We start from the raw sequence: 60130 nt of genomic DNA on the forward strand, positions 1-60130 counted from the left end.
GACCAACCAACTCAACTACTCAACTACATCGCACCCCAAATCTATTTAGCTAATCATAATTAAGAATAAACAAAGTAAAATTGAAATAAGTTAAAGAAACAAGACATTGAATGCTAATCTCAACAACCAAATAAAGTTTTCATTAACTCTAGCACTACTTCAATATTCCACTTAGATAAAACAATAAAGTAATCACAATATTCAATGCTCAATAGATAAGAGTAGTCAACAAAAACTCTAATAGAATACTAAATAGCTTAAAATATGTTCAACAAAGCAATAAGTGGAGTAAATAAATAAAGAACAATAAATAAAAGAGATTAAGTTAAGGAAGAACAAATGGAGGTGATGAGGATGATGGAGGTTGTCACTTCTCCCTCTTCTTCTTCACTCCCAAGCTCAAGAACAAAATGAGTGTCAAACCCTAGCTTTCTCTCTCTCACTTTCTCTTTCTAGTTTTTCAAACAAAAGTAAAGTGTGTTCTATTCTCCAACCTCTTCCCCCCCCTTTGAACAAGTGTATATGAGGGTTTAAGAGAGGTTTTCGAAGCAAATATGGACCCTTGGATGAGATCCAAGGGCCATAAATGATTTAAAAGACGAGCTCCAAAATGCTGAAAAAGCAACTGGCGAGGCGCGCCACATAACAGGCGCGCCGCGCCACTCGTGAATTTCTAAAGGCGCGCCGCGCCTCTCTTGCGCGTCGGCCGCTCGAGCTCTCGGATGTAAATTTAGTCACCAGGGCGCGGTGCGTCATTCAATAGGCGCGGCGCGCCAACCTTGAAATGCTGACTTCTTGTTGACCGTCGTTGACTTTTGTTGACTTTATTTCAAAAGGCCATAACTTCCTCGATTTAGCTCCGATTCAACCCGTTTTCGCACCACAGCCTTCTCTCACGCTCTTTATCCTGAAAACATAATAAAACTACAAAATAACATCAAAAACACTAAGAACAAGTTCCGATTCTTATCTAAGAGTCATAGATAAGTGTGAATGAATCTCACTTATCAAACCCCCAAACTTGAACCGTTACTTGTGCTCAAGTAACAAAACAAAAGTATATACAACACAACCACACAAAACTTAAACAAGTCACAAGGCTACGCTAAACTAAACAAAATAGAAGAAGCTATGCTACGCTAAACTAAACAAAATAGAGTGTTGAAAGTACTATGGCCTTGGTTTCGCATGAGCGTCTCTCCTTGACAAAATCGACTCAAGAGTAAGAACAATCACATGTAAAGCTCAATTAATACAAGTGTTCAACCAATTCTCGTGTGGCTTTACCTAGCTTGAGGCTTCCCGTGTAAAAGTTTTCATCGAGTCCAAGTCAAGAATCTTCGGAGTTCTTTCCACCTTTTCCTAGCATGCAAACTCAAAAAGGATAATCAATGATGAATTAGGAACACCATAAGGTTTTCACCAAACACTCTTCACTCGGTTTAGGAGAGTAAGCGCTAGTCCAAAGGTCTTTCAAGGCTTGTAACGTTGGGCTTGGGTCAAGGGTAGGATATGGAGTTTTAAAGTGACTAAACACGCTACCCTAGCGACTCATACTCACCAAAAGAGCAATATTCACAACTTTCTTTTACATTCCTTTCTTCGTTAACACTAAGCTTCACCAATACCCCCAAACTTAGACTTTTCAAACTCTAGTCTAGATTATGTGCTTGCTTGTCTAACAAGAAATGTTGCACCACGCCAAATACAAACAAAACAAAATAAAATGTAAAAGGATATATGAATATGTACATCTCTTTACTAGGCAAGATTGTGCCCCTTTTTTTTCTTTTCTTTTTTTTTCATTTTTTTTATTAAAGAGAAGAAATAAAGGAAAATAATAATTTACATGGATATAAACAAAAGCCGGCGTGGCACAAATTTCGACAAGTAAAGAGAGCACACATTCTACAAGATATAACACACACGCTCAAAGAGTCACTCAAGAGTCGCTAGATCACGGGGTTCTTTGTGGGAATTCCAATTCATTGGTTAGGCTTCTTTGTGATTATGTATCAAGAGTTGATTTACGTTCGGCTTTATGTGAATAGGGTTCTAAGTGGAAGTAGAACGGGTTGGCTTTTGGCTCGATTGGCTATTCCTATGCCTTTTTCATCCTAACGCTTCACTCCTATTACCATTGAGCCTCGAGGAAGGATCAAACGGTTCTAGTGTTCCGAGATGCATTCTTGCTAAGGTTAGATTTCCAAATCTCCTAAACACTCTCTAAGGACTCGAAACGTGCAACGTGAGATGAAGATTCATCGGGTCACTAAAAGCTAAGCAAAGTCACCATAGAGTTTTGGTCAAGCACAAGTCTTGTAGCGCAAGAAAGATACATTGCTATTACTCATAAGTCTCAAGACTCTACGGGTCATCAACATTCATATTCCACAAGCAAACCAAGGCATTTCACACTTCCAAACACTAAAAAAAATAAAAATAAATAAATAAATAAATTATGAAAATAAGCTACTTAAGATCAAGTCACACAAATTATGGAAAACCTAAAAAAAAAAAAAACTAGATTAAACTAAAGAGACACATAACACAACAAACAAACTTAAATTATCCAAAACAAAATATGCTACGAAAGCGAAAATAAAGCAATAAAACTTAAATTATCCATGAAAAATGAGAAAAGAGAACAAATAGAGTACCGACACGCCCCCGCAATTGGTGGAAACACCCTCCCCCCCTCCCCCCCCGCCCCCCAAACTTGAACTCGACATTGTCCTCGATGGCGCGCATTGGAGGGGGCGGAGCTAGGTGATCACATGGCGGTCTCGCCATCATTATCCGGCGGTGGTGGTGGTGCGTCGTAGTAGCTTTGGTATCGGTAACATGGTGGAAACGGGTCGAAGAAACCGTCGGGGAGACTTGACGATGCACCGGAGCCACTTGTGTCGGGGTAGCTTGCCGAGGCGCCTCCGGGAGTCCATTGGTTGTAAGCGTTGTAGCCGAACTCCGCCGTGGTCGAGAACCACGAGTGTTGATTCTCGACAAAGGTAGCGAGCGAGTTGTGCGCCGCACCGAGTTGATCTATGCTTCGCTCGAGTTGCCCAAATCGAGCCTCCGATTGCTCCCATCTTTGGTCTTCTACACGGCGCCGTTCCGTCTCCTCGCGCATGAATTGGGAGGCGTACTCCCATCTTTGATCGTCTTGTTGGCGCCGCTCGGCTTCTTGACGCATGAAGTCATCCCACCTTTGGTCCTCGACTTTGTACCGCTCTTGAGAAGCGACACCGAGGTTCCCCATCATAGCAAGCACTTGAGCGTATTGTGGCTCATTGATGTCGGGCTCGGGCATAGGCGCTTTCGGAGCCGCGTGTCGGTAGCGGGCGGGTTCCTCGTGGTCGGGAGCCATGTTGATGAAGCCTCTTCCATTCGCCTCAGCTAGCCCGGCCATTTGAGGAAGACCGTTGATGAAGGTGGAGTCAATCTTCTTCCCTTTCGGCGCCCGCTCTTCGTCGTCAAATGTCTTCACATTGGCCGTCTCACACATCTCCGTGATAAGCCCGCCAAAACCGAGACCGCCGGTTGTTGAACACTTTGCCGCATCGAACATCTTTGCTCGAATTATTTTCCCGACGTTGACACTTCGCCCGGTGACGATGCAATACAAGAGCACCGCTTTGGAGATTGGGAGGCCGTGGGTGTGCGTGCTTGGCATAATGTTTGAGCTTACGAAATGAGCCCAAGTCTTTGCGTACTTGCTCATGTGTGTCGTCTTGAGCTCGAGCGGTTCTCCCGCTTGATTGCGCTTCCACAACGCTCCGGGGCCGCACAATGTAGCCAAGATATCGTCGAATGGAGGGTTGAGGGCTAAGTTATGGTAGTCGTCATCGGGTATGTTAGGCTGGCCGAGATGCTCGTTGATTGCCCTCGACGTTATGCTCACGAGAACCCCACGAACCATTACCGGAGGGCTTGTTTCTTCGGTGGCCCCAAGGTTCGCGTAGAATTCGCGAACAAGGTCCATGATAGCGTGGGTCTCGATGGTCGCTAATGTTTCCCAACTGCGCTCCTCGATTTGAGCTTTTAGGTTTCCGTTGTCGGGGCTCGGCCTGAATTTCCTCTCCGAGATGAAGTTCTTGTCTACAATTTTTGCCCATTTTGCTTCGGCTCCTACGATGAGCCTCGACAACGGAGTTCCACGGGCTGACGCTGCTCTCGCTCGCTTTGGTGCCATTCCTGAAAATATAACTCGGCACGACATTAGATTCACAACGGACCACGGCGTCCGGAAAGAGTCACGATATGGAAACATTACAAATTGACCAAACACCCAAAATTTTCAAACAAAAACTCATGCACGACACCACAAACTTACATGAAGACACTTACTATCACGAACGAGACCTAAACACAAAAAAATATCGACAAACTCTCTCTCGGACATTTTTACGAACACCTAGCGTGCATGAGATTTTACTATGAACACCACACTAAACTAGACTTTTGATGACCCAAACACATCTACAAACATCCTAAACACATTATTATACCAATATCCAAGATCAAAACGTGTATTAAACTCATAAAAATTCGAAATCACACTAACCTCAAAAGTTGAAATTCGGGTGAAAAAATGCCAAAAGGAGTCGAAATCAACGATGAAATCCGAAGTAAATGCACAATTGATGATGTTGGATGCAAGATTTTGAAGAAATTTTGTGTTTGGAATGAGAAATTTCGAGCAAATGAGTGTAGGGTTCGGAGGGGGAGGGAGAGAGTTTGAGATAATTTGAAAAAATGGGTGTTTTGAGCCAATCTCGGGTTATTAACACGAGTAGGCGCGCCGCGCCACTTATCAGGCGCGTCGCGCCAATGCCCAGAAATGAGAAGGCGCGCCGCGCCTACCAGCGTGCCTTTACGCGCTTTCTCTCGGGAACTTTTTTTCCACTAGCGCGCGGCGCGCCATGGTTATGGCGCGGCGCGCCCTGTCTTAATTTTTTTTTTTAAATAAAAGAAAATAAAGACAACAAAAGAATCGTGGGTTGCCTCCCACAAGCGCTTAATTTAACGTCTAGAGCTCGACGGGGTACCGATTTGTCGTTCATTGTTCCGGGGCGAGGAGAGTGACTACCCGTTCACTCTCGAATACTCCGCCGTAGTATGGCTTCACTCGCTGTCCATTCAGTTTGAAGGTCGATCCATTGGCTGCCTTGAGTTCCACCGAGCCGTATGGGAATACTTGAACGACTTCGAACGGGCCGGACCACTGAGACTTCAATTTCCCGAGAAAAAGTTTCAACCGAGAATTGAAGAGAAGAACTTGTTGGCCCACTACAAACTCTTTTCGCACGAGATGCTTGTCGTGCCATGCTTTAGTCTTCTCTTTGTAGATTTTAGCATTCTCGTACGCGTTGGTCCTTAGCTCGTCAAGCGCGTTGAGATGAAGAAGTCTTTGTTGCCCCGCCGCTTGGTAGTCAAAATTGAGCTTTTTCATTGCCCACAAAGCCTTGTGCTCAAGTTCCACGGGTAAGTGACACGCTTTCCCGTAAACAAGTCGATATGGGGACATACCTAAAGGCGTCTTTAACGCGTTTCGGTAGGCCCAAAGAGCATCGTGGAGCTTGTTGGACCAATCCTTCAAGGAACTTCCAACCGTCTTCTCGAGAATTTGCTTAATTTCTCGATTCGAAACTTCCGCTTGGCCGTTGGCTTGAGGATGATAAGCCAATGCCTTCCGATGAGTCACACTATACTTGGCGAGAAGTGCTTCGAATTGACGGTTACAAAAGTGAGATCCACCGTCACTTATAATGGCCCGAGGAGTACCGAAACGAGAGAAAATATTCTTCTTGAGAAAGTTTAGAACCGCTTTACCGTCACTCATCGGAGTCGCCTTAGCTTCAACCCACTTCGTCACATAATCCACCGCGAGGAGGATATACTTGTTGTTGTAAGACGATGGGAACGGTCCCATGAAATCGATTCCCCATACATTAAACGGTTCGATCTCTTGAACATTTGTCAACGGCATCTCGTTTCGGTTGGATATGTTTCCCGTCCGTTGACATCTATCGCATGACATGATGAACTCTCGGCAATCCTTGAATATCGACGGCCAATAAAAGCCGCTTTGGAGAATCTTAGCCGCGGTACGTGTCGGGCCGAAGTGCCCTCCACATTCCAACTTGTGGCAATGCCTCATCACCGAGTCCATCTCATCTTCCGGAACACACCGACGAATGATTTGATCCGCACATTGCCGATAGAGAATCGGCTCTTCCCAATAGTACCTTCGAACATCCGAGAGCAACTTCTTCTTTTGGTACGACTTGAGGTCTTCCGGAATCACCTCGCCGACTAAATAGTTGACATAATCGACATACCATGGTAATGCGGCTCCTTGAACCATCATGAGTTTCTCGTCGGGGAATAAGTCGTCAATGGGCTTGGCACGATCGTGGACGTGCTCAAAGGTCTCGAGACGCGAGACGAGAGAGATGATCGGCTACCAAATTCTCCGTTCCTTTCTTGTCCTTGATCTCCACATCAAATTCTTGAAGTAAGAGAACCCACCGAATAAGCCGAGGCTTGGCATCTTTCTTCGTCATTAAATATCGTATCGCGGCGTGATCGGTGTAGACTACCACCTTGTTTCCGATGACGTACGGCCGGAACTTGTCGAAGGCAAACACCACGGCTAAAAGCTCATTCTCGGTGGTGGTGTAGTTGAGTTGAGCTTCGTTGAGGGTTCGGCTTGCGTAGTAGATGGTGTGGAAGATCTTGTCCTTCCTTTGATCGAGAACCGCTCCAACCGCGAAGTCACTCGCGTCACACATCAACTCAAAAGGCAAGTCCCAATCCGGGGCGGTGATGATCGGGGCCGTGCTTAACATCTTCTTTAGAGTGTTGAAGGCTTCTAAACACTCCAAAGTGAAGACAAACTTCGCATCCTTCTCGAGCAAGCCACAAAGAGGCTTAGTGATCTTTGAAAAATCTTTGATGAAGCGCCTATAGAAACCCGCATGGCCGAGAAAGCTTCGCACTCCCTTCACCGATATTGGAGGAGGTAACTTAGAAATCGTCTCTATCTTGGCTCGGTCAACCTCCAATCCTTGCGCCGAGATTCGATGACCCAACACAATGCCTTCTTTCACCATAAAGTGACACTTCTCCCAATTTAGCACAAGATTTGTCTCCACACACCTCGCAAGCACCATGGACAAATGTTCAAGGCATTGGTCAAAGTCGGAACCAAACACCGAGAAATCGTCCATGAATACCTCGATGGTACGCTCCACCATGTCGGAGAAGATAGCCATCATGCATCGTTGGAAAGTCGCCGGTGCATTGCATAGTCCAAATGGCATTCTCCGGAAAGCAAATGTGCCATGGGGACACGTGAAAGTGGTCTTCTCTTGATCTTCGGGGTCGATGGCGATTTGATTGTATCCGGAGTAGCCGTCAAGGAAGCAATAGTAGTTGTGGCCGGCGAGACGGTCGAGCATTTGGTCGATGAAAGGCAACGGGAAGTGGTCCTTCCAGGTCGCATTGTTGAGCTTGCGATAATCCATGCAAATGCGGTGACCGGTCACCGTCCGAGTCGGAATGAGTTCGTTGTTGGAGTTCTTCACCACCGTTATGCCTCCTTTCTTTGGCACACATTGAACCGGACTCACCCAAGGGCTATCGGAGATGGCGTAGATGACTCCGGCGTCAAGCCACTTTAAAACTTCCTTCCTCACCACTTCTTTCATCGCCGGGTTAAGTCGTCGTTGATGCTCGACCGAGGGACGGTGACCGTCTTCCATGTGGATTCGGTGCGTGCAATAGGATGAACTAATGCCCTTGATGTCGGACAAAGTCCATCCTATAGTGGTCTTGTGTCTTCGCAATACCTCCAAAAGTTTATTTTCCTCCGTCTTGCTCAAGTGCGCGGAAATGATCACCGGGAGTGTAGACTCATCTCCTAAGTAGGAGTATCGGAGATGTGATTGTAACTCCTTGAGCTCGAGCTCGGGTGCCTTCTCGATTGACGGAAGGACTCGTGGTGGTCTCTCCCCCAAACTCTCAAAGTACTTCTTCCGGTTAGGCTTAAAGCTATCCATGTACTTTGCCTCATCTAAAGCTTCACATTTCAACAATTCATTAGAAAAATCCATTGAGTTTAGAAGGCATACCTCTAGTGAATCGGTGGATTGGTGAGCATAGTCGTTGATGATGGAGTTACACATGTCGATGTGGAACACGTCGTCGCTAGCTCGCGGGTACTTCACCGAGTTGAAGACGTTGAAATGAGCTTCTTCGCCATTGACCCGCAACTTCAATTCTCCTTTTTGCACATCGATGAGTGCACCGGCGGTCGCTAAGAAAGGTCTCCCCAAAATGATCGGAATGTTTCGATCCTCATCCATGTCGAGCACAACAAAATCCGCCGGGAGGATGAATTTATCCACCTTAACGAGTACATCCTCGATCACTCCCCGCGGATACTTGATTGACCGGTCCGCCATTTGAAGCGTGATGCGGGTCGGTGCGATCTCCCCGATTCCAAGCTTGACGAAGACCGAGTACGACATCAAGTTGATGCTAGCTCCCAAGTCACAAAGCGCTCTCCCAAGATTCGAGCCTCCGATATCACAAGGGACGGTGAAACTCCCCAGATCTTTCAACTTCTTGGGTAGCCTCTGTTGGATAATCGCACTACACTCCTCGGTGAGAGCGATAGTGTCGCACTCTTCGCTTATCCGTCTCTTGTGGGTAATGATTTCCTTTAAGAACTTCGCATACTTTGGTATTTGCTCTATCGCTTCGGCAAATGGTATGTTGATTTCGAGTTTCTTGAAGATATCAAGAAACTTACCAAATTGCTTGTCGAGCTTGTTCTTCTTGAGGCGTTGAGGAAAAGGGACTTGAACGGGCACCTTGGTACTTGGTGGAGCGATAATAAGCCTTGTCGATGAAACTTGATCCGTCAAGGATGACTCGTCCACGTGTGCCTTTCCTCTCTTCTTCTCTTGACTGTCGGTCGAGTCGTTGGTCACATTACCGCTTCTCAATGTAATGGCGTTACATTGTGGTCGAGGGTTGACGTCGGTGTTGCTTGGGAGGGAACCTTGCGGCCTCTCGCTCATGGCTTTAGCGAAGTGACCCATTTGAACTTCAAGAGTTCTTATTTGGGCCGAATTGCTTTTGAGGGCCGCTTCTTGGCGTTCGAGTGCGGCCGTGGTATTCGTCATGAACTTGATGTTTTCAATTGCCATTTGGACAATTAATTCTTCAAGATTCGGTCTCTTGTCTTGAGGAAGAGGATTATTCCGGTATTGAGAGCTCCCATGGTGTTGTTGATGGTGTTGTTGAGGCGGTGGGTGTTGATGTTGTTGATGATGTGGTGGAAGGTATGGTTGTTGGTGTTGAGGTGGAGCCGGTTGCATTGCCACTTGGTCTTGAGGATTTCTCCATGAGAAGTTTGGATGATTGTTCCTCGCTCCCGTGTAATAATTCCCCGAGTTTTGGTACGTGGGACGATTGTTGTGGTTTCCCACAAACTTAGACTCCTTTATCTCGCCATATTCGTCCGTCGGGTGAGGACCCGCACACAAACCACACTTGTGGTGAGATGTCCCCACCGCCTTCACCGCTTCTTTTCCGTGGACGGTCTTCGCGAGTTTGGCTACCTCGATTGTCAACGATTTGAGGAGCTCCATCTCCGGAGTTATCGGCTCTCTCGCGGCAATTCTCCTCTCGACCGGGCATTGATCGTTCACTTGGGCCATCTTCTCGAGTAGTGCAAATGCATCGGTGGTGGTGTTGTCGAGAAGTGAGCCTCCCGATGCGGTGTTGACTCGGTCTTGAGTCGAGGCCATAAGCCCGCTATAGAAGATTTGTAGTTGCACCCACTCCGCTATACCGTGGCCCGGACACTTCCGAATCATGTCCTTGAAGCGAGCCCACGCTTCGTAAAGGGACTCTCCGTCGAATTGTCCAAAGTTATGGATTTCATTTCTCCTCCGGGTCATCTTCTCAAAAGTGAAGAATCGTGAGATGAACTTCGAGCATAAGTCATCCCATGTGGTGATTGAACCCGGAGCAAGCGAGGATAACCACCCATGTGCGCGGTCTCGGATGGAGAACGGGAAAAGTCGGAGATACACGGCTTCCTTGGACAAATGAGGGAGGTTGAACGTGTTGCAAATCCGTAAGAAATTGTTGATGTGGTCTTGCAGATCTTCGGAGGGGGAACCGGCGAATTGATTGTTTTGCACCATGTGAATGATCGAGGTTTTAATCTCGAAATTCGGGTTCCCTTCCATCTCCGGAATTCGTATCGCCGATTGATACTCGTCAAAAGTGGGTTGACCATAATCGAGTATGGTCCTTCGTTCTTCTACTTGTTCTCCGTTTCGACGAGCACGACGTTGTGCTTCATTGCCTCCTTCCATGGCGGCTCGCCTTGCCTCCGCTCGGTTCCGTCGGCAAGTCTGTTCGATCTCGTGATTGATAGGAATGAGCGGAGGGTTACGTCGTCGCATGCACCTTTAAAACATAAGAGGCATACAATAAGCACAATAATAACAAGCAAACTCAAAAATTAAACTAGATAATTCAATCGAAAATAGAACCGTAGTCCCCAGCAACGGCGCCAAAAACTTGATGGGAATTTTCTTAACTAAAGAAAAATTCTACACGACGCAAGCGAACGTGTCGTCAAGTAATAGAGTGCAAAATCGCGGATATCGATCCCACAAGGACTCTAGACTATTTCCGAAGCAAACTCACTAGCTTTCTTTTTCGAGTTATGAAAATGAAATGGGGGTTTTTGATTGTTTTGAGAACAAGATGAAATGTAAACAAGAGTGAAAACAATATTTAAACACAAGTTAAAAGGAAGGGGCACGATTTCGTTATTTCATCGAGTCGGTCGGTCAAGATACGATTCTAAGCTCGGGTTTAGAGTGTTAAAACTTAGTCTCAATCCCTCTTATAACATTCACTAATCTCTCTCGAGTCTTTAGGAATCTAGCTATGTGTCGAACTTACACCTCTCGGTTTGGGTTCTATTAAAACACAAAACCGCATTTAGCCCGGGATTTCAATCAACTACAACTATCCCCTAGTCTTTCTATAGCTCTAGGAAGGTTAAAGATGGGATGGGTCGAGCTCACTCGTTTATTACCTCTCGGTGTCTAAACTTGTATAAGATTCACTAACTAGGTAGCTACTCTAGTTAGCGCTAACACACACCCATACCCATAGAATTTCACTCTCAACCCAACCATGAAGCACCAATCTAATCCAAATGATAGACCAACCAACTCAACTACTCAACTACATCGCACCCCAAATCTATTTAGCTACTCATAAATAAGAATAAACAAAGTAAAATTGAAATAAGTAAAAGAAACAAGACATTGAATGCTAATCTCAACAACCAAATAAAGCTTTCATTAACTCTAGCACTACTTCAATATTCCACTTAGATAAAACAATAAAGTAATCACAATATTCAATGCTCAATAGATAAGAGTAGTCAACAAAAACTCTAATAGAATACTAAATAGCTTAAAATATGTTCAACAAAGCAATAAGTGGAGTAAATAAATAAAGAACAATAAATAAAAGAGATTAAGTTAAGGAAGAACAAATGGAGGTGATGAGGATGATGGAGGTCTTCTTCTTCACTCCCAAGCTCAAGAACAAAATGAGTGTCAAACCCTAGCTTTCTCTCTCTCACTTTCTCTTTCTAGTTTTTCAAACAAAAGTAAAGTGTGTTCTATTCTCCAACCTCTTCCCCCCCCCCCCCCCTCCCCCCCCCCCCCCCCCCCCCCCCCCTCCTTTGAACAAGTGTATATGAGGGTTTAAGAGAGGTTTTCGGAGCAAATATGGACCCTTGGATGAGATCCAAGGGCCAGAAATGATTTAAAAGACGAGCTCCAAAATGCTGAAAAAGCAACTGGCGCGGCGCGCCACATAACAGGCGCGCCGCGCCACTCGTGAATTTCTGAAGGCGCGCCGCGCCTCTCTTGCGCGTCGGCCGCTCGAGCTCTCGGGTGTAAATTTAGTCACCAGGGCGCGGCGTGCCATTCAATAGGCGCGGCGCGCCAACTTTGAAATGCTGACTTCTTGTTGACCAGCGTTGACTTTTGTTGACTTTACTTCAAAAGGCCATAACTTCCTCGATTTAGCTCCGATTCAACCCGTTTTCGCACCACAGCCTTCTCTCACTCTCTTTATCCTGAAAACATAATAAAACTACAAAATAACATAAAAAACACTAAGAACAAGTTCCGATTCTTATCTAAGAGTCATAGATAAGTGTGAATGAATCTCACTTATCACTCCCCCTTAGCAGCCTTGACGCTTTTGATAAAACACTTAGAGCTCTTAGACGTGCAAGATCGGCGGACTCGGAGGCTTTGTGTTTTGTTGATCGCGGTGTATTCTCTCAAACACTATTCCACAAAGATTGAGTGTCTGTGAGAGTTGGGTTTTGTGTTCACGTGATTGAAGGTTCACGAACAGCTGAAGACTGAAAGTCATCCGAGCACAGGCAGTTGCTCGAATGGTGGAATTGAGACGGAGCTCAAATTCATGGGGAGTCCCGGACTAGGCATTCACTGGTGGTAATAGTCTCTAGGTTTTATTGATTTTTTTATTGTAATCATATATAAACCTTGTGTGTATTATTGACTACAAGATAGTGAAATCCTTTCCACTGGCAGAGTGCCCCCAGACGTAGGTGTGTTTCACCGAACTGGGTAACCATATGGTATGTATTTTGTTTATTGCACTGTTTGTTGTTTATCCATAATCTGTGTTCAAGCAAGTTGTCGGACACATTGTCAACACATTGTGTGCGACATCTTGTCTTTGTGACTAATCAGAATTTCAAAAATGTTAATAATTTATAATTTTTTTTTTTGTTTGATTCGGCTAATTAACTAGACAACACAAAATTTAACTTATCGAATAGATCAGGTCACGCTTCATCAAACTTTACTTCAGTAAGTTGTAAATGTTTGTCACTTTGGTATTGCTAGTTGTCAATGTATTTGGTCATTTAGTAATGCACGTGAATTTTATAATCAGCCAGTTGCATGCTTCTTTTGACTATTTTAGAGAGAGGAACCTGGATGGAATTTTCGTGGAAAAGAGAGAGATTTATGAAAGAGAAAGAGAGATGAAGCTGAATTAAAGACTTGGATGATTTTGGGTCTCACACGGTTTCTTTGAGTTTAAGTAGAACGCATCTCTTATTTCACTCATTGTTAATCATCTTGCAGCTTCAGTGATCAAGGTAAGAAAATCTATATTTTGAAATACATCATAGATGAACATGCTTTGCGATCACAGATTTTCGAGCGTTGAAATTTAATCCTCACTTAGATCTGTAATTCTATTGGCGTGCAAAAAAAAAATGTTAAAAAATAATTAAAAGTTCTTCCTGAGGTATTTTTAATTTATTGCAGCATGGTTTTAATGGGCCTTGTTTTTGGACATACAGAATCTATATAAAATGTACAAAGCTGAGTTTCTAGTTGGTTAATGATTGATCTTTCTGACAAATATAAAAGCCCATCTTCTTTTGATTTTTCTTTTCTTTTCCAGGTCAATGGCAGTTGAACTTGTGGCATTGAAGCTGGTGGAGTCTGTGGTGTCCATAGCGGTCGAGAGAATCGCGGACCTCCTCATCAACGAGGCCTCTTCCCTGAGAGGCGTTCGTGGGGATATCCAGACACTGCAAACCGAGCTGAAGTGGATAGAGAGCTTCCTAAGAGACGCCGACAAAAAACAAGAGAAAGACGAGCGCGTCCGCATGTGGATCGCAGAGGTCAGAGACGTGGCCTGCGAGGTCGAAGACTCCGTCGAGACCTACGTCTCCAAAGTCCGATCCTCATATGTCAAGGTCATCCATCTGAGGAAGCTTCGGTCCCAAGTTACCTCTATCAAGGTCAAGCTTCGTGGCATAGCCGAGAGGCGACAAAGGTACCAGATCGAATTTTCCAGTGGAGATCGAGAGGCTGCTCCGCTGAGAAATCAGAGGAGATCGTACCCGGACGAAGAGGAAGACGACTCGGTCACGTTGAAGAGCACGATGTCGGCTCTCAAGGCTCAGCTGATGAGGGAAGAAGATCGATGCTGCGTCGTGTCTATCGTGGGAATGGGCGGTCTAGGAAAGACCACCCTCGCCAAGAAAGCCTACAACGACGCCGACGTGAAGAAGAATTTTGGGTGCTCCGCTTGGGTTTTCGTGTCGCAGCAGTTTGTTGTGAAGGAGGTCTTGATCGAGATCTTGATGCAAGTCGGTTTCCGGCCGGAAACAGCTTTGCAAGGAGTGAGCCACGTGAAGAAGTTCGTTGAAGAGAGACAGAATAATAAACAGATTCTCGACAGGTTGGAAGATCACGAGCTGGTCTCTCTTCTAAAAGCCGAGCTCAAGGAGAGGCGATATCTCGTGGTTTTGGATGATATTTGGAACGTTCAAGCTTGGAATACCATCGAAAAAGCTTTTCCAAAAGGGAAGCCCGGTAGCAAAGTGGTGTTCACGACACGAATCAGGGAAGTCGCGGTGTCAGCCGATCCTCACAGCACTCCGATCGAACCCCCGCTCTTGACGGAGGAACAGAGTTGGGAGCTTCTTCAGCAGAAGGCGTTTCCGAAGGAGATCTTTGGGAGTCTCGGTTCTTCGCCAGAGTTCGTGGAGCTCGGTAAGGAAATGGTGGCGGAGTGCGGAGGATTGCCTCTCGCGATCGTCGTGCTCGGTGGTTTGCTTCGAACCAAGAACTCGCCGGAGAAGTGGGAGAAGGTGAAGAGAGACGTGAAGTCGCGTAAGATCAACAAACTCATATCGGAGAGACAATACCGGGTCGAAGACATTTTAGACTTGAGCTTCCAAGAGCTTCCTTTCCATCTAAAACCCTGTCTTCTTTACCTTGCAAGTTTTCCCGAGGACAGCGAGATCCAAAGTGAAATTTTGATAAGGCTGTGGATGGCAGAAGGTTTTATACGCACGGATGAGACACAAGAATCGCTGGAAGAAGAGGTGGGCGAGGAATACTTGGAAGAGCTGATTGATCGTTGCGTAGTTCAACTCGATAAGAAAGATCGCACGGGAAAGCGCATCAAGAGCTGCCGACTCCACGATCTCATGCGAGACTTTTGTTTGTCAAAGGCCAAAGAGGAGCTTTTCTTAGATATCGACGCTCCATCCTCAACACAACAATACAAACGCCCCCGCAGAATCGCTGTACACGGACCTAATTGCCATTTTTCGCCACATCCTCACCTCCGGTCTCTCCTTTGTTTTTCCATACAAATCTTTCCCGGTTTTTCAAACGCCCGGTTGCTAAGGGTTTTACACCTCGATTTGCTCGACAATCAAAAACTTCCTCCCACGATTGGCGATCTGATTCACTTGAGGTATTTGAGACTGGGCAGTATTGGCTGGGATAAAAAACTCTCTCTCCCAGATTCCTTGGGCAAGATGAGGAATTTGCAGACTCTAGACCTCAGTGGGATTAATAATACCCTATGGCTTCCAAACTCGGTTTGGAAGTTGACAGAGGTGAGACACTTGTTGCTACCGTGGGGTTACAAGCCGAACATTTTTGCACTCCGACACTTCTTCGGAGGCCAAACCAAATTCAAATTGGAGACTTTGATAGGGGTACACGCAAAGAACTTGTTCAACAAACACAATTCAATCCCTCCAATGCCAAACATCAAAGTCCTGTACGTTAAAAATCTCAGAAGCCATAAAGAAGTCACGCTCCTCCTCGAGTCTCTCACCCCTCGCTTGCTCCAATCATTGACGATGGTGCTATCGGACCGAAGAACAAATTTTCCGAAGATGGAATTGCTCTCTAGTTTTCAGGCTCTGAGTAAAGTGCGCTTAGATGGCGAGGTTTCGAACGAGAACCTCGAATACCTTCCAAACAGCCTCGCAAAGCTGGTATTACAGTATTCCGCGGTGGACCAGTCGAAGATAGCCATACTAGAAAAGCTTCAGAACTTGAGGGTTCTCAACCTCAGCTGGGTCGGCTACGGCGGAGGTACCTCGCAGAAGTGGGTGTTCTCTTCGGGCGGGTTCGCTCGCCTCGAGGCTCTTGAGCTTATTGATATTGACGTGGAGGAGTGGGAGGTGAAGGAAGGTGGTCTGCGTAGCCTCAAGAAATTATACATTTCCTGGATGCCCAGTCTAAAGGAGCTCCCTGAAGGGCTGAGACACGTCACCACTCTTCAGGAAATCAGGATTATAGATATGGGCGAGGAGTTCAATGATAAGGTGAGAAGGGTGAATCGAGACGGAGCCGAAGGTGTAGATTTCTACAAGGTCCGACATGTTCCTTCCATCACATTAAATACCACGTTTTTTTAGTCTCTCCGTAGCAAAGGATTGGGGAACCGGACGGGAACCAGTCCGGTTCCCCCTTTTTGGAGCTACCCGGCACCGGAACCACCAAAACCGGAGTTTTCCGGTGGTTCCGGGGGAACCGGACCGGGATCCGGGTGGGAACCCGGTACCCACTTCCCGGTCCGGTCCAGGTAAAAAAAAAAAAAAACCGGGTATAAATACCCGGTAAACCTAAAAAAAAAAAACAAATGGGACGGTAAGCTCGAGAGGATTTCCCGGCGCGACCCAGTGCGAATTTTGCAGCTTCCCGGCCGGATCCCGCCGTCTCGCCCATTTCCCGACTCGCCGAAGGCCAAAGTTGCCCAGATCCCCCCGGTAAGGTGAGCTTCCCGGCCAATTTTTTTTTTTATGATTTTGAGTTTTTAAAACTTTAAATCTTGAAATTTCTTGATAATTTTTTAAGATTAAGTATAAATTGATAGTTGTGAGCATTGATGTAGTGTTGATTTAATTTTGTGTTGATGTTTGTAATTTTTTTGGATTTAATCCGAATTATTTAGTAAATTTGTGATTAGTTAGTGATGATTAAGTTTATGATGAACTTGTTTATTGATTTATGAAGAAATTTGGTGACTTGTTTTTAATTTTAGAGTTTTTGTGTTGATGTTTGTAATTTTTTTGGATTTAATCCGAATTATTTAGTAAATTTGTGATTAGTTAGTGATGATTAAGGTTATGATGAACTTGTTTATTGATTTATGAAGAAATTTTGTGACTTGTTTTTAATTTTAGAGTTTTTGTGTTGATGTTTGTAATTTTTTTGGATTTAATCCGAATTATTAGGTAATTTTGTGATTAGTTAGTGATGATTAAAGTTATGATGAACGTGTTTATTGATTTATGAAGAAATTTTGTGACTTGTTTTTTTATTTTAGAAATTTTGTGTTGATGTTTGTAATTTTTTTGGATTTAATCCAAATTATTTGATAATTATGTGATTAGTTAGTGATGATTAAGGTTATGAATTATGATGAACTTGTTTATTGATTTATGAAGAAATTTTGTGACTTGTTTTTAATTTTAGAAATTTTGTGTTGATGTTTGTAATGTTTTTGGATTTAATCCGAATTATTTGATCATTTTAATTTTAGAGTTTGTGTATATTACAAGTTGATAATTAGTTAGTGATATTGTGTAAATGTTATTTGTTCATTTGTAGATTACAAGTTGCAAGAATGTCGGCCCCCGACCCAGCTAGGAAGTATTGCACACCTATTCCCGGGAAAAGTAGCGACCACAAGTGCATATTTTGCGAGAACATTATGGGAGGTGGCGGCATCACGAGAGTGAAAAACCACCTAGCCCATGTAGACCCAACGAGGAGTGTCAAATTCTGTGAGAAAGTCCCTCCTGAAGTGAGAGAAGAGATGCAAGCTTTACTTCAAGGCAATGTCGTAAAAAAGAAGAACAAAAAGTCGTTGGAAGCTACGCTTCAAAAGACATTGACTAAAAATGTTGGCGGGGAAGAATCAAACGAAGAAGCATACGAAGTGCAATTACGAGCAGTTATGAAGAGGTCAAGACAAGAGGCGGCGCAGACGGAATGGGAGGCTCGGATGATGTCGGGGCCCGGCAGTGGTTCTACGGCAAAATCTCCACCAGCTGCTCCGTCATTATATAAGTCAGCGAGTGCGAAGCAAACAAAAATTGATGAGATCGTGGATCCGAAGAAGAGAACGTGGCTCGGAAGACACATAACAAAATTCTTTGTTCACCAACATGTGCCGGCGAGTAAGGCCGCCTCGCATGAGTTCAAAAACATGATAGCGTCCGCTCAAGACTTGGGTAATCCTCAATTTGTGATAAGTAATTTTATTTTCATATTGTCGAATCGCATGTGTTCTTGAAACGTTAACATGATGTATATTGGCATATTGCAGGTCCAGGCGTTCCTATACCAACTCCGTATGAAATTCATAACAAATACCTCGATATGGAGGTTGCAGATGCGGAGAACTACCTTGACGAACAAAAGAAGCGGTGGGTAAAATACGGCTGCACCATACTCACTGATGGTTGGACGGGGCCGACCAGACTGAGCATCATAAACATTATGGTTTATTGTGCTGGTGCAACGGTGTTTTTAAAGTCCGTTGATGCATCAAAGCATACGAAAACAGGGGAGTACATCTACGGAATACTGAGGTCGGCGCTCAAAGAAATCGGAAAAGAGAATGTCGTCCAAGTTGTGACCGACAACGGTTCGAACTACAGGAGTGCCGGGTTGAAATTACAACGCAAGTACCATGTGTACTGGACACCTTGCGCTGCACATTGTCTAGATCTGATGTTTGAAGATATTGGGAAGAGAGATAGTGTTAAGCAAACAATCAAATCTGCGAGGGATGCGACTAAGTTCATCTACAACCACGGCACTGTGTTGTCCAAGTTAAGGGAGACATCCCCAGGTGAAATCATCCGTCCCGGCGCAACAAGATTTGCCACAAACTACCTAGCTCTCAGAAGTCTCCGAGAGAAGAGAGCTGCGTTGAGGACGATGTTCAGTAGTCAATGGTGGGATGATTCCAAATTGAGTGCAACTCCTACAGGTACATCCATATCCGAGACTTGTTTAAATCCCAGATTCTGGCATTCGGTGGACGAAGTGTGTGCCATATTCGAGCCGATGTACACCACTCTTCGATTAGTGGATACTGAGGTGCATCCCACGATGAGATTACAATACTACGTCTTCCACGAGATGAGAAAGAAGTTGGAAGCGATGAGTGGGAAGAAATGGGTTGTCGACATCGTGAACCACAGATGGAGTACTCAAATGGAACATCCACTACACATTGCAGCTTTCTTCCTAAATCCAAAGTTGCTGTTTAACCCGGATATCCACATGGACAACACCCACATGGCCGCTGTCACAAGGGTGTTCGACTTCTTGCATTCGGATCTTGATGGGTCAACTCTTGGGAGAGAGGTATAAAACTATAAATTGTTACAAGCTATATCACATTATGAATATATGAGTCTTATTTGATTTTCTAATTACAGTTAATCGCATTTCGAGACGCTCGAGGGGACTTCTCACAAAGAAGTGCTGTTTCGACACGAGGCACCCTTTGTGCAAATAAGCTTGTGAGATGAATTGTATGCATTAAGCCATTAACTATGTCATGGAATGGTAATAAATGACATGATATGATTTATGTCACATGATTGCAGGTGAGTGGTGGGAGCTTTACGGAAATTGGACCCCGACTTTACAGACGTTGGCTATTCGAATTTTGTCACAAACTGCATCCGCCTCCGCTTGTGAGAGGAATTGGAGTACATTTGCCCTCGTCCACACAAAACAAAGGAACCGTCTAGCGTACGGCAGACTCGAGAAGCTTGTTTTCTGCTCATACAACATGAAGTTGCAGCTCCGAGAAGCAACTCGGATTCACGACAACAACCTCAACCCCCTGGATCCTTTGGATATCATCGAACGAGCTTTCGAACGCTCGGGGAACGACAATGAGGGAGACGACGAAATGCTCCGCTGGATTGACGAAGTTCACATGCGGCTCGAAAGCATGGAGTTGATCCGGATCGAGTGGTGAACGAGGATGTCCAACCTCAACGCGGATCCGGAGACAGTTCGGATTCAGATGGCGGAGGTTCAAGCCGTAGATCAAGCGGAGCAGGTGGAGGTGCAGGTGACGGTGGATCAGGGGGAGGTGCTGGAGGTTCCTATCGGTCTGGGGGTTCCTTTACTGCTGGAGGCACCTCATTTGGTGATGTCGGGGGTTCTCAACTTGGATACGCACCATCGCAAGAAGATTTTGATCGTCTTCATCACCCTGCCTTTTTTTTATTCAGGATACGGGCGCGGAGGTCAGGGCGGAGGTATGAATGATGCCATGTCATTTACGTCTAGCAATGACGTTGATGACTTGTCCTACAACTTCGGATCGGTATCAATTGGTCCTCAAGGCACAGAGTCATCTTATGCTGACGGATCTTCCAGTTACAACTACCAGGACTCCTATGCATCAAGTTACGCTCCCGAAACGGTGCAACCAGTTCCAGGTTATCCCCTCAACTCCATGACTGTTGGTTCATCTCAGTATGAGTACGACTATCACTTGAACAGGTACTTTAGTGCATATGCTCATTACATGACTTGGTATGATTACTGTATGACCGCTGCATACGGTCGTTTTGAGTAGTCATTTGTATCCCTCCTATGTTGAATTTGTTGAACAATAGTATTTGGTGGATTGTGTTGAACTTTATCATTTTGGTTATTAAACTTACTTTTTGTTGTGTTTGTAATTTCGTATTGTGTTGAAAACATTCTACACTATTTTTAATTTTATGAATTTTATCCTACGTACTTTGTATGTTTTTTTGTATATTTCTTTTCTGAATTCCCCTCGGTAAACACCGGTATTTGACGGTATTCCTCTACGGTAACGGTAAGTTCAACGGTACCGGTTTCCCTTTTTTTTCTCGCTTCACCCGGTATTCCTTTACGGTACGGGCGGTTACCAGTAAATTCGAAGGCTCGGAACGGTAACGGTAATGGTATTTCGATCCTTGGTAGTTCTTAATTTAATAAATAAAAAAAATATTCCCTTGATTATAAAAGTTTGGGATTCAATTTATGTTTACCAGTTTTTATATACGTTTTGGGTATTTTTTTTTCAGAAAAGTGCCTACCCAAGATTGTTTAGGCGTTGGAAATATGTTATGCTGCGCAAAATGTGTATTAAAGCTACTTATTAGTTGTATTTTCTTTATCTAACGTGCCAATGTTATAATGTCACTATTGTGTTTTTTAGTCCATGTCATCTTAGACATATCCGAATTATGTTGCGTCTTAGCTTTTATATAATTAGCATTAGTTTGATATTCATCGTTAACGAGATATCCGAACCTTTTCTCTCAACTTTGATTCTCTCTACTAAAGTTCGATCATATTATGGAATTATAGCATTTTCCCCTAATCTTCTTCGATTTCGACCTTTCTTTGAGTGAACAGCAATTTCAAGAAACGGATGTTCTCTTCGGACGGGTTCGCTAGCCTCGAGACGAAGGAAAGCGGTCTGCGTAGCCTCAAGAAATTACATATTGAATCCATGTTTAGGCTAAAGGCGGCAACCTGAAGGACACCACTCTTCAGGAAATTGACATCGAAGACATGACAAAGGAGTTTGAAGATAATTTGAGAAGGGCGATATCAATACGGACCCGAAGGCATAGATTCTACGAGGTCTGACATGTTCCTTCTATCACATTCTCGCATACATTTTTTGGGCAACCATGGTCCGAAACAAGATTCAATAATCTGTGAAGTGACCATATGTAATATCCGTATCGCTGGGCCAAGCCGACTGGGACATTACTTCTCCAAAGACCTTGAAAGAAGCTCGGAACAAAGAATTTATAAGTTGGGAAATAATATACCAGAAGCGGCTCAACAGCAACAGTTGTCCTCGAACCTTCATAACTAGGCTCTAATACCACTGGATCGGCATATTTTGACTGCAAAACATATTCATAGGAATAGGAAAAATAAAGAACTAGCAATATAATACTGAAAGGGACAAACCTCAAGCATTTAAATAAGTAGTATTGACAAAATTAAATTTGAAGATCCTCTTTTCAATTCTAAAATGACCATTCAGATTGGAATTTATCTTTGTAAAAAAAATATTCCGACATATGACCAGAATTGTTGAAAACACAAGAAATGAAGTTTTTTAGCTAGAGTAGAACTTGGAACCACCAATCATTTTACTGGTATAAGATGCTTTTGCAGGGTTTTAGCTTTTAGGACAAGGCTAGGCAAAGGAAACTTCAGTTGGGAGTGCACTGATGATAACAACAATGTATGAATAGCTGCGATGAACAAAGGATAAATTTAGATAAAATAATCTCATCACTTTCGATCTGTATACAAGGCTGGAAATTCATCTGAACGCACGTTGGATCCAACTGCGATAGTAATGGAACACCCTCATGGCTATCTTCGATGCTCATAACGATCACTCCTGGGATTGATGATGGAATAAGACCCCATTCGAAGTATTTTGATTTAATATTAAGAAACTCTAGATGAGAACATATATATATATATATATATATATATATATATATATATATATATATATATATTTTAGTTTAACAAAGTGTTTGTGAGTTTCACCATAATGGTTTGGAAAATATGTAAATACCACTAATAAATAGTGCATTTTATTTTATTTGTATTGAAATCAAAATGATCAGGTTGGGCATGTTATGTATCTGGTAAAAATGATCATCTACAATGTATTACAGATTTTCACTTGGATTTGCATTAGATGTCTTCAACTGGAAAAGAGGTGATGAGTATCTAATGCTTAGCAAGTTTGAAAAATTCTCCTTCTCTTTCAAACTTTTTTCTCATTCTCTCACTTCTCTTTCTTCTCTATCGGTTGTCAGTCCTCACTCCTCCGTCCGACGACCGTAAACGAACACGGTTTTACTTGTACATGATGCCTTTGGAGGGTTTTCGCTTTTAGGACAGGACTAGCAAATGACACCTCAGTTGGGCATGCATTGAACATAACGACAATGTTTAAATAACTGTGATGAACAAAGGGTAAATTCAGATATTAATCTCAACAATTATGATCCGATCGGTATAGAAGGCTGGGAATTCCTCTGTACTCACATTGGATCCATCTGGGATAGTAATGGAACACCTTCATGGCCATCTTCGATGACACAAAGCTCAAAATCAATGCATATATCTAAACTCATGGGAAATAATTAGACCCCCGTGCAAAGTGTTTTGATTTAATATTTAAAAAAATGGGGGGAGGTAGATGAGAATTTATTTATTTGAATTTTTTTTAGGTTTAACAAAGTGGTAGTCAGTTAATGTATTTTTTTAAAAACGTTCAGGCTGGGCATGTTATGTCTCTGGTGAAAATGATCATTCAAAACATGTCATAGATTTTCACCTGAATTGCATTTGATGTCCTCAACCGGAAAAGAGGAGATGAGGATCTAATGCACATAGAATATATGAGCAGAGTCACGAATAGACAAAAAACATGCGTCCACAAACAAAAAATTAAGTACTTATACCATTTGTGTAGGGCACTTCAGATCATATGTTAGCACTTCAGATCCTTTGACCTAAGATACTGTTAATTTTGAATGTCTAGACGCACTCTGATTTAGAAACTACTAGTCGAAATAAATCAGAGTTAAAGTTGATATACGTAAAGCTGTCGTGGAAATAGATCCATGGTTTCGGTATAGTATGAGAAAGTTGCAGATTGTATAATTTATCAGCATCATACTTCAGCACAGATCTCCTCAAATTTGCCGCAATTGCAACCTGAACAATCAGTAACTTTGGCCTTAATAAAAACCTTAGTTAACTTTACAGTGTACACGGATGCATTGCCATATTTTACCTGAGTGTGATCACTTGATGCTGTAAAACTAGAACCAAAATTCTGTAATAAACACTGTAGTAATGTACATTAAATCTCAATAATCTATGTTGATCGCACTTTTTTCAAGGATCAGGGGGCCGGTTATAGAAAAACACGAGATATATACTTACAGTCGGAGTGCCACGTTTTGAAAAGTAAGAAACTTGAAACACGGGTTTTGAGAACTTGTCGAAGTACCTGCAACAAAGTAGACTAGTTGTATCTCCCTTGTTGAAGAGGGTGACAAAATGCAGATCCACCAAGAAATAATATTCATGTTCACTTGCTCAAAAATCCATTCCGCTCCACATTCTTCGTCATTAAAATCCGATTGTCTCGAGTCATGTCTCCGATGCCGATGGATAGTGAATGACTCATCTAAGCCAGGAGACTTATGCTTTATCCACTTCCAGCTTGTCAAAAATCCATCCCCAAGTCTCTTTGGCTGTCGAGAATTTCCAAAAAAATGATCCAGAGTCTCTGCATTGTTGAAGCACATCGGGCATCAGCTGGGTTGAAGCGATAAGTAGGGATTTCATCGCTGTTAGACCTTGACTGGCATGGGTGATTTCCAAATGAGGTATGCAAATACCATGTTAAACCAGACCTGGATTCACGACAAACCAAACTTTTTGAAACGAGCTGATGGAAAAGTACCTCGGTGTCGGATAACCATGCTCAACGGTCAACAATGCTCTCCCATATCAATATTCCCTCCAAAATCTCCAAAAGCTTCGCGGCTTCCGTCATATCCCTCGTCGTTGGATTTCGGGTAAATTTTAGGTCCCACTAGATGACGGCTGAAATCGTTGCAGCCTGAGAGGCAAAACTAGAGATCGTAGCGTTCTTTATCGGACACAGCCTCACGAAACCGGGGAAAAGATCAGCCAAAACCCCTTCCCCGCTCCAATCGTCCTCCCAGAATCTGATAATCGTGCCGTCTCGCACACGCCAGGAGCATCAACTGTTGAATTCATCATGAACCCACAAAACCGACAGTCATGGACTGTGGAACTTGTGATTTTCCCTTAGTCTCGGATCCCACCTGTTTCCACGGTGTCTATAAATGGAAAGAATGATCTTGTACCAAAGTGTACCAGGTTCCAACGGAAAACGCCACAGCCATTTCGCCAAAAGATCCTTAATTTTTTCAATCATTGAATCGATACCGATTGGGATTTTAAAGACCGAAAGGAAATATTCTAAGAGAGTTGAGTGGATTAGTTGAGTTCAAAATTATATACATCAAGAGGGCCTAACCTAGCAAGTGGTAGAGAGATGGACGCCATAGTTGTATTAAAAGCGTAGTTTTTTTTTAATTGATTTTTCATCACCGATTGAAAAAGGGCTAATTGGTGTTTTAACCAAAAACTTCAGTTTTCTTTATACCTCAAAATTGGGTTTCTCAAGGTATTTTTAATATTTTTTAATTAAAAAATAAAAGATTAATCAAGTCTGCTATATGAAAGTTTTAATTAATTAGCTTGAAATGAAAATTAAAAATGTACAAAATGTTGTAACAAAGAGATTATAATGATTGGACAATCATAAGTCTTTCACTAGGTGATCATCTATAGTTGTCCGATGTTATACTTATTTTATCATCTAATGAAATTCTCTTTTCACCGGGAGTATCATCATTCCAAAAGTAGACACGATTGGCCGAATTGGATTACCAACTCTTTCTCTCTTTTCTTACGGTTTATTATAGTTGCCTTAATATGATAAACTACTAAACTGTTTCATAACTTGTTAGAACATCTTAAGAGAAACAGTATTATCACTTTTTTAATTGGTATCAGAGCAGGCACCCTGCTTATATAGGGTGTAATTCTTGATGTTTTTGACTGTTTTTGTGAGAATGGATGCTTTCACGGAAAGAGGTTCAGCCAGTCAAGCTCTTCCTCGAGGATTAGGTCTACTGGAAAGCTCGAATGAGCGCCTTCATCAAGTTTATTGACCACAAGACGTGAAAGGTTGTGATAAATGGTTGGAGCCTTCCTACCAAGCTTCTTGAAGATGGTGTCACTGCGGTTGCAAAGATTGAAAAGGAGTGGGACACTGCAGAAGATGAAGCTGCCCTTGCAAACTCCAAGGCGTTAAATGACATCTACAACTTGATAAAAACGTTTTCAGGCTGATCAACATTTGTGTGAGTGCCAAAGAGGCTTGAGAAATTCTGGAAACCTCCTACGAAGGCAGACAAGGTGACGAACTCACATCTCCAATTAGTCACCACAAAATTCGAAAATCTGAAGATGCTGAAGGAAGAGACCATCAGTGAATTTTAGGTCCGTGTGAGAGATACCACCACAAATCTGCGCGTCGTCTCCGACCACCATAGATCTGCGCAACAACCTTCCGTCGCTCAGTCTCTCTCTGCGGCTCTCTCTTCTTCACGCGCGGAACCACTAGCGCACATCGTTATCTACCGTCCTCCACCATTTCTCCCTCCCACTATCGGGTACTTTCTTTGTCTCTTAATCCTTCTCTCTCTCTCTCTCTCTCTCTCTCTTCTCTCTCTCTCTATGTTTCTCTCGATCTCTAACTCTTTCCCTCGATCTACCTATTTGTCTCACGTTGCCTGTCTCTTTCACTCTCAGTTGTTCCCCGCCGTTATGAGAGTGATTTATGCGTGTGTATATGTGACTCTCGGACTTGAATCTAGCGCGTTCTTGAGTAATTTTACTTGTATTTTATGTGTTTTAGAGTATTTTCAGGTTTCATAGTGTTTGTGAGTGTTAGAGAGTTGTTTATGTCGTTTCATGAAGTTCCGGAGCAATCAAGATTTAAATGCCATTCAAACAGCAGCTTTAGAAATGAATAAGCGGTGAAAAAGGACTTGGCGAGCTGCGTGCCGCACAGAGGGGTAGACAACTCACCGAGAAGCTAGCACGGAATGCGCGAGAGTAAAATCTTCCATAGTGCATCGCGCGACTGCTACGGCGCGCTGAACAGATCGAAGGGCGCGATGTCCAACTTCACCAGCACGGCGCGTAGACGCGATTTCAGCAGCTTCCAATTTTGCTGATTTTCATTTTTGCTTCATTTATCGACCATAAGTTAAAATCTAATGGTCCATAATCACTTTGAAAATTAGAGGAAACACCATATATATATATATATATATATATATATATATATATTATATATATATATTAGACTCTCATAAACAATAAGTTTTGTTTATTTTCGGTTTTTAATTATTGTTTGACTTGTTGGGAGAGAAGATGAATATTCTCTCCCAACAAGTTTGGAGAAAGAGTCCTTAGTAGTTTAATGGATTCATCCAACTGGTTTTGATGGGAGAGATTAGTAGTTTTTAATGTCTTTAGTTAGTTTAATTTGATAATTAATTAGTTAGGTTAATAATTAGTTAATATATTAGTTATTAGCTTAATATGATGAATAATTGGGTTTGTTAATCTATTAGCATATTTATGTTAGATGTTGTCGGTCGTTTTCGGAAAACCTGAGACGCCAAGAAGACACGCCGTTCAAAGGGCCGATGGTCAGGCCGGAGGTCCTAAAGAGCGGAAAGCCTTCTGTCACGAGTCGACTGACAAGTCCTCGTGCCAAATCCTCACGTTCTCCTCAAGTCGAGCCTCGAGTCGTTCCTCGAGTCGAGCCTCGGGTCGCTCCTCGAGTCGAGCCTTGAGTTGTTCCTCGAGTCGAGCCTCGAGTCGTTCTCCTCGAGTCAAGCCTCGAGTCGTTCCTCGAGTCGAGCCTTGAGTTGTTCCTTGAGTCGAGCCACTCTCGTCGAGTAGAAACCTTCATATTTTGCATGGCAAGAATGGTATTCGAAGACCCCTAAAGGCCCGCAAGAGTCCGGCAAGACGAACCATTCGCTGCGCGCACAACAAGCTGCGTCAGCCAGCCGCGCAGCAAGCAGCGCGCCGCGCCATCAAGACAGCGCGCCGCGCCAGGCAGGCGCGCGCCGCGCCAAGACGCACCCGCGCCGCGCGCTCCATGCGCCGCGCACCCGCGCGCCGCGCCAAATGACTCGCGCGCCGCGCCCCCTGCGCCGCGCGCCGCGCGTTGTGCGCCGCTCTTTGTGCGCCGCGCGCCGCGCGTTGTGCGCCGCTCTTTGTGCGCCGCGCGCCGCGCGTTGTGCGCCGCTCTTTGTGCGCCGCGCGCCGCGCGTTGTGCGCCGCTCTTTGTGCGCCGCGCGCGCCGTGCGCCTCCGCTTGATGCCACATGCGTTCCTAGTCCCACATGGACGAAAAAGAAGCCTTCTAAGGCCCCCAAACACCTATAAATACCCCCTCCCATTGAGGGGAAAGCCATCCCATTCTTTCTCAAGGAACTTGAGACTTCTCTCCGCTTCTCTAGATGCCATCCTTGGCCTGAAGCGGATTCTCCACGATTTCTCGCTCTCGGAGATTCTGAAGCGCTTTCCGGGGACTCCCGAGTGCCGCCTCTCTTGATCGAGCGATTAATCTTGAGCCAACGAGTGCTCTAACGGTTTTCTACTGAAAATCGCCTACGCGTCTAGCCCCCTAGACGCGTCCGCCATTTCTGACAAGAAATCGCCTACGCGTCCGGCATTTCCAACTAGGAATCGCCTACGCGTCCGGAATCTCCGCCACAACAAGGAACTCTTGACTTAGAGTCTTCCACGTCTCCAAAAGAGAGAAAACACACATTCTCTCTCGCATACGCGATCTCCGAAGTCCCGAGACGCCGCCGAGGACTCCTCGAGCCCCGTCTCCTTCGTCGAGCACGCTTCTCCACCAAGGCTCCGCGCCTCACACAGCGTCCTACACGCTTGAACTACGTTCTGACCTGATCCCACACACGGGTACGTAGGCAGCCGACAACCAAGGCACGGTCACTCCTCCTCCTCACCCCTACCTCTCCCGAGAGGCGGGTTGATCGGAGAGAACCCTAGCTCGAGACTATCGAGTTCACACTCTTGGCCCGGGTGCGATCACTTGGTCCGGCCTTGGATCGAACCGCCCGAGGTTTTAAATAGTTGTTCATTTTCGTGCGACAACATTAGAAATTGTATATGTTAAGTTAAAATTTTAATTATTTGTATGTTAATTGAATTAGTTAAAAAGTTATGTAAATTTAGGATGTATAATATGTTAATAAATTGTATGTTAATTTAGTTAGTTAATTTTATGTAAATGTTAAGTTAATTTGTTTAACGAATATGTTAAGTTGTGTAATTAGCTCATTAAGTTAAGGTAGTTTAATGAATAATTAACTTGTCAGTGAATATGTTAACTTATCTAATTTGTTTAATGAATATGTTAAGGTAGTTTAGTATACTTTATGTTATTTTATAATTGATTTAGTTGAATTGAAATTGAAATTTTAATTCATGTCTTAATTGTTTTTTGATTTTTTTTTTTTATTTTTCATTGATAAATTGTTGTCACCGAACCTTGAGGATTAGTTGATGATGAGGATAGTCCCGGTTGGTTTTTATATGTTTTTATATGAAATTTCAAGTTTTTGGTTTGTTAATATTATAAGGAAAACTTTGCCGAATTCTTTGTAGAATATTTTAAACAATACACTTTTCTAGTCTTTGATCGCAATTTTCACGATCAAACTACAAAAATAATGTCCTTTCTCTCTATCTATCTCTCTCCCGCTCTACTAAATTTGCTCTTGGTCCTTTCAAAGTTAATTAAAATTTTAATTGTCCCTTTTGTTTACCCTCTCGTTTAGCTAAATGCCAAATCCAAGTAAAGATTGGATTACCGAGAATGGAGTTGAGCTTGTAGTATAAAACTGTCGTAAACGAGTTTATCTGCCTTGCACGCAAACGACCGAACGAAGATGAAAAATATAGGTGTCCTTGCAAGTCTTGCAATAGTATGAGATGACATGATATTGGGGTCGTAAGGTCACACCTCATAATCAAAGGGTTTACCCCTAACTATACTGAATGGTATCATCATAGCGAGCATCCTGTCATTACCTAAGAAGAAGTGGCCATCGAAATTGATCAATGAGACGTAGGAGGATTGCATGATGCTCTGCATGATATCATGGATCATGAGGATTTCGATGATCTTGCATATCAAACCTCGACCGAGGTGCGTACAGAAGAGCAAGTGAATGACCTCTTCGCAGAGTTGGAAGCATAACTATACCATGAATGCAAAAAAAATTCGTCTTTCTCGTCCTTAGTATCGTTGATGTGCTAAATCAAAGTCACGAATTATTAGACGAACAAATCGTTCACTGGATTTTTGTAGCTCCTGAGGAAGTCTCATCTCGCTAGGGCTGAAACTGGATCGGTTCGGTTCGGTTTCTTACATTTTTTATATCCGAATCCGAATATTCGGTTTTTAAAAATTCGGTCCAATATCCGGTCTAGTTTAGTCTAAAACTGAAATTCGGTTATCCAAATATTCGGTTATCCGGTTTCTTAAATCCAATATCCGGTCCAGTATCCGTTTTTCAAAATTCGGTTATCCGATTCTTTAAATTTCGGATACAGTTTTATATCCGGTTTATACAAACCGGCTATCCAGTTTTATAATACATATCTAGTTCTAAAATTATTACAATGATTTAAATACGAGTACAAAACGAGTCATATAAAGCTCTAAAATAATAATCCATAGTCTAAAAAATAAAAAATAAAAGTTAGGTAAAAAATGTTGTGAAGTTTTTTTTTTTTTTTTTTTTCCAAAATCACGGTCTAGGTGGTTGTGAAAGACCTATGTTTAATTATTTTTAATTTAATTTTTTAAATAAAAAAATTCGGTTATATAACCGATATCCAAATTTGTCTAAAATCAAATCCGATATCCGGTCCAGGTTTTGAAACCGGATCGGTTATCCGAATCCGAATTTCGATTATCTGACGTGGCTCTAGATTTCGGTTTTATCCGATTTTCGGTTCGGTTTTGTACAGCCCTACATCTAGCTGGTAACTTAATCCAGGAAAGCACTATGAGGCAAAGATGAGGCTGAAGCGTTTTGGCATGGGTTACGAGATAATCGATGCTTGCAAGAACAACAGTTTTTTGTATCGAAAAGATCTTGAGAAAGCTGACGTCTGCCCAGTTTGCAACGAGAACATATGGAAGATTCGTGGAAAAAAGTATCGGAAAAGATGCTGCGATACTTTCCCTTTGAAAGACCGACTCAAGCGGTCGTATGCATGGCGACACACGTCGCTTGAAATGCAGTGGCATGATAGAGAGTGTGTCAAGGAAGAAGACGTTCTATGACATCATGCTGATGAAATGGATAGCAAGGATTAAAAAATTGTTTACCATAGTCGTGCCGCACTTTTTTAGAAAAAATATTCGATCTAGTCCACGAAAAATGAATATTGAGATTGCATAATGGCCAACGTTTCAAAGTTTTTGCTAAATCGCCAACGTTTCAATTTTTTTTGCTAAATGATTGAATTTGATGATGTGGCATTTAACCTGAATTTTTATTCCCGTTTTAACCCTATATATATTGTTCTTTTTTTTCTTTTTGAAATAACGAGAATTTTGTAATAAGCAAGTCAACTATGATTTGATTTCTGTAATAAAAACTTACCTGATATATAGCAACTATTTTTTTAATCTTACTTTTTTTTTTAACAAAATTATACGTACATTTACATAAATCACACTAACTCAGTGCATTAACAAAATCTACGTATATAAACAAGTTTTAATCCAATAACTAATGGAATTATATTTTCCAAATATTAAGATAATAACATCATACCCCAATGAAAAACAGTGAGACAAAAACCGAAGAACATAATTAACAGCATATACAAAAGATAACAGAATTCACGAAAACTTACAAATACAACCTAAGAACAAATATACAGAAATAACAAGTTTTCAATTCAGTGAATTAACAATATACACACAAATTAACAAAATATACACAAAGTAATAGAACAAATTCTCCATTAGAACACGAACGAAAAAAAACACTAACAAACATGAACGAAGAAAACAACACTAACACAACACTAACAATTATTTTCAAAATCCCTATTTTTATTTAAAAAAATCTTTACCACAACCCTAGACTTACAAATAATTTGGATTCAAGAAAAGCCCCAATTCCTCCTCTTTCAATCATCGAGATTTTTCTCTCTCCATGAGCGTCAATGCTAATCGCGCCGTTCGTCAAGATTGGGGTTTGATTTGTTATTTTTTGTAGAGATTTGTTAACAATTAACCTATTTAGAAGGGGGATTTAAAATTATAGCCAATCTATTCCTTTATTTAAAACAATAGCCAACATTCAATTAAATTACCCAAAATGCCCCCCCCCCCCCCCCCCCCCCAACAACTCTCGTCAAAACTCCCAGAGCCTCTCCGAAGCTCTCCACTCCAAAATCGCCGCCTTCCTCGCCTCCGACACCTCCGCCGCCGATCTCCTCGTCGACTCCATCTCCACCGCGATCCGTACCCTAATCCTCCCCAACTCTCCCTCTTCCTTGTCTCCACCGTCATCACCGTCGATTTCACCGCTCGGAGCCCGATTCTCACCGTCGATCCCGTCGGCGCCTTCGTGGTCGGCGGTGGAAATCATTGAAATTTCCTCCTCCTCCTGCCGATCGCCGTTGATTTCACTGCTACGAGGCCGATCATCGCCGTCGTCATTATCGGCGGCGACGAAGGATGAGTTGCGGCCATAACCGATCCTCAAGGAAGCTCTCTTCAACCCTAGCCTCCTTACCCAGGCCCTTCAACCCCCTCCACGGCTCCTCCGCGACTCGCTCGATCTCGATCTCTCGCCGCTCGGCCTCTCGCCGACTCATTATCACTCTTCCTCTTCCGCTGCGGGCTCTCCCAAACCCGGAATCTCCCTCCGCCGATGAACCCGATGGTTATCTCTCTGACGATCCGGCTCGTGCCTCCTGCTCCGCTAATCGTCGGCCGATCGCAAGAAAGGTTCGCTCTCTCGATTCGATTCTTTTTTTTGTTTTTGTTATTATTATTCAATCGGAAATGTTTCGGTTTTTTGCTTTGGTTTTGAATAACGAGAAGAAGAGGAGGATGAGCGAGTTTCCGATCATACGGCGTCGATGATCACATATCATTTAATGAACAAATCAGCAACTAAGAGACCTTCCAATAAACCCAGTGGTAAACTAAAATCCAAAAGAAGAAAACAAAAACTTTCTGGAATACAAAAGAGTACCGATCGAACAACGACTAATCGGCATAAATTTTAGTTGATTATTGGAAGTAGAGGTAAAAAAAGAAAAAGAAAAAAAAAAGAACTGTCAAGGCTATAGCTGATATATAATCCACATGATGTGATTTGCATTAATTAATTACCACAGAATGTACAGTAATACATATAAAGAGATGTATAATTATTGATTTTGTAGAATAATTTGGTCTCTACTATACAGTTTTTGTACGGATGGAAAGACCTTCAAGAAGCCGAGACGCTCGTACGAGAATGAGCGATTGGACGCGGAGCTGAAGCTGGTTGGAGAGTACGGACTTTGGTTAATATGATTTACTGTCGGATTTACTGTCCTCAATCGTTCACGTAAATAATTAGTAAATTGTATTTACTGTTAGATTAACTAGTCATCACATCTCATATTTTTTCAGTTACATTAACTAGAAAATGTTATGGTTAATCTGTCCTCGATCGTTCACGAAAATAAGATTTACTAGTGTTCTTGTTACGATAAATAAAATTTACTATTGTTCTTGGTACGGTAAATAAAATTTAATTTTGTTCTTGTTACGGTAAATAATATTTACTATTGTTCTTGTTACGGTAAATAAGATTTACTGTCATCGATTGTTCACAGATATCATTAATAAATCGTATTTACTGTTAGATTAACTAGTCCTCATCTTTGATATTTTTCTTGTTAGATTAACTAAAAAATGTTATGGTTAATCATATTTACTATTGTTCTTGTTACGGTTAATCGTATTTATTATTGTTCTTGTTACGGTAAATAAGATTTATTATTGTTTTTGTTACGGAAAATAAGATTTACTTTTGTTCTTGTTACGGTAAATAAGATTTACTTTTGTTCTTGTTACGGTATATAAGATTTATTGTTTTCTTTTTACGGTAAATAAGATTTACTATTGTTCTTGTTACGGTAAATAAGATTTACTGTTATTCTTGTTACGACAAATAAGATTTACTGTAGTTTTTGTTATTGTTAAATTTTTTTTTTGTTATGGATGTTATTATTTACTATGATAGTTAATAATATTAACCTAAGGGTATTATTGGAATATTGGAATATTGTCATGATAAATTGGTTATTTTCCTAAATATGTTAATAGTTGGGCTATAATTTTAAAGTAGGGGTGTTATTTTGGTTAGTTCTTTAGCCGGCCCTTTTTTGTATTACTCAATTTTTTTTTTCTTCTTTGATTTCGGGAGATGGTGTTTAAAGATTAGAAATTGGATTTGTGATCCTTTTATTTAAGGAAAATAGGTCATAAATCTGTCTTTTCTATGAAAAGATATCGTGTGCCATTTTGTATACACTTGCTATATGTATAACATTCTTCTTTTGTCTAATTGATAAAAAAAATTTAATCACTCTTTTAAATTCGAAAATATTGTTTGATATTATTTTTTTTTATTATTTTTTTTTTACTGATAATCGCATATCCTTTGAGGTATAACATACTTGTTGAGCATACATCCACCATACTCCTCAGCAAAAAGAAGGCCCACTCGCAAACTGAGTTCGTTAACTTAGGCCTAAGCAAGTTTGTAATTAGTTATAAGTTGTTAAGTTGATAGAATAGAGTCGAGACAATGTATATAACAATCAGTGTAAATCATATTCAAGTAATGAGAATTTAATTCATTCTCGATCAGAGAAGAACATTTAAGATTTGTGTTCTCTCTATTCTCATTCGCAAATCTCCACTATACTTTTCTGTAAATAGTCCAACAAATTGGTCAGTCGTATTAATTACTACCCAAGTATTAGCCAAGAATGAAGAATACGAATTGGCGAAGTAATGGCAATGATGATATCAACAAGGCACATTTGCCAACAGTGTCAGTCAACAGTCAAACCCCTCAACGTGAATGAAACGTAGCTATGAATCTGAAATTAAGTTTTATTTTTTTTTAGGGCGAAAATCACAAGACTTTGATACACGTATAAAGAAAATTCTAATGATGTGTGTGTGTTTACTATATTCAATGGTAAGACATCGTTATATTGAGTCATCATAAGAAAAGTACGTACCACGGTAATCTAGATATAATTAAAAATAAACTTAACTACCAGTCCGATGTCTTTGAATTTCACAATAAAGTATAATGAATTAATCTATAGCCACCCAATAGTTGTAATCCATTTAAAGTCAGAATTTCGGTCATTCAATGCCAAAAAATTGCTAATGAACAAACATACTACGTACCATGACCAAAAATGTATAGCGGTGATCTAGTGATGAGAATCTTAATGACTAAACCTACAACCAACAACTGTGCAACAACCTAAACATGTACAGCAATTTAAAAAAATATTAGTTATCCAAATAAGTAGGAATGATCTTCAACCCCTTTGGAATGTTCAATTTGGGCATGTTCTTGATATACACTCTCTTGAGGTTGGGCATCGACTCAAGCCCAATTTCCCACTCTTCCACTCCTTCCATGGAAAGAAGCAACAGAGTCTCCAGCTTCGGAAACCCTCCGGCGGAGCAGGCCATCCTCGGCCCCGCGTAGGCGTTGTCGAGCCGCAGAAACCTCAGGTTCGGAAGCTTCTCGAGCGCCGCCATCGGGTCCGGGCCCTCGATCCCCGAGTCCTGAAGGATCAGCTTGGTGAGGCTCTCCGGGAGAAACTCCAGGCCGTGGCAGTCGCAGAAGAGCTTCCCGTCGAGGCAGAGCTTAGAGAGGACAACGCAGTGGTGAAGCGGTCTGAGGCCCGAGAAGCCGACCCGCGAGAGGAGCGACATGTGGAGGGAGTGAAGGAGACCGAGCTCGAAGTTGGGCGAGGCCAAGAGCATGGTGACCTCCTCGTTGCTCTTGAACTCCACGCCCAGGTTCCTCAGGCTGCTCAGCTCCGACTGGACCAGCTTGTTCTTGAGGAGAAACGCCCCGAACTGTATGTACTTGAGGGTCTGAATCTGGGCTGTGTCGGAGACGGCGTAGGTGAGCCACGTGAAGCCGTGCTGGAAGCTCGTCCCGGGCGGTAACAAGAGGTGTTTCAAGCGCTTGAGCCGGAAAATCTCCACGGGTAGGAAGACCTCGGCGTTGTCGCGGAGGTTCACGGTGGTCAGGCTGCGGAGATACTCGACGGAGCTCGGGAGCCTGACTCGCCCGCCTCCCCTCAACCCGAGATATCGCAGGTGGATGAGAGCGCCGATCTCGTACGGGACGTTGCATTTCTGCGCCGCGCCGCTGCGGTCGAAGCCGAGCTCGAGAACCCGGAGGAGCCTGAGCCGCTTGCTCCCGAGGAGGCGGTGGAGGCAGGCGGGGGAGAACAGGTCGAAGTGCATTAGGGACCGGAGGTTTTGGTGGATGTGGCGCGGATGAAGAAGCTGGTCGGAGCCGTGGTGGATGGCGATCCGCCTCGCCTTGCACCGGTCGTGGCAGTCCATGGAGTCGTGGTGGTGGATGACCTCGGAGAACCCGTCCCTCCTCGCCTTCGAAACGCAGAACTCGCGCGTCAGACGGTGGAGCCGGCACGTCTTGACTCGGTCGCTCGTGTAACCTTTGCTTCCCACTTGAACCATGCACCGGTTCACGAGCTCGCGTAGGTACTGCTCCGCGGTCTCCTCCATCGTCCGTCCCCTGCTCGCCTCGCTCGCCACCAGCCCCTCCGCGATCCACAGCTGGATCAGCTGGCTCCTCGGGATCTCCCAATCCTCCGGGAAGCTTCCGAGGTAGAGAAAGCAGGGCTTGAGGTGGAACGGCAGGTCGTGGTAGCTGAGGGCGAGCAATTTGGCAACGTCGGAGCCGTGGCCGTTGATGTGCGAGTTCACGTCCCTCTCGACTCTCTGCCACTCCTCCTCGGAGTTTTTCGTCCTCAGGAGCCCGCCCAGCACCACCACCGCCAGGGGGAGCCCGCCGCATTTCTTCACCATCTCCCTCCCCATCCGGGCGAACTCCGGCGGGCAGAGGCGCTCGCCGAACACGTGGCTCGGGAACGCCTTGCGGTGGAGAAGCTCCCAGCTCTCGTCCGGGCTCAGGAGCTGGGGCTGGATCGGGGACGCGCCGCCGCCGGGGTCCACCGAGGAGGCCACCTCCGCCATCCTCGTCGTGAACACGACTTTGCTCCCCCGCCTCTCCCTCGGGAAGATGCGGCTGCTGACGTAGTCGAAATCCTCGACGCGCCACACGTCGTCGAACACGACCAGAAACCGCTTCCCGGCGAGCTTCCCTTTCACGGCGCGGGCCAGCTCCCCTTCCTCCATGGTCTTGAGCCGCTCGCGCTCGCGCCGCATCGCCTCCCCGACGTCGTCCCCTCCGGGCCGCGAGAACCCGATCTGCATCAGAATCTCGGCGAACACGTCTCGGGCGGAGCACTCGCGCGAGACCGCCACCCAGGCTCGGCACTCGAACCGCCTTTTCACGTCCCTGTCGTGGTACACCTTCTTGGCCAGCGTGGTCTTGCCCAGCCCCACCATCCCCACCACCGGGACGGCTCGGAGCCACCCTTTGTCGTCGTCTTCCATGAGGCGGGCCTTGAGAGCCTCCGTGCAATCCTCCTGGCCCACCACGGCCCGGTCCCAGCTCTCCTCGTCCTCGCTCTCGTCATCCTCGCCCGGGTAATTACATCGTCTCAGCTGAGCCGCTCTCGGGTTCGGGCTCAGCCCCACCGGACAGTGATCTCCAGCCGGCTGGATTCCGTAGATCCTCATGCTCTCGAAGCAGTTGTGGAGCTTGTCCTTGATGGACTTGATGTGTCTCTTCAGGCTTCGGAGCCGGAAAGGCTTGAAGACTGACGAGTCGGCTTTGACCACGAAGATCTCGATCACGTCTTCGATCTCGCACGCCAGCTCTCGAATCTCCGACACCCAATTCCGGACCCGTTCGTCCTGGGACAAGTCTCTCTGTTGACCGTACGGGCTGCTGAGGTACGATTGGATTCGCCGGAGCTCCGTTTGTAGGACCTCAACTTCTTTCTGGACCTCGCTCAGCGTCGGTGCCTCGTGGATTAAGAGTTCTGAGATTCGCCAGATTGAGTGCGAAACCACCGCCTCCGTAAGTGTTGATAGGAGGAACATATCGGCCATGGTTGGGTTGCCAAAGAGAAAGAGACTAATATCTTACAACTATTGTTTATTTAGCTCGAACAGGACAAAATTGAAATAGACTGTCCCCACGTAAGAGTTGTTTCATTTCATGCCATTAAAAAATGAGGTGATTCCTCTTCTCATTTTCTGCCTTTATTCATCTAAAAAATAATTAAAAAAAAAATTGCTTGCTCTTTAAGCTAATGAAACAAATGTAAGCTAAAACTAGGTGCAGGTAGGTTTTATAGAAAAGTCTACGGTGGTACATAACGAAACGGCCGAGTGAGAGCTTTTGAGGTTGGTTAGAATTAAATACATAGGATCATATATATATATATATATACACACATATGTACAATAATGTACAGGTTTCCACGTTCCTTCGTATATTGATTAATTCATACTGGTAAAGGTCAATCTATATTTTGGTCTCTTATTTTGCGTGTCGGATGCTTCTTTTCTTATTATATTGCCGAAAATCTCAGTTTTATGTCATATTGTACAACAGCATATAGCGACCTGTTGTTGCAAAATGCAGCAGATAAAAAAAATTTAAAAAAAATTATCATTATCTATCTACCAAACCATATATGATATATCATACATGTCAATATCAAGACAAAGAAATAAAAATATATATTGTTAGCAAGAAGGGAGTTACAACGAGAAAATATTATTCTTTACTTTTTTAATCAACCAAGTATCAATGATTCGTCAAATAATTTAATTATTTATTAGCAATGTATATATAATTCGTTAACTATTATAATTAAAAAAAATCCAGCTTATATATGATCATTCAATGAAGTATCTAACAATAATAAGTCTTTATATTAATCACTTATCAGTCAACAATACAATAACTTTTGAGATCTAATTGATTTCATAAGAATGATTTTTAACATAAAAATTGTATTGATGGAAATTTACATAAAAATTATTATTTTTTTTGTAATCATTCTAGTATATATTATCTTACAATGAATAGTAACATGATCACTACTACAATATTTATAATATTTACCTTCACATGCGGAAAGAAACAGATGAAAAGTCGATTTGTTTAGCACAAAAATTTTTCAATGTGCACCCACACTTCTGGAGAATTAACGATTTTTCAGCACGAAGTAGTTTGTCGAGATGAAGTGGATAATGGTATTTAGCTTGTCTCAGGTTTAACAAAGACACGTCATCACTTTGTGTTAGAATCATAATCTTCTTTTATGACCACTGTTGGTAGCTTCTAGAGAAACACCTGATGAGAAAGAGCTTATTACACTACAAAATTTGTAACTAGACGAGAAAGTCACGCCAAAGAAGTTGAGCGCAAGCCACATACTCCAAAAGTTGCACTATCCTCCTTGAACAACGCTAGGGAAGCACACCGAGTTAGGAGGAAAGAAGTGAAAGCTCAGTGAGAACAAGTTGTATTGGAGTAATAAAAATATTTTCTACAAGTTGCTATATCGGTCAAAGTTGTGGTTGAAAATTGAAAGTGACAACTATTTAGGATTGGATTTGATGGACTTGAACATCAAGAGGGAATTTCACTTGAAGAAACAAGTGGATCGTTGGTATAAACTACTATCGTCATTCACACTAATGGATGTCTTGAAGTAGCATTTTACAACTTTCACAAGTCTAACAGGTTCCCCAACGGATTTGATTTGAACATGAAGATAAATGTGTTGTAGTTTATTTTAATTATTCAAAAATTCTTTAGAACTTTTTATATGAGTTCATGAAGCTCGTAACGAAAAAATTATCAGAAAAATTGTTTACCTGTTAAATGAGGAAATATGAGTTTAACACAATTTTAATTCATATACACTTTTATGCTTTTATAGACGTTTTCGCTCTCGAGAAAATCTAACTAATCATAGATAAATGTGCGGCTAACAAAACAACCATAAGACTAAGAAACGAGATCATAAGACTAACATGATATCTTGCTATTCGAATTTCCACACCAGTTGATAGTGTTCATGTTCTCCGAGATGAACACCAAGCCTTCCACACCGTTTCTCTGAATGGGATAGAATCAAGGCATATGCCAACTTTTTTTCTCACTTAATCATTCCAACAAGGTTTCAGAATAATTCTTTCTTTCTTTGGGAAGTGGTATGAACAAATTTCTCAACTCCATGAGAGGGGAAAAATGTCCATACCAAAGAGAGAGGGGAAGCGCTAATTCCAAGAATAGAAAACACTCTGTTTGCACAAAATTTCCTCAAATCTAAGAGCCATATTTATAGCTTTTAAGCTTACCCAAGTAGATCGTGCAATTTCTAATTTGGTTTGATCTCATTCTATATGGTATGACATATTATTCTATAATATAACATATCAAAATATCATACCATATCTAATATCTATTTACTTCTCATATTAGAATACATAATTCAGGAAACTTAATAATATATAAGATATTCTCATTAAACAAAATAATTAATATATTATTTATTTCTCACAATGAGATATATTATTCTATAAATAGAATAGTAGAGAAGATATTCATGATACTCTCATAAATAATTATCATATCAAATATTCATCAAATCGGATCATATTTAATAGTGTCCATTAGGTATATAGCCATATTTACAGTTTCACATTATTATATAGCTAACGTTTTGTAAATCTTAGGTAAATAGTCACGTCCATGTATTAACACGTGTAAATTGACGTAAATACCCTCCGTCCCCCCTCTTTTTATTTCAACGAAAGGGTAAACTAGGAATTTCCCATCAGCTTTATGATTATTTAGTTAAGATTTGCGAAACGTTGGCTATATAGCAATTCCAAACGTTTTAGTTGGCTAGTTACCGAAATTTTTTGTATTTAATATATAATGTTTATTTCTAATTTGAGAAAAGCCTCAATCTTGTTGGGCTTTGATCAAACAAATCCAACGCTCATTGTTGGTAATGTACTTCATCCACAAAGGACCCAAAAGATTAGACCCAATTACTAAAGCCCAATAAAAAGTAAATGAAGGAACGAAGTAAGCCCAACCCATTCCGAGAAGAGTAACACTAATCTTCATGGATCGAGGAATACTAAAAAAGCGTCAACAGCTTGACAAGGATTGGATCAGTTTGACGAATGGTTCACCTCGATGAAGACCTGTTCGGAATAGATTTGAATGTTTGTAACCGATGTAATAAATGAAATTCGATATTTATTTATAAATCGTATGAATAAAAGCGCGTACGTATCAACATTTATGAGGGGAACGTTGGTAGGAATTAGTATAAATACATGTAACAACGTTTGAGTTAAGGGCTGAATTTTTTCTACACAACTCTTGTATCATTCTCTCGATTACAGCTACGAAAATTCATGCTCATCTTCTATATTATTCCTAGCGATTTTCATATATTCTTGTTGATCCTCTTCCAATATGAAATTTGTAATCCCAAGATAAGGATTTAGTCCATTTCATTACACAAATCAAATATTATTTACATAATATTTGTGATTGTTGATTTTGGCGATATCCACATCACCACCCATGTACTTCATTGTAAACGCATACTACAAGTTTAGTTGAGCCTTGTTGGCTGATTTAAAAACCTCAGTGATATTCTAAAGTTACTTACAATTGGAAACTCTTTCGTAAAGTACTTATGTAATTACGAATGCGAAATATATCGCAACCAAGTTTCATTAGTGAGTGTGTAGTCAAATTCACTTATTTACAACAAGAGTATTCTAACTCATTTTACCAGAGCCGACTCGGGGAATATGAACCTAATAAATCAAAGATAAATAACCACGAGCGAGCGCGTAGACATTGTTCCATCTCTTACATTCGTTACATCAAATCTTTGTGATATTCCACTAAAATCCCAAGACTAAACCTCTCGAATTTATCAGAATTATGTTTACTTGTTCCTTAAATACAAGTGTCCATTGATGTATCCAATACGTAAGTGTCTGCACTCTAGGTTCAGCTCGTGACACAAATGGTCAAATATATTATTCTACGCCGAGTCATTTATGAGCCATGAGTTCTACTGATTTCCTAGCGAAAGGTTCTTTCATAGCACAAAGGTGTCAACAATCGATGGATTCTAGATTCAGCTACCAGGTGAGCAAACATTAACTCTCTTTATTAAGAGCTGAATTTCGCTTTGATGTTTCTTTTCCATCACTAATTATACCCCGATCTCCCAAAACATAAGTATATGTATATAAGCATATTATGTAGCTGTGAACAAATGAATCAAAGAGCCGAGCAAACAACCCTGATTTTAAAGAGCCCCTCAAGATTTAGGTTGATGCATAATCTTACCATCATTTATGATTACAATACGTCTCATCATAGCGGTCACTTAAATAATGTACTTAATCGCAACGTGTCCATTGTCCATGTCATGTATTGTACCCCATATAAAATGTTCACACTTGTTAGAATTAGTATATAGCGAGTTGCATATGTGATTTCATGTTGACTAATCATTGATCAATTTAAGCGCTCCACCCAAGATTTATACTTCTCGCGTCAGATGTAGAGATATAATCTCAATTAATGCAGATGACTATGGATAAATCGAATGTTATTGCTTATAAAAATTTGCAACTAATCTTTTCTATTATTGATTATGTATTTATATTTCATTTAATAGTAATGTTATGGAAATTATAATAATACTCCTAATTAAGGATAATTACTATAATGCCCTTCTGTGGGTAACATTCCTATGCGAACTCTTGATAACAAATTGGGGATTTGAAATTTCATGATAGTCACGTGATCATGCAATGGTTCTTGGGTTCATGTATTCATTTTTTTTTTTGCTAAATCATGTGTAGGAGACTATCGCTAAACGTTACAACTTCTTGAAACTCATAAGTGATGGAGCGTTGCAAGTGTCTGGCTATTTTCCTAGGTGAGCCCATCGGGAGCCTTCGTACTACAAACCTCCATAGTTTGCGCGCTCAATTCATTCCTTGCGACGTAGCAAAGTTAATATGAATTCGCAAACGGACCATCATCGTCTTTACCACAGACTAGCCAAGGTTTATGGCAGACTCCCATGCAGACGCAAATTCCTTTGCTGCAAAGATCTTCTCATACGACTCTAGGATATGTTGTCAGTTTCACGTCTTTATTCAAAGCGAAGACGTCCAAGTCAAAGTTTGGTGGCGAAAGGTAAACCCGCAAATGGGAGTGGATCAAAGGGCCAAGGATAGGCGCACGAGGACCAGGCGCACGAGGACCATGCAGACTTTGAGACGACAAAGACATGTATCAACTTTTTTATTCGGGATTTCACTTCATCTATATGATTTTTATATCAGTTGTTGTATTGTTAGACTATCATAATTTGTATTACAACTTTTACGTGAACTTCATGTCTATTTCTTCTCCCGCCAATTGGTGAGAGTCTATTATGTATTCTCATTTTTGTGAAACACATGCCTGAAGTCACGTATGTGCTGCATGCTCGGATCTCTTATGAAAAAAGACGCGATTTTTAGGACTTTAGGCGTGACTTTTGTCGAGTATAAAGGCTTCTTGCCCAAAAATATCTAGATATTATTATAAAATAAAATAAAATCTTAAAAATTATGTCTGGTTCGTTCCGGTATAAACCGCGGTCTAAAATTTTTAAACCGGACCGGACCGTTTTGCACTGTTCCAAAAAAATCGGACCAGACTAAATTATACAAAAACCATTCTAATCCGAACCGGAGCCACCAGGCCTACATATAACTATTGGTTTTCCTAATATGTTATCATAATGAAAGTTACAAAGAAACTACTTATTTATGTCTACTTTTATAATTGAATTTTTATTTTTTTGAGTGATGACTTTTACAATCCCATGGATTAATGGGTCTCGACTCTAACAGTTTCCATAGAGGGACGCAAGGCCTCTAACACGCTTATGGGAATAATAAAGTTAATTTAACTACACGGATTTCACGCAGTGAGATGAAAATTCAGAATATATAGGGAGATTGTGTCCCGAATTATTTTTGGAAAAATTGGGATACTAATACAAATATCGCATGTATACAATTACATATATAGCATGAATACAAATAATGATATCACATGAATCTTATAGACATAAATATCGCACTCATACAAATACAAATACGTACAGATATCGCATGAATCGTATTCTATTGACTAGCTTCGATAAATACAATTATATCACATGAATTGTACTATAGTAGATAGTTTACGAGTACGACTATAGAAAGTATTAATAAAGTATAGTTGGACTAATTAAAAAAAAAATTATAATTTAAACGAACGAAATGCAAAATCAGAATTAACTTATAAGTGATAAATTTTCTAACTATAAACGAAATTTGAAGGAAAATGTAAAGATTTGTTAAAAACTATTATCTAATTTACTTATATATATTGTTCTTTCATTAGGGTGCTGAGTAATTGGGAAAATATCTCAATATATGACAACAGAAGTCGTGATAATTCTATTATCACTTCCAAAGTCGTGGTCGTGAGTTCAATCCTTAGAAATTACGTCACGAATCATAAAGAAAAAAAAAGTAAGGGACTACTCTCTCTAACCAAGGTTCGCAATCCCGCGGGTTCCGACCGGGTTCCGGTCGGGATCCCCTGAACCGGAGGGGACCGGGACGGAACTTACATAAACCGGTCCCGTGAACCAAACCCGGTCGAATCCCGGGTAAACCGGCCGGATCCCCCCAGACCGGGTCTCGTTTTGGGTATAAATAATTTGCCCCTAAATTCGCGAAACCCTTATCTCCCGAGGAACAAATTTGCCCGTCCCGTCCCGACCGGATCCCGTCGACTGTCTTCGTGTTTTGCATAAATCCCGGCCAAATCCCGTGAAACCCTTCGAGTCCGTCCTTCGTCCCGCCGGATCCCGTCCTGGAGAGGCCGATTTTGTCCAGATCCCGGGGAACCGAGAGGTACCACCCGAGTTCTTCAATTTTTGGGAATTTTTTTCAATTTTTAGTTATGAATTGTTGATTATTGTGATTATTGTCATGATGAAGTTGAAATAATAGTGTTGATTACAATTAATTTGATGATTATTGTTATGGTTATGTGGATGATTATTGTGGTGGTTATTTTGTTGATTTTTGTTATATGATTATGAATTGATGATTAGTGTAAAGTTAATTTGATGGTGGTTACGTTGATTGTTGTTAATTGTCATATGTATTGATGATTATTATAGAATTTTAATTAATTCCGAGATTAAAATGTTGAATCGAATTGATTATTGTTATGATTAAGTTGAATTACTTGAAGTGTTGATTAAAATGAATTTGATAATTATTGTAATGGTTATATTGAATTGAAATTAATTTGATGATTGTTATGGTGATTTCTGAATATGTGGAATTGAAATGATTATGATTATGAAGTATGGCGTCCGACCCGGCATACAAGTATTGCAAGCCCGTCGAAGGACGACCGAATGCAAGCAAATGCAAATTTTGCGGGTACATCATTAGCGGTGGTGGAATCACTCGTGTGAAAAATCACTTGGCGAACATAGAGAAGACAAAAAGTGTGAAGATGTGCGACCAGGTTCCTCATGAAGTACAAGAGGAAATGCAGAAGTTACTCTACGTACGCTCTCAAAAGAAGAAGGAACGTGAAAGTTTGTGTGAGGCGATGCGAGCAGACCTTCACAAAAGTCTAGGGGACTCTGACGAAGAAATAGACGAAGGTCCCGGTGGATCTTCGAGGTCCTCTGATCCAAGAAGATCGCACTCCGGGATCAAGAGGTTGGCCAAAGTTGTCGACCGATTCTTCATTCACGAGTGACGTATACATATGTCCTACGATTATCACTTATAATTAGTGTGTTTTATCGTACGTGTTGTAATAATTTTATACTCTACTTATGGTATTTTATGTTTAAGAACTCAGTTTATGTTTGGTATGAACCTTTGTTTGAAGTATGAACTATGAAAACTATTTTTATTATTGTAAAATATTTGTCTGAATCCCCCTCGGGTTCCTACATTTTTTGTCGGGTTCCTCTCCGGTAAACGGGTTCCTACCGGTATCGGTTTCCTTTTTTTTTCCTGAATCCCCCTCGGTTTCCTCTTCGGTAAGCGGTATCCCCCTAAAATTGGGGCTCCGGTACGGTAACGGTAACGGTAAGGCGATCCTTGTCTCTAACTATAAAGAAAAACTGAAAAGGAAAAAAGAGGAGAGAGATTACTTGCATTTTTTACCTAGTACATGTGTCTCGGACGAGAATGTGTTGATTTAACACTTTATATGCTATACGGGATGGGAATGAGTTTTTTTAAGGTAAAAAAAAAATAAAATAAAAAACCCATTGCTTGAACTAAGTTGGCTTTCTATATGGCAGAATTAGCCATCAACATGATCATTAAATGCCATATTTCCGACATCTGAGTTTTTATTATATATTATATAAGAATAAAACAAGATTTAAGCATAAATATAAAAGGTTTGCCGAACAAAATTTGAAAAAAATAGCAAGCTGGAATAGTCAATGGCGGTAGCAGTAGTGGTACTTATTTTTGGGTCTTTTGTTAAAAAAACAAATATGATATTTATGAGGAAACTAACTAGGTTAGCGGTTAGCCTATATAAGAAAAAAGAACGAACGAAAGAGTTAAAGGCGTGCAAAATTCTTTTTCGTTTTTCCTGTATCTAGAATCCAGGTTAAAAAAAAAAAAAACAACTCTAACTGCTCTCTCTTCCAAAAATTAAAAATTTAGACTATTAATCTTCAGCGTTCGTCTTTTCTCCTAAGATAGAGAGATCATGATAATCTCAATCAATAAAGAATTCTTAACCTAAAAAAAGATAATTTTTATTTATCATTTTTTTTTCATATTTTGCTTTATATTTTGATTATGTTTCAATAATCCAAACTTGTAAGATATGACTTTTGTACTACCCAATATTTAATCGGAGTGATTTTGAATTTTTTTTTTCAGATATAATTTTTTTCTTTAGGCGTGACTCTCAGTCGGACAAATATCCTAAAATTGCAATCTGCGACAAGTGAAAACCGACGTTTCTACTCGCGATTCGTGTAGTAATCTGATAATGACTAGTTACCTGAATAAATAGGTAACCCATAGATTGTTTTGTTACATATATGATTGTTTATATGGTCCGCTTTTCATCATTTTATTGTAGAAGTTTTTGAATTTTCTTTGCGCTAATTTTGTAATCTAAGTCTTCGATTTTTATCAATATATTCTTTCGCGGGGCTTTTAAAAAAAAAAAAAATTAAAGGCTTGCCAATAAGGATGATAGAGAGTATTATTTCAGAATTGCCTAGGAAACATAAAAATAGTTATTGGTTAAATGAATCGAGTTAAAAAAAAAAAAAAAAAAAGAAGTAATCCAAGCAATACTATATATACTTTTTCCGCTGTCGGAGAATATATTGATTGTGACAAATCCCTTCAACAAAAATCGTATTTTGATATATTAGTGATATTTTGAAACGTTCACAATCCTAGCTGCGAAGTTGAAACCGCGTCTGCGGATCTAGTGCCGTGTCATTGCAAGCAAGACGACTATATGTAACATTATCTTTTACTATGATATAACATAATAAAAAGCGACTATTTAATATTTGAATGTTTCTTCACATTATTATATTTGAACCGGAATTTAAAATGAGAACACTCCTGTAAATGAACATTCTTAACGCACTGCACCAATTTTAACTACCCTAATTCGTACTTCAGTTACTAATTTAAAAAGTACAGTACACACTAAAAACGTTACAAGCACGTATTGAAACTGACACGTATATTTTCAGTAAGCGTAAGCATAGATTTGACATAAAACTTAATGAATTTCATACATATTTTGAAATTAAACTCTTACATATTGGTTTAGTGCAAATACTCAATTATCTATTAAAAGAGTGACATATTAGTACACTATTTCTTCGAGCGCAATGATCATTAACAATTGATTTTCCAGTAGTTTTATCCTTTACCTAAATAATTAACTTGTTTTGGACAAAAATCAACACCTACAAAACATCAAACATATTTACAAAGAAAGTTGTCAACTTTATACAAAGAAACCAATTAAGTTATAAGCTATATAGCTAACTAGCCAAAAACACATTTAAAGTTTGCTTAATAGTCACAAACTTGTTAATTTCTTCAAAATAGCAAAAATATTAACGAAGATCATATATCTAAAATACTCTTCCTAAAACATTTCATAATTAAAAATAAAGAACGAGTCATTAAATGAGTCGATCATAGTCACGTTACGTTTAATGACCATCATTCTTTTATTATATATATATATATATATATATATATATATATATATCTCTCTCTCTCTCTCTCTCTCTCCATTAACGACGAATTTGTCTCTCTGCTCTGATTTTTACTCTTCACAGTGGCGCATGAAGGTTGCGGCTGCGTTTATAAAATAAATTTACCGACATTAATAAAAATAAACACAAATATTCTTAAATTAACACAAATATGCAAAAAAAAAAACACAAATATACCGACATTAATAAAAATAAACGCAAATATACATATTCCAACATCAACCAAATAAACAAAAAAAATAATAAATAACAATAAGCTTTATAGAAGAGGATAAGATAACGCCGGTATCGCCAATATTTACATAGACTTATAACACAAAATAATCACAAATATATTCATCCGATTGCATAGATACAAATATACGGATCGGAAAAATGCCTCTAGATCGTTGGTTGATCGGTATGAGGGAGAATAGCGGCCGGGAAAAGCATTTGGAAAGAGAAGATTTTTCTAGTCGAGCAGAAATACCTACGAGGCGAGTTCAAATATGGAAGAAAAACAAAATTAGGTGGTCAACAGAGTTATAAAGGTGACTCCGATTTGTTTGAGAATAATCTAAAAAAATGCCCATTTGATCTCGACAGATAACAAGAATTTATTGGTCATTTGAGAAGAATAGGCATAAGAAAAAAACAAATGAGGATGAGATGAAAGGAGAGCTTTTGTTAGTTCAGAGAGAAGAAAAAGAAAAAAAGATAAAAGAATAATAGATTAGTTTTTTTTTCCCTTTGATTAAAAAAAAAAAAAGGAAAAAAAAAAAAGGCAACGTTTCATTTGAATTGCTCCAGTTAGAAGACTTTTTTTAAATCCGATAATTAATCATTTATTGCTCCCACTAGAAGACCCTTTTTTATATTCTAAACAATAACTGCCCATTTTTTAAATCTGGAAATAAGCGTTTATTGTTTCCATTAGAAGACCTTTTTTTTCCAAAAAAATCAATAGAAAAACTAATTAATAAGGCTAAATTGGATACAAAAAATTATGAGAGAATGGTCACATGAAAATAACTAGTTTAGATACTTGGTTAAAATGCAATTCTAATGTTTCATGTGCCCTAATTGATTTAAATTTCTAAATTATATCATAATCCTAATAACACTTAATAAAAGTTACACAATTTAGATACTGGTAATAGTTTTTTCGGGAGAAGCAGCTAAGAACTGAATCTACCAAGCTCTATTAAAATACTAGCCAAGCCTGCCAGAGTGCCAGGGTATCATTTACTTTTTATTTTTTTAAAGGTAGCTCATCACCCTAAATTACCTTCCCGTAGTAAAATAATTTTTTTGTGTTTGTAATTTAGTTTACTTAAAACCAACTGGTAAATCTTTGGATGAACTACGAAGAACCACAAAACAAATCTATGCCGAAGAGAAATGAAATCCTTATTAGATTGAGCATGCACAATAAATTTTTTAAATGCAATCATCAACTATTCAAATACGGAAACAACAGGAAAGTTCTATCAGAATAATAAATTAAATTTACTAAAATGTAATTTTAGCTTAGATGAACTAAAAGAATCGAAAACATAATTCCTGACATAATGATTCAGTTTGATAAAATAATGAACTTATGAAAGAAAACTTTCAATTCAATAATATAATTTCAAAGAATCTGCAGAATTTTGTTACAAAACCAAAAAAATGAATGGAAAGTTAAAACAAGAATAATAAAAATAAAAAAAATCATATCCTAATAGTAAATTAAATCTACTAGGCTTGTAAATTTTAATAAGATAATCTTAAAACGATGAAAATTTAAAAACTTTTTGACCAAAATTCTTTAATTGTATTTTTATTCAGAACTATGACTACCCATTTTGTAGGTTTTTAACCTTATTTTTCTTTTCCTTATCTTTTCTCATTTCATTACATTTATCTCGCTCATATAATTATATATATAAAAAAAACGGCGTTAAAAACAAACAAACAAACAAATCGGAGATGTTAATTTGCTAAATTTTACATTTTAAAATATTTTTTTACAGATTATAAATAAAAAAAAAACATAAATTACAAAATCTCCAAATTTCTTGACATCCGTTAATTTATCGACATCCATAAACATCAAAGAAATTACGAGCTTCTTTGAAGATTTATTGACATGTTTATCAAAAAATTCTTCGATGTCAATAAATCTTCAAAGATTCTAGAAATTTCTTTGAAGATATGTTACGAGTTTCTTTGAAGATTTATTGACATCTAGGAAATTATTGGGAAACATGTTAAAGAATCTTTGAAGACACAAAATTTCCAGATTTAAAAAAAATACAAAAACCTCGAAATCGTATTTTTAACTTCACATGCCACTTTATTTTGCATAACACATAAATATGAGATACCAAATTAAAAAAATGAAGAGTGAAATCGATATGAAAAACAAATAAATATGAAGAACTAAAATGAACCCTACCTTTGAAAAGTTATGAGAAAGAGAAGATTAATGATGAATGGTAGATGGTCCGTCGACGGAGGAGCAGAACGAGCGGAGGAGCGATAGGCTCGTCACGGATTACTTGAACAGCATGTCAAACGCCAGGTTCAACGTCTTGGTCAACACGTTCAAGACATGTCAAGATCCGAACGACGCGTACAAGATTGGTTTATGTGTGTTTGTCTTGGTATATCTCATCGGACTAGAACACAACAGAACAATCAACGACAAGTACCTCTACATGGTTGAGGACTTGCCGTTCTACTATTATGTGCCATGGGGGAACATCTTGTGGGCTGAGACAAGGTATGTAATTTGAATAACAACATGATTAAGAGTTTTTTGTGTATAAATTTTGTGGTTTTTGTCTTTCAGTGGTGATTGCGGGATGTTCGCAATCAAGTATGTGGAGCACATCCTTGTTGACGCGGGGTTCGATACACTTCTAAGCACGAACATGAGGACGTTCAGGAAGAAATAGTCGACCGATTTATTTTTCCAATTAGAAGCGCGATGATATGTATTGATGTGTACTAATATAAAGTTTTTGATGTGTATTGACATGAAATATTTGGATATTTTTATGTCATTAAATATATTAAAAGGTTATGTTAATGTTCGCTATGAAATTAAATAATAAATAGTAAATATAAATATAAATATAAATATAAACATAACCATATACATAAACATGAACTTCACCTTAAAGTACAAATATTCAACAAAACACGTATAAAAGTTGTCAACATAAAAATACAAACATCATAAATTCAAAACAAACAAAATAAAAGATAAATGTTTTCACTCTCTCCAAGTGCATGTCTTCCTGGTATGGCCCATACCACCACATTTGCGGTGAATAACAACTTTTTCGCCTTGCAATGGGTATCGATTGACCCTCCGCCTTCCTTGTTTACTTTTCTTCGGTCGACCGGCTTGTTTCTTTTCAATTGGTGCTGACACCTTCATGTTCTTTATGTCATCTGGAACATTCCACTGATCTTCATTCTCAACAGGATATATGGATTCCTTGTACATCTCAATCCATGTCTCCTTCGAATAGAAAGGACTGCACAAAGAATAGATGTCGACACTCCTGTGTTGTGCAGATGCAATAGCATGCTCGTACGGGATTCCAAGTAATTGTGGTAGCCCGCACGTGCATGTCTTTCTCAACAAATCAACATCAAAGTCACCTCTCTCTTCTTTGACATGACAATCATACATACCGAGTCCATAGGTATTGACGAATTGTGTCTTGCCGTTTAGATGAGCGAGATTGTCTTGAAACTTCGGGGACAGTCTTGTATTACATTTCCTACCCATTTCTTCTCGATCAAAAAACCACGTTTGAAGTGTGAATCTAATAAACTCAAGCAACGCGGTAATGAGAAACGTTCTAGCATTCCTCGTCTTATTGTTGAAGCTTTCTGCATTATTACTTGTCATTATATCGTACCTATATAAACAGTTACATATTAGTGACGTTTTATATCTAGTTAAAACACTTGTAATGACAAAATGAAGAGTTTGTGTTTTACCGTTTCCCAAGGAAAAATGCTCTTGCCCACCGATCAAAATCGTCTTCCTCGAGATACTTAACCATCTCGACATCTTTCCTTCTCAATTGCCGAAAATGAGCTTCGAAAGCGGTCTTAATGAAGCATAAGCGGCGACATTCAGTTCAATGCCACAATGATTGGTCTTGAATTTATGTTGGACATTTAGTTTTAGATGATGGTAGCATACTCCGTGAGGGATACCAGGGAACACCACTTTGAGACCATGTATGATGCTAACATGTCGATCGGATATGAACGCCAACTCTTCAACGTCTTCACCGATAACTTCTCTCAACTTTCTCAAAAACTAAATCCACGAAGCATGACACTCGCTATCTACTACCCCGAATGCAAGTGGATATAATTGTGAATTAGCATCCATCGCAATTGCGCATAGCAACTGTCCACGTATTTTTTCTTCAAAAATGAACCGTCTAATGATATCACCGGTCGACAAGACTTGAATCCTCTACGACACACCCCAATAGAAAAGAATGCGTACTTGAATCTATCGCCATCTTTCACAAACGCAGTCAGAGTCCCAGGGTTCTTCTGCTCCAACATGTATAGCCAAGATGGTAACTTCTTATAAGATTCTTCTGGCGTACCCCTTACGTATGAAATTGCTTTTTCCCTGGTTCTCCAAGCTTTCATGTACGAGATGTCAACACCCCATCTTGTCTTGACTTCCTCTCTTACGTTATGTGCCGAATACTCAACCATGGAGCTAATACTATACTTATATTTAAAGACATGCCCAATAACCCAATGTGCAGCTCCTCTATGCCCTTCTGTTCGAACCACACGCGCGCAAGAATGTCTAATCTCGTACGAAGCAATATGCCACATATCAGACCACTACACAACACCCATCAACTTCCAAGTGCACATCTCATTTTCGCATATGACATACCGTCTCCTTTTTTAAGACGATTTCACTCTAAACTCGAAATTATTTTTTAGAGCAAAAACATGAATCTCTTGCTTCATCTGTTTCTTGGACTCAAACTCATTCCCAAGGTATATATCTTCTGTGCTACCTATTGCATTAAATGGTTATAATACATATAACATAACATTTTTCATTTAAGAATATAAGTACATCTCATTCTTATTACTTGTGGAAGAATTTGGCAACTGACTTGGACCGTCATATGTTCTTCCTTGACAAAACCATAGGTTGTGAAGTCGGGGGCTTTCTATAAGTAAGGCACGCGATTCGTTGGTGATACAACTTTATGAGGATCACATGATGGTTCACCGTGTCCCGATGGTTCACCCTGTCCCGATGGTACTGTAAAATGTTTTACAAAATCTTCATATTCTTCAGTGTTCGCGAACTCTTCAAATTTTGTTCCTTTGTCATTGTTGTGTCCATCATCTCCGTCAAACTTGTCTTCATCACCCCGTCACTTTTGTGTTCATAATCTCGATCGTTGTGGTGGTAGTCATATCTGTCACGCTTGTATACTTCATCGTCTCGGTCATCTATTTGATTGTTGAACAGATAATTATCATCTCGGTCATTGGTAATCAGATTCTTTCGTCTCTTGTTGAGTTCAACGCGAGGCAATTCTTCATTCATCACATTTTCCCTTTATCTACTCTTTTTGGAGTTAACGCTATGACTTCTTTCGATACCAAAATTAAAAAAAGTGCATAACTTCTACGACTTTTATTCTTCGTATAATACTTAACGTCAATATCGTCTTTCAACAAAGCAAGCTCAATCGGCATATTACCCGCCTCATATGGAACTTCAAACTTTAAGTCATACTTTGATCTGTCTATATCGACTCTCTCTTTCGAAACTTCAAGCGAAAATGTTCTCGCGTTTTTGAACATGTATAAGTGTCCATTTCTCTACCACGTGCCGTTAACCATCAATAAATCTGCAAGAAATATCACAAAAATACATTATATTACATTAAACTTCGATTTTTCCAAACTCATCGGAATTGGTCGGAAACTGTCGAAAACGGTTGGAAATGGTCAGAAACGGTCGAAACGGTCGGAACGGTCGGAATATGTCAGAATTGGTCAGAATATATGCTTTAATTTCATCGGAATTTTAACATGAATTTCATCCGAAAAAGGTCGGATTTCATTGGAAATAACGTCAAATTCTGAAAAGTTTAACCTACATCTACCAACTTTATTTACTCTACACAAACTATATCACTAAAGCTATAAAAGATGAATGAAGAAGCATACTTACCCATTTTGAAGGAATTCAACCAATTGGATACGTGAAATGATGAGAAAATGAGAGAGAATGAGAGATTTTCAATGAGTAGAGAATGAATTTTTTTTAATAGTGTTATATGGTCTTGCAAGGGTATTTTCGTCCAAAATTGATACAAAAGTCCAATTTTGGATATTTTTAAAGTAGCGGATCTAATTGAGATATTTTCATTACTTTCGGGTCTAGAAAATGAAATTTCTTTTTGCTAATCAATAAGTTTCAAATGGCTATTTTGTACAATTTTTCTTTTTATTTATAAGATATTAGTAATTAGTGTTAGTTAGATTTTGTTTGTGCATTTTTTTCTCTTAAATTTTTTGTAAACATATTAGCTATTAGTGTTAGATATGTCGAATATGAAATATCCACCGGGTTTTGAAAAAAAAAAAGAAATTACAAAACTTTGTTAAATCACATAAAAGAGCAAAATATTTGTTTTATACAATAAAAATAATTAAGTAAATTCAAGCAAATTCTTATTTGAGGTCATTCATTTGTCAAGGGGCTTCCTATTTTGTTAGTTGAAAATGAAATGTTAGATAAATTTGAGCATAATAACTAAATTTTATGTAATTTTATTGCTTTCTATATTGTAATATTACTCTTTTTTACTATTTAATTGAGTTATTTTGTAATTACATATCTAATATTTTTTCCTCTCACCCAAGGCCTCCAAATTAATTTTTAAATTAATTTAAATAATATTAAAAAAGGACTCATTTTTGGCTCTCATCCAAGGCCTCCAAATTTCTTGAGCCAAGTTCTGCTAATAACACTAAATAAAAGGGATTATTCCTAAACTATGACATTCACAATAGTTTTGGACCAAAATCCAATATCTCTAATTTAATCCAAAAACATGACTTGCTTTTTTACACAATTACGTTTTTATCCTTTTATTTCTTTCAATTTTTTCTCATTGCTTTTTTTATCCTTTATTCCTTTTCTTCTTCTGCGTTTATTTTCTTCTTCTTCTTCGTCCAAAATCTCACTCTCTCTCTCTCTCTCTCTCTCTCTCTCTCTCTCTCTCTCTCTCTCTCTCTCTCTCTTGCGTCCAAAAGAAGAAGAACTCCGTCGAGGCTTGTTGGGCTTGTGAATTCGAGGTCCACCTCAAATCCTTCATCAATAAGTAAAGACTTTGCGTTTCTCTCTCCTCCTTATCTTCTTCTTCTTCTTCTCCTCTTCTCCACGCGCGCGACTCCACCTGCAAGAAACACAAGGGAAAAAAAACAACAACCAACGAGAAAAGCTTAAGCAAATCTCCATCTCGTCTTCCCTCTCGGCCGCTCCTTCTTCTTCCTTCTCCTGCGCGAGCGCCGAGCGCCGAGCCGACTGCGCGCGCGCCTCCGCCGATTGCACGACCAGCCGCCGCCGCGATCTCCCTCTCTCTCGTCTGTTCTCTCTCTTCCCGAGCTTTGCCAGACCTGTGCGCGTGCCTCTGACCCGAGTCCCGACGAGCTCCGAGTTATCGCGCGACTTCAGACCACCGAACCCTCCTGTGCGCGCGCTCCGACCGAGAACAGCAGACGTCGCGATGTTGGAATTGATCTAGGGTTTAAGAAAAAGATTAAACGCTTCGGGAAGCGGCGGAATTTTAAAAAATCTCTTTACAAGTAAAAACAGTTTTTACTAACCTAGACAAAGAGCAAGTACATGTAATTAAAAACTAATATGAGCTAGAAGTTTACTAACCTTTCTTGAAGCTTGAACTTTGAAGAAGCTTTTGGAAAGTTTGCAACGCTCGTCTCCCATCGCAGCACGTCTCTCTTTCTTTCCTCGGCACCTCGAGCAACCACGAAAGTTTCTATCACTAAATCACTCTAAAAGAAGGAATCAGTGAGTGGGCACTTTTAAACACTACGACTTAAGAACGAGTCTCGAAGTCGCAGAGCTAAACACTAGGTCGAGTGAGGACCTAGGTGCCAAGACAAGAAAAAAATCGAAAATAAACTAGAGAGAGAGAGAGAGGATTTTCGGCCACAAGTTCTAGAGAGAGAGTCTCTCAAATCTCTTAAACTTGGATGAATGAAATGTGAGGAAATGAGGCTCCTATTTATAGGAGAGGTCTCACCTTCTATAAGGTAGTTTCCTCTTCTATAGAATATCACATATTCATGAGCCAATTACCTCTTTTCCCACTTGAGATGCTCGGCCAACATAGGCTTCAATAAGCCTTGGATTTGTTTCCTATTTTGTTCCAAGCCTTGCTTTGTCTCTCTCTTGGCCGAAGTTATGCTTTCCTTCTAGAGGAAATTTGTTTCCTCTTTTTCTTTTGGCAAGTATCTTGATACATTTATGCACAAAATAAACTCTCTTTCCTTGGGTATTATGGGCGCCTATTCTCATCTAGAAGGAGCTTCTAGAAGCTTCTTCATTTGTTCATGACAACATGAGAAAAGCCCATTAAGAATTTTCAATAAAATTCTTATGAAATGAAATTAATTCACAAGGCCCAATAATCAAGTTATGGCCGAGTGACATTAAGTCATCAAATGAACTTGTCAAAAAATTTATTGACATTCATTTCATCATATGTCTCAAAAGACAAAAATACCCTTTTGACTATTTTCGTTCTTGTTTTGACTTAGCTTCCAGTTTAACTATTCCTATCGATGTGATTCGTGACAGTGACCTCATGGACCCAAATGAACAAAGCTTGAGCTAAACACTTGGACTCAAAAGTTCACAAACCTTTTCCAAGTTTAGCTTAATGCCAACTGACTCCACTAAAGAGCTGACACTGAAAATCTCTCGGTTCAAATGAATTTGTTTTCTACTCAAGAGTTCGACCTAATTATGATGAGCGGATCCACTGAATATTATCTATGTTTACCCTTCATGAATGTCATCAGCTAGTCGGGATTTACTAAATTACCATTTTACCCTTCTAGCTGTTATTTCCTCAACTCCTTTGTCGCTTGTGAATAAGTTAGAAACAATGTATTGACGAGGAGCTAACAAGTCACATTGTTTCATCCAAAAGAGTCAGGACTCAATTTGGACACTGGCCAGTTCATTTATTCACACTCCAAGGAACAAAGCATGAGGTGACATACATTGCATTTCAGCAATCTTGTACATGAATTCCATATCTATGAGAACTTCACAAAGTTACTCATGACATACTCACAACTTAGTACTTCACCAATAGGCCCTGTTCGGAATCACATAGTGAGTCCGAACTCTGACTTTCTCAAATGAGAATACTAAGGTGTGAAATGGCATGTCTCATTTCAGGATTAAGGTAAGCATGATGCAATTCATACATAGTGACTTCGAGACATAAGAGGTTAAATGGTTTGTTCTTATCTTGTCTCTAGAAGTGCACTGGTCAATTCAGTACCTTCGGAAGATACCTAGAAGTAGAGTCTCCAACTCTCAATGCCTCATAACCAGACATCATAGATTCTTCTAGTAATCGTACTGAGGTCAATAGTCCTTTGACCCTAAGATTGCGAATATATCGTTTTAAGCAAACTACGAAGAGTTTGTTCATGCAAATCTACATTTGTCTCTTCGTAAGTTGTTAAGTTTGTTTATGGACTAAAAGACTAAGGTTTTATCATAAAGCTTCAAACAAAGAAAGAATGAATGAACGTTTCAACTTTATTAATGAATGAATAGGCAATTACAAGCAAGAGTCTTCGTAAGACTATATGACATCAAATGTACATAAATAGACACTACTACTCTTCTTGTGGGCACCATTGACAACAAACTCCCACTTGACTCAAAGAAGATGTGAGTAGTCCTACATGCCTAATCCCTCTCGAAGTTGGTCGAAGACCATGTTCGCTAGGGCCTTGGTGAATGGATCTGCCAGAGATCTACTTCACCTCCACGTCTCCGCGTTGCGCGATCTCTCGAATCAAATGGTATTTCCTCTCAATATGTTTATAGCGCTTATGGCTTCTAGGTTCCTTTGAGTTAGCGATAGCCCCACTATTATCACAATAAAGGGTCATGGGCTCGTCGACGTTTGGAACAACTTCCAAATACTTAAGGAATTTTCTAAGCCATACAGCCTCTTTGGATGCTTCACAAGCAGCCACATATTCTGCTTCCATTGTGGAGTCAGCAATGCAAGATTGCTTAATACTTCTCCACACAACAGCTCCACCATTAAGGATGAACACAGATCCCGAAGTGGATTTCCTGGAATCCTTATCCGCTTGAAAATCGGAGTCGGTATATCCCGTCATAGTCAGGTCAGTACCTGAGTATGTAAGCATCAAGTTCCTAGTTCTTCGAAGATACTTAAGAACATGCTTAACAGCAATCCAGTGCTCGGGTCCAGGGTTGGATTGGAAACGGCTAACTACGCCAACGGCGAAACATATATCAGGTCTAGTGCAAAGCATGGCATACATGAGGCTTCCTACGGCAGAGGCGTAAAGAATTTTCCTCATGTCTTCAATCTCTTGTGCAGTCTTGGGAGACTGGTCCTTAGAGAGTGAAACTCCATGCCTAAAGGGTGTTTGGCCCTTCTTGGAGTCTTGCATCGAGAAGCGATCCATTATCTTATAAATATAAGATTCTTGAGAGAGCGATAGGGTCCGGTTTTTCCTATCTCGAAATATTTGGATCCCCAGAATGTACGCGGCTTCTCCTAGATCCTTCATATCGAATTGCTTTGCCAGCCAGACCTTAACCTCAGATAACTTACCCACGTCATTACCAATGAGTAGTATATCATCGACATATAGTACCAGAAACACAACTTTGCCTTCGTGTATTAACTTGTAAACACAAGGCTCATCTATTGACTGTTCAAAGCCAAAGCTCTTTACAGTTTTATCGAATCTAATATTCCATCACCTAGATGCTTGCTTTAATCCATAAATGGACTTAAGCAACTCACAAACCTTGGTATCTTGACCTTCTTCCACGAAACCGTCTGGTTGAGCCATGTAAATGCGCTCGTCAAGATTGCCATTCAGAAAGGCTGTCTTGACATCCATTTGCCAGATCTCATATTCGAGAGCTGCAGCTATGGATAGGAGTATGCGGATGGATTTAAGCATCGCGACTGGCGAGAAGGTTTCTTCATAGTCAATCCCTTCTTGTTGGGTATAACCCTTCGCCACAAGTCGTGCTTTGAACGTCTCGACGTTCCCATCAGGACCCCTTTTCTTCTTGTATATCCACTTACACCCTACGGGTTTAATCCCTTCAGGAAGGTCTACAAGTTTCCAGACTTTGTTGACATACATCGAGTGCATTTCAACTTTCATGGCGTCAAGCCAAAGGTTTGATTCAGAACAAGTCATCGCTTGGCTATAGGAAACAGGGTCATCCATATCGGAGATGGCTACAAGAGAGTCTCCATAAGACATGTACCTGTCAGGCTGTTGAACAGCCCTCCCACTACGTCGAAGTACTACTTGACGAGATTCTGATGAGTTAGGTTGTGTTTCAGTTGGGGTAAGAACAGTTCTTACAGATGAGGTAGAAGCTTCCTCACCCAACTTTTCTTCAAGCACAATTTTGCTTCTAGGTTTCGCATCCTTCATAAAGTCCTCCTCAAGGAAACGAGCATTCGTGCTAACGAAAGTCTTATCGTCCTCGGGACTATAGAAAGTAAAACCTTT

At 40.4% G+C, this 60130-nt stretch overlaps 4 protein-coding genes across 7 annotated transcripts; 2 read left to right on the forward strand and 2 right to left on the reverse strand.

The window, feature by feature from the left end:
- Positions 1–12709: 12709 nt before the first annotated feature.
- Positions 12710–21940, forward strand: LOC149379087 (putative disease resistance protein At1g50180). 2 transcript variants are annotated; one of them, XM_089604260.1, is made up of 3 exons: positions 12710–12724; positions 13075–13252; positions 13564–16338. In XM_089604260.1, exon 3 carries the CDS (start codon positions 13568–13570, stop codon positions 16331–16333), a length of 2766 nt encoding a protein of 921 aa, XP_089460386.1. In that variant the 5' UTR covers positions 12710–12724; positions 13075–13252; positions 13564–13567; the 3' UTR covers positions 16334–16338. The 2 variants fall into 2 exon arrangements, with proteins under 2 accessions (XP_089460386.1, XP_089460387.1); XM_089604261.1 differs by lacking the exon at positions 12710–12724 and adding an exon at positions 21348–21940 and having other exon boundaries at positions 13005–13252; positions 13564–16288.
- LOC149379088 (uncharacterized) lies at positions 17545–19923 on the forward strand. Its single transcript, XM_089602772.1, has 4 exons — positions 17545–18154; positions 18250–19298; positions 19373–19433; positions 19544–19923. The coding sequence occupies exons 1-4, from the start codon at positions 17545–17547 to the stop codon at positions 19921–19923; spliced, it is 2100 nt and encodes a 699-aa protein (XP_089458898.1).
- A 1190-nt stretch (positions 21941–23130) lies between the features above and the next one.
- Positions 23131–25125, reverse strand: LOC149379089 (uncharacterized). 3 transcript variants are annotated; one of them, XM_089603514.1, is made up of 5 exons: positions 24454–25125; positions 24080–24351; positions 23928–23994; positions 23776–23829; positions 23131–23696 (listed from the first exon to the last, which is right to left on the reverse strand). In XM_089603514.1, exons 2-5 carry the CDS (start codon positions 24172–24174, stop codon positions 23517–23519), a joined length of 396 nt encoding a protein of 131 aa, XP_089459640.1. In that variant the 5' UTR covers positions 24175–24351; positions 24454–25125; the 3' UTR covers positions 23131–23516. The 3 variants fall into 3 exon arrangements, 2 of the variants coding, with proteins under 2 accessions (XP_089459640.1, XP_089459639.1); XR_016294197.1 differs by lacking the exon at positions 23928–23994 and having other exon boundaries at positions 23995–24351; XM_089603513.1 differs by having other exon boundaries at positions 23928–24276.
- Positions 25126–35050: 9925 nt separating this feature from the next.
- LOC149379090 (putative inactive disease susceptibility protein LOV1) lies at positions 35051–38272 on the reverse strand. The gene has a single exon (XM_089603456.1). The coding sequence runs from the start codon at positions 37974–37976 to the stop codon at positions 35262–35264; it is 2715 nt and encodes a 904-aa protein (XP_089459582.1). The 5' UTR covers positions 37977–38272; the 3' UTR covers positions 35051–35261.
- Positions 38273–60130: the final 21858 nt, after the last annotated feature.

The sequence above is a fragment of the Urtica dioica genome, chromosome 12, assembly GCF_054948205.1.
Source record: "Urtica dioica subsp. dioica isolate 48M chromosome 12, U.dioica_male_clone48M_v1_H2, whole genome shotgun sequence".
In the NCBI taxonomy this organism is placed as follows: Eukaryota; Viridiplantae; Streptophyta; class Magnoliopsida; order Rosales; family Urticaceae; genus Urtica; species Urtica dioica.

Coding starts and splice junctions, on each gene's coding strand:
- LOC149379087 (XM_089604260.1), top strand. CDS start 13,568: ATGGCAGTTGAACTTGTGGCATTGAAGCTGGTGGAGTCTGTGGTGTCC.
- LOC149379089 (XM_089603513.1), bottom strand. Junction 23,830..23,927: donor CAAAACGTGGCACTCCGACT/GTAAGTATATAT, acceptor ACATTACTACAG/TGTTTATTACAGAATTTTGG. Junction 23,697..23,775: donor CATCAAGTGATCACACTCAG/GTAAAATATGGC, acceptor CTGATTGTTCAG/GTTGCAATTGCGGCAAATTT.
- LOC149379088 (XM_089602772.1), top strand. CDS start 17,545: ATGTCGGCCCCCGACCCAGCTAGGAAGTATTGCACACCTATTCCCGGG. Junction 19,299..19,372: donor GGTCAACTCTTGGGAGAGAG/GTATAAAACTAT, acceptor TTCTAATTACAG/TTAATCGCATTTCGAGACGC. Junction 19,434..19,543: donor AAGTGCTGTTTCGACACGAG/GCACCCTTTGTG, acceptor ACATGATTGCAG/GTGAGTGGTGGGAGCTTTAC.
- LOC149379090 (XM_089603456.1), bottom strand. CDS start 37,976: ATGGCCGATATGTTCCTCCTATCAACACTTACGGAGGCGGTGGTTTCG.